Raw genomic sequence first — 69892 nt, forward strand, 5'->3', positions numbered from 1 at the left:
CCCAAAACTTTCTGCATGTCCTTCGTGACATGGCCAAGGGTGTCCAGTGGGATCCCAGTGCCTCAGGGCAGCATCCAGACCCCCACCCACTCTGTGAGACATCACTGGGCTGGGCTGGCATGGGAAGGGGCAATGCTGAGTTCAGGGGGTACAGGGGGAGCCAGCACTGGCTCCTGTGGGGTGACACAGAGAGGGGAGATGTCCCCAGGGCCGTGCCAGGTCACCTCATGTCCCAGCAGGGCTCAGATGCCTCCCTCCCACGGGAGCAGGGGCCACTGTGGGGCTGCACCAGGGCAGGACCTGGCACTCAGAGCCAAGCCAGTGACTTTGGGCCACCATCCCACAGCAGGGCATGCAGTGTTATCCAGCCCTCACCCTGCCCTGCATGGCTGCAGCCTGTGGCCAGAGTGTCTGCAAACAGATTTCACATTTCACATTTAAAAATACAGAACAATTGTTATCAAGGTTATATTGAATGCTAGATCTTCCCACGGAACTACTTTATCATGTTCAAAAATATTTAATCCCAGCAATTTTCACATTGTTCTTATAAAAACAGACATGTATGAAGGGAAATGAAATGCTTCGTACATTTTTTGGGTCTTTTTTTTTCTCTTTTTTTTTTCCTCTTTTTTTTTTTTTTTTTTTTAACCATTACAAATTACAAACACACATTCGTTGTTTTGAAAGGAAAACCCCTAAATCCCAGCTGTACACCGCAGAGCTGCACCAACCACCCCGAGCTCACCCAGCCTCCTGCACTTGCCATTCTTCTACAAGGACAAAAGAAGGACACCAGCAGCCAAGGACGTGGCCGTGCCTTCCCTGCCCTCCCCAGGGGCTGGCTGGGAGACAGCAGGGACAGTGGTGGCCCTTTGGGGTCCGTGTCCCCACTGCTGTGTGGCTCTGGCAGGGGTGATGCAGTGAAGGAGTGCAGGGATGGCGAGGGTGGGACTGAGGGTGATTTCTGCCAGTTCTGCTCCCCACAGAGCTCCTGTGCTGAAGCCTCCACACATCCCACCTGCCTCTCCTTCCCAACAGCTCCACCTTCATCCCCTGCCGAGCTGGGGGTCCCAGCCAGGTGTGGATGCACAGCACAGCCCGCCAGGACCCCTCCTGCAGCAGGAGCCAGGGAGCCCAGCCCATCCTGCTTACCCTGAGATGCTGCCAGGGGCAAAGAGCGACCCTCGGCCGTGCCGGGTCAGGGTGATCCTGGCAGGGTGACGGGAAGTGCTGCTGGAGAGGAACAACGGGCAGAGAGCAGAGGGGCACCAGCTGGGAGCTCTGCTTACTCGAGGGTGGCTTCCAGGGCGGCTTCCAGGGCTCCCAGCTGTGCTGGGCTGGTGGCTGGGTGGCAATGGTTGGTGCTTCTCCGCAGAGCATCACCCCAGACTACTGGCTCGCTGCCTCTCCACATCCAAAGCGAAGTGGAAAAAGAAAGCAGCACGTACCTCGTGTGTGCCAGGCTGTCCCTGAGCCCTGCAGCGAGGACAGTCCCTCTGCCAGTGCCCCCCGAGCCCCCCGGGGGAGGGTCCCACTGTGGGAGCCGGGAGCTGCGGGGTGGGACCCTGTGGGGGACCCTGCACTAGCTCAGCTCCCAGCAATCAACCGCAGGCTCTTGCAATGGAGACATCTTTAATTTTTAACAACATCAGAACCGCAAAAATCCCCCTGCGTCTGTGTGGGCAGTGCCGAGGGACTCTCTGCCATGGAGGGGGACATTCTGCCATGGAGGGGGACACAGCAGTGCCCCCGTGCCCCCCTGGCCTCACCAGGACCCAGCTCTGCCCCGGCTCCAGCTGCTGCCTGTGCCCAGGGCTGGGCAGCACACCTATCGCAGTTTAAATAGAATAAATACAGTGAAGAAAACAGTAAAATCTTCAATAGAGAGGCAAAAGGAAAGACAACAGCAGGTCCGGGGGTCCAACCAAACTCCACGTGGTCTCTGGATTAGTTACTGAGGAAGTTCTATGAGAGCACATTAAGTTCACTGCTGGAGACTCTCTTACCGCTGTCCTTATATCGAAACCTCGTATTCTCGTGTTTCCTGCAAGCAAGGAAAAGCCAGTTGAGGGCAGCAGCTGCATTTCAGGATCATCTCCCCATTCCCAGGCAGCAAGAGATATCCTGGGCGTTGTTTAGTTCCCAGGCGAGTGATGACTTCGCAGCCAGGACCTCTCAGCCCCCTGTGCCTCCCAAGCCACACGGATGGACTCGTGTCCCTTTGCTCCCACAGGGCCTGGCTGGACTCATCCCGTGGCTGCCCAACCAGCCAAGCCCCTCAGGAGTGTCCCTAGAGAGGACAGGCACAGCAGAACTCACCCCTGTCTCATAAATCGGGTTGTCAAACTCCGTTTCTACCGTGATCTGGCTGTAGGGGTGGGAGTACATGAGGGGCAGGCGGAGGCTGGAGTAGTACCGACACCTGCGGGGAGAGCCGCAGTCACTGGGCTGCACGGGCTGATTCCAGAACCACATCCCCCCGGCCCAGCTCCTCCCAGCGCCCCAGAGCACTCCCAGCACCATGCCCGGGGCTGTGGCTGCTGAGGGCGATGCTGAGCCAGCCCTGGCCGTGCCCCCGCTCTGTGGCAGCCCCACCTGGTGAGATAGATGTACGCTCCTCCCAGCAGCAGGGAGATGATCAGCACCGGGATGAAGATGGCCAAGGCCATATTTCCCCCCTCGAGCGACGTCTCTGCAGCAGCTTCTGCTACTGAAAGGACGAGATCTATTATGTTGGCATTTGCAGGCATCGGGTGATCCCCTCTCTGCCTCTCCCCCTCCTCCCAGGCTCCACCAGGGTTCTGCACATCCAGGAAACCCACGTCACTCACCTTCGAGAGCATGTTCAAAGCTGTCTTGGTTCACTGGAAGAGAGATGGAGAGTTACCGGTCTGTAGCTGGGTTTGACTGGGTGCTGGCAGCTGTTTCCTGCTGGAAACCCCAACCCTGGGACCTCCTGCCCTGTTTGGTCCCAAACCACACTGTGAACTCCCAGCTTCTAATAAGCTCTTGGTGTCTGTAAGCATGTGGCCAGGACTGAGCAGGCTGGGCTGAGCAGAGCCCAGATCCAGAGAAGCTCCAGCTCTCAGCTGAGTTCAGCTCCCAGCTGGGGCTGCAGCCAGACCACGGTCCCTGGGCCGTCCCAGGCTGGGGACAGAGGTGTTTGCTGTCCCCTTGCCCCCCTCCCCTTCCCTGTTACCTTTGCAGATGGGCAGGGGGCCGCTCCAGTGGGATGGCTGGCCCAGGATGCATTTGATGGTCACCTCCCCCATCAATTCAAAACCTTCATAGCACATGAAAGTCAGGGACTCTCCTGGCAGGTAGAGGCGCTTGTATAGAATTTGGTATCCATTTTCTGGCAGTCCTGGGTTATCACAGGCCAGTGACTCCTCAGCTGAAAGGGAATGAAACACATCCAGGGTGAGCATGAGGGAGAGAAGGAGCCTGGGGGCAGTGAGGAAGCACCCAAGCTCTCACTCCCATCTGCTTCCAGGTAGCTCAAGGATCTGCACCACCCCCACAACTGGGCAGGGTCCTGGCTGCAGGAAGATCACCCAGGACACCCAGAGAGGAGCTGGACTGCAGGGGAGCAGGAGAGACCACCCAGACTTACAGACACAGTGCGGGAGCCGCGAGGTCCAGATGGGGGTGCCGGTCTCACGGCTGTAGCAGGTGAGCAGGGAGCTGCCCTCCAGCACGAAGCCGGGGTTGCAGGTGTACTGGATGGTGGTGCCCACCAGCAGCACCGGGTCTGAGATGAGGCGGGTGGAGTGCTCCACCTCCCCCGGGTCCGTGCAGTACATAACTAGGGAGAGAGGATGGCTGAGGGAAGCCCCTCGGAGCAGGAGCTCCTCGAGCTGGGAGCACCTTGGAGCTGGGAGCCCCTTGGAGCTGGGAGCACCTTGGAGCTGGGGCCCCTTGGAGCTAGGAGCCCCTCAGAGCTTGGAGCACCTTGGAGCTGGGAGCACCTTGGAGCTGGGGCCCCTTGGAGCTTGGAGCCCCTGGGAGCGGGACCAGCGCTGTTACAGGGCGTGGGACAGGGACAGCAGCATCTTCCTGTGGGGCACTTACTCTTTTCACAGAAGGGGGGGTCGCTGCTCCAGCTGAGGTCCCACTGGCAGGTGAGGGTGTCACTGCCCACGATGTCATAGCCCGGGTCACACTGGTAGGTGATCTTGGCCCCTCTCACCAGCTCTGTGTGTGACGTGGTCTTCCAGCCGTTCTGGATCTCGGGCAGGTCAGAGCAGGAGTCGTTGCGGGACACCTCTGCAGCCCAGAGGGATCCTGGCTGTCACCCACTGAGCAGGACCCCTGGCACAGCCCTGCCCAGAGCCACCCCAGCTGGACACACAGCTCTTCCCAAAGGCCTGTCCCTCCCCACAGCTCCACAAATGGCACAGCTGGTGTGCAGGCAGCATCCCCTGGGCACAGGGAAAGGGCAGCAATGAGGGACAGGGGCTCTTTGAAGCCTCCCCAGCTGTGACGCTACAGGCAGAGAGGGCTGGGCTGGTGAAAATGTCTGTGCTGGGGTCAGGATAACCTCGGAGCACCAGGCTCAGCTCCAGCTGTGGGTGCAGGAGAGATGCCAGCACCACGGTCACAGCAGAGCTGGTTTGCTCATGGGAGGATTTGTTCCCTGCTTCCCCCAGGCTGGTTTGCTCAGGTGAGGGGCTGTACCGTGCCCTCCCCAGCCCCGTGTGCTGCAGAGCACTGAGGAGGGCCCTGCAGCCTCCCAGGTGCTCTGCATTGCAGCTCACTCTGTTTGTCGTAGCCAGGGCTGTCAGCAGCGCAAGGAAAACATGCCTGGAAGGAGTCTGGCACTGGAAGCAGGGTGGGGAAGAGGTAGCCATGAGGATGGAATGCCCCTCTCAGTCCTTGTCCCTGCCATGGGCACCCACAGCCCCAGTCTGGCAGGCAGAGCTGCCCCGAAGGACAATGGAACAGATGTCTCCAGGAGTGCTCTGGAGCACAGAGATGGGGACATCCATCTCAGGAGCCCTCCCAGGGACTGGCTTCAGTGACCACCCCTGCCTGACAGGGTGTCTGTGGGGATCCTTCATCCCTGTTTCCAGCAATTTCTTTCCCTCTGGGCCAGAGCAGGGCTAACAGGGACCAAACCTGCCTTGCTGCCAGCCTGAAGGAGGGGACACATACAGGGACCCCCCAGAAGTGACTGACCCAGAGACCTGCAGCTGGGCTGGGGGTCCTGCAGGAGGTTCAGGGTGGGATGAGAAGGGGGTGCTGGTGCCACAGTGACTCTCCCTGCTTCCAGACCCTGCACCTGGACAGTCTGGGCTGGCTGTGTGTCACACCCTCACACCAGCACCCTGCTCTTGTACCTATGTAGTTCATGATGAATCCTTGTCCCTTCCCAAAGATGAGCCCAGCAGGGTCTGAGTGGAACTGGATGGTGAGGTCGGGGCTGGAGGAGTAGAGCTTCTGGGGGCCGCTGCTGCCCACATACTGCCCCAGGATGCGGGAGGAGAGCTCGTCCCCGTCGTAGATGGTGAGGATGTCGCTGTTGGTGATGTTCAGGCTGAGAGGAGAGTTTGGTTAGAGAACAGACTGTGCCGGGAGCCCAGGCAGGCCACAGCAGTGCAGGGCTCAAGGGACAGCCAGGTCCTTCTGGGTCACCTCCCTCCGGGTCACCTCCCTCCGGGGGGTTCGATGCCGGGCTCCCGGGTCCCCGCGCTTGCAAGTGCCGGTCCACAAGAGCCGCGCTTGTCCCCGCGGCCACCAGAGCGCAGTGGCGGCACGCGGATGGCAGGGACGGCCGGGGACACCGGGCAGGGATGGCTGCAGCCTCTGTCCACCCCGGGAATGCGGCTGCCCTGGAGCCGAAGGGGACGGGGGGGCTCGTAGCTATCCCCCCGGTCCGAGGCCAAGGGCAGGGGATGGATGCACACGCCAGGGGACACAGCTCTGGTGTCGGGGGCGTTCTCTGGGTGCCGGGGCTGGCAGTGTGGGTGACCGATCACACCGACCCCGAGGGTGGGCAGCGACACCCCTTCCCTGCTCGCTGTTCTGCCGTGTCCACGCCCCAGCAAGGCTCTCCAGGGCTGGGAGCACAGCCGGCACCGGCAGGGACTGGGGCAGGGACAAACCTCCTCCTTCCCCGGGAGAGGAGAGCACCAGGATGCTCCCAGCCATACAGGAGATGCCTGAGCTGATCCCCAAATGTTTTATTAGGAATGTTCTTGGAGGGAGCCCAGCTAATCCCCGTGGCAAGCTGACATTTGTAGTAAATCTCTGCTTTCTGTCAAACACGATTTTCTCAGTGACATTTATGCCTGATGACTTCAAATCACTTGGCCTCCAGTTCTGCTCAGCCCTAGCACCCACAGAGCTGGGAGAGGTGTGCAGGGAGCTTCAACTTGGGATTTTATGGGGAGCTTTTAAAATCTTTATGACTCTAAGCCTCTTCTTGAAACACGTCCTCCTCTTGAAAACCCAAAATAGCATCAAAGGAGGCTCCCGCTGCAGCAGCAGAATTTCCATGCCAAGAACTCTCAGCCTGGCATTGGATCCCATTCCCCTCTGACCCCAGCACATTCAGCCTGGGCTTGCTGAGTGGCTCTGCTCCCTTAGTGCCTGTATTTCACATTGAGCCCAGGATTGAGCTGTTTCCATCCCATGGATGCCTCCAGGCTCTCCTAACCCCACATGACCCAGCTCCTGACGTGCTGGGTGTCACCCCAGAAGCACATGGCCATGTGCTGCTGTGGCACCGCTCCCTGTGGAGAATTCCAAAGCTGTTGGAGCAGCAATTCACTGCTGCTATGGATCCTGTAATGGTGCTTTGAACTCAGGGAGCACCACTCAGTCCTGCCCAGGGTGCCAAGTGCGTCAAAGGGGATTATGGAAGCTCTGAGGGGGAGAACAGGGCATAGGAAGACTCTTCTCTGTTAGGGAGGTGAGGCCCTGGCACAGGTTGCCCAGAGAAGCTGTGGCTGCCCCATCATTGGAAATGTCCAAGGCCAGGCTGGAAGGGACTTGGAGGAACCTGGGATAGTGGAAGGTGTCCCTGCCCATGGGAAATCAGCTTTAAGGTCCCTCACACCCAAACTGCTCTGGGATTCTGTGATTCCACGGTGGAGGCAAGGGGAGCAGGATACTGCAGCAAAACGAGACAAGCACTTCTGGGGCAGAGACAGACACTGAGCTCCTGGACTACTCACAGCTGGATGTCCAGAAAGAGCCGCTTCTCCTCGCCCACGTGGATCCTCCAGATGCAATCCTCCCCCTCCGTGTAGGGCTCCGGCCAGTTGGGGGACAGGATCACCCCGGCCACAGCACTCAGCTCCCCTCCACACGTGGCTGTGGGGGCAAGGGGTAGGCAGGGCTCAGCGGGGACCCAGGGCTGTCACCCCACACCCCGCAGTGCCCACGGGCAGGGCTGACCTCGGCACAGCGGCTCCGTGTCGTTCCAGTAGGGGTCCCGCATGTTGATGCACTCGATGACAGCAGGGCCCTGCTCCAGGGAGTGCCCGGGGTCACAGGTGAACTCCACAGTGGTGCCCAGGTTGTAGGTGGGGTCAGAAGTGGTGAAGTTCCCGTTCTGGATGTAGGGCTCGTAGCAGTGGCCCCGCTCAAAGGCTGGAAGAGATCCCTGTTAGCTGTAGGGACACGGAGGTTCTCCCTTCTCGCTGAGCTTCCCCAGGCCCTGCTGCTGTCCCCATGAGAACCTGACCCCTGCATCCCCACTGCATGGTTGGCCTCTTCCAGGGAGTTTTACAGGATTAACAACAATTTATCCATTCTGAGCCACACAGGCCTCACCAAACCCCACTGCCGTGGTGGTTCAGCACTAGGGATGTGCTCAGGGCACTGCCAGGCACTTGTGTTTCCTGTGGATGCCATGGGACAGAGAGAGGGACACGGCAAGTGTCTCTCACAGCGGCTTGTGAGAATTTTTAGGGAGCTGTAAGGATGTGATAACCTGTTCAGTATAAACAATCTGCAGGTGGCGTTTTTCTACTTCGCCTTTCCGTTCTTCTCAAGGACAGAGTGTGAGGAAGATGTTTTTGTTAGTTAGCCAATCAAACAGAATCTATCGTATCACTCTGTATAAACCGCGCGGTTCTCTTGAATAAAGCCTTCTTTGCTCTTTCTACAATCCTGCCTGTTCCTGTGTTATTCTCGGTGTAAGAGTGACAGTTTCCCAAGCTGGGGATGCCAAGCCATCCACCTTGGGATTGCTCAGGCCCACAGGGCTCAATCCTGCAGTGGGACTCACGTAAATGACAACAGCAGCTACAGAGGGTCACCGAGCCTGCCCACGCTGGGGACAGCCAGGACCCTTCCCGCAGCCACATCTGTGTAGCTGCCCCAGGGGCTGGGTGTCCTGGCTGAGCCAGACACTGCCCTCAGCTCCCAGCACGGGCACACAGCACCTTCGAAGCGGATGTTGAAGGCGGTGGCGGCGGCGGGCTCCTCGGCGAGGAAGTCAATCCTGATGGAGGAGCCGTCGCTGATGACGCCCTCGAAGGGAACGCTGTCGGCGCGCAGGGAGTCGTAGAGCACGGCCGAGCGGTTGGTGTCCCCGCTGTACACCACCATCCTGCGGGGACACGGGGCATGGCACACGGGACAGCGCCCCTGAGTCCCTCCCGGACACAAGGGGGGTGAGCTGGAGCAGCTGGGACAAGCTGGGAGATTCCAGGTTTTGGTGTATTCTGGGGTTTTCTCTCCGAGATAGATATGGAGGGGTTGGAGCGTGTCCAGGGATGGGAATGGAGCTGGGAAGGGGCTGGAGCATCAGGAGCAGCTGAGGGAGCTGGGAAAGGGGCTCAGCCTGGGGAAAAGGAGGCTCAGGGGGGACCTTCTGGCTCAGCACAACTCTCTGACAGGAGGGGACAGCCTGGGGAGGGTCAGGCTCTGCTCCCAGGGAAGAAGGGACAGGATGAGAGGAAATGGCTTGTGTCAAGGAAGGTTTGGACTGGATATCAAGGATATCAGGGAAAATTTCTTTCCTAAAAGGGCTGACAAGCATTGAAACAGGCAGCCAGGGGCAGTGGTGGAGTTCCCATCCCTGGGGGGTTTAACAGTCATGTAAATGTGGAGACATAGTTTAGTGGTAGCCTTGATAGTGCTGGGGGACAGCTGAACTCAATGATCTCAGAGGGCTTTCCCAACCCAAATAATTCCATTTTTATATATTTAGTGCCCAGCAAAGAGCCCTGCTCCTCGCCCCATGCAGAAGAAGTCCCCTGGGATCTCTCTGCAGTCCCGGGGCTGTGAGGAAACAGCTCCTGGAGCCTCACCTGTCCTTCTCAGTCAGCAGGAGCTTCTCAAAGTGCAGGTGCAGCTTCTGGCCCGGGGGGGCCCCGATGGCCCACACGCAGTACATGCTGCCAGACTGGTTCCCGCTGTAGCTGGGGGACAGCACGCGGCCGATGGTGGCATTGTGCACTGTCCCTCCACAGGGAGCTGCAACACAGAGCACAGCCCCGCTGCGATGGGCACGGTGGCATTTGTGCTGCCCTCTGCCCAGCTCTCCTACAAGTGCCCAGGGCATAAACTTCTTGCCTGTCTCTGCTTTGCTCTGTCTGTATGTATTTATACTCACAAATGCGTATTTATACTCACAGCAGACATAAAATCTTAATTTCCTTTCCCTTTGCTGCCTAACGAGGGGACAGATTCTGCTGACAGACCACTTGTGCACCTCAGGCCATGCTCTGTGCAGGGCTGGGCATTGCTCCACACCCCCTTAAGACAACATTCATCTCATGGGGCAAAGACAAGGACTCATATTTTCCTCTGTGGAGCCCAGTTTCCCACCACGGGGCTGGCACGTGCAGGTACCTGAGCAGATGGGCTCGGGGCTGCTCCAGTGTGGCCGGGATGCATTGATGCAGGTCAGCATGCGGGGGCCCTGCAGCTCGTAGCCCAGGTGACAGTGGAAGTGAGCGATGCCACCCGAGTGCAGATCCATCACCGTCACCTCTCCGAAGTCAGGCCTCCGTGGGAAGTTGCAGCTCAGCATAAACACTGGAACAGGCACACGTTGGGAGCTCAGGGCTCAGCTGCTCCCAGCCACCCCGTGGGGACGTGCTGGATGTGCCCACGTGTCACACAGAGCAGCAGCAGAGCACCACCAACCCCCCACTGCCGCTGCTTCCCCACCTGTTACTGCTCCTGCCCAGACCCAGTTTCTATTTTAAAAATAATTTGCTGGAACTCATTTATTTTTTAAAGCTCTTGGAGGTAAAAAATAGACCGGCAGTGTGAGTGTGTGCAGGAGGAGCTGCTGCACGGGGACAGAAACGGGGCAAGGAGGGTGTGAGAGGCACAGCCAGCACTGGGGTTGGGGACACCAGGGCACGCTGAACCCTCTACCCTGGGCACAACACCTCAACCCACCCCGGCCCGTGCTCTGGGGGTGAAACAGGAGCGTGGCTGCTCTGTGGGGGCACAGCCCACTGGTTTGACCCTGCAGCCAAGTGGGACTGACCCCAAACCCCCCTGCCCACGCTGGGGACACACCCACCCTGGTAGTGGAGCTGGAAGGTCCCCACCACGTCGTCCTGGAAGGTGCGGAAGTAGACGGAGATGGTGTTGGTGGGGCTGCGGATCACCTGTCCTTCCACCAGAAGGGTCTGGTTGGCCAAGACCACCAGGGCATCGCCGTCCACGCCACGGATGGACAGAACTTCCCCATCTGACAGGTTCACGCTCTTCACCTGCGGGGAGCAGAGACCTGTGAGCTGTGGGGACCCCAGTGGTCACATCCCAGCCCAGCAGAGCATCGCACAGTGCTGCAACAAAACCAGGGCACTCCTCAGGGTTTGGTGCTCACCACCCACCCTGTGCACCAGGAAACCTCCCCAGGATCCCTCACCCCACTGGGGAACGCTTGGGGAGCCACTCAGCAAGTGCATCTAATGAGTGGTTCCAAAAGGCTTTAATTATTATTTGGAAATAGCTGAGCAGTAACCTCACATTTACATTTCACGTCCATTTAGCTTAATAAATGGGCTCATATTTCAGCAGAAAGATGCTCATCAGACCGTTTGTTTCCCTGAGTGTGTGAGGCCCGGGGCTCTATATTTAGCAGCAGCCCAGCCGTGATTGGGAGCGCTCCCGACGATGTTGTGACTGCAGGGATTTGTGGCTGTTGTCACCGCCGTGCCCACCTCCCCCTGGCACACAGGGCTGGCGTGTGCCCTACTCCAAGGGCACTGCATGCAGCCACCCCCAGCCCTCAGCATCCTGAGCCTGCTCCTGAAGGAAATCCCTGGAAAAGTTTGTTCCTCACTGCAAAGCTGGATTAACATCCCCAGGCTGGTTCAGAGCATGCCTGGGCTCACCCCAGCCCATGTTTCAATCCAAGAGGAGCTGATTTTGCCTTATTTTTCCAGCTGGGTCCTAGCAGGGAAAAGCATTGTCTGGAGCATGAGCCACGTGCAACTCTGACCCCAAACCTGCCCTGGGTAATTTCTTTATTTCCAGATATTGCCCAAAAACGTGCCCCCCCTCAGCATGGCCAGCACACACTGCGGCTGGTGGGGTGGCTCAGATCTGGCTATAAATAAATGGGATGAATTAAGTGTTATTTGGGTGAATTATTTGGAGTCCAAGGATCCAAGAAGGCTCTATTCAATGCCAGAAATTTCCCCCAGCTCCCACTGGGACAGAGCTTTGCTTCTCCAGCTGGGTCTGGCTCCCTGCAAAGATTTTTCCAAGGTGTTTCTAACAGATTTTGCTCTGCAATAGCTTGAAGCCAAACCTGTTCCCCAGCTGGGTCCCTCCAGTGCTGGTGGCACCACGCACATGACAGAGAGCCAAATCACTCTGGGAAATTGGGAAGGGGATTCAGGGGAGCAGCTGGAGCAGGCAGAGCTCTGCAGAAGGGAAGAAGCTGGGGAGCAGTGCTGGGTGTCACGGGACACACACACACTCAGCTCCACCACCAGCCTCCACTCGGTGAAGCCAGGGGAGCAGGGTGTCACCACAAGTGCCATTCCCTGTGCCAGCAGCAGGCTGGCATTCCCAGAGGAGCCTGGAGTAAGCAGCGAGTGCAGACACTGCCGTGGCCCCGTGCCAGGGACCGTCAGCCCTGCGAGAGGGACCATATGTGCGAGCTCCTGCCAGGGGCTGGGAGCACGGGCTCTGACTTCAATCACTGCCTGCACCCACAGCAGCTCCTCCAGAGCCTTGGGAAGGCAGCAGGGATCCTCGACTCAGGCTGCCAGCCTCGCTCACCCACTGCAAAAACCTCTTCAGGGAAATTCTATATCCTGCCAAGAAGATTCAAACATTTTAAAAATAAATATAAGTTCACGAAGCATTTGGAGAGCTGGCTGCTCCCAGCTCCCAGGGCTGGCACAGGCAGGGACGCAGCTCTCCCTGGAATGCTTTGAGGGGTGCAAGGAGGGGCAGTGAGCTGAGCAGGGACCCTGAGCTCTCACACAGCCCAGGGCAGCTCCCAGCCTTTCCCAGGATCATGCCTGACATCCAGGCTTTGTGTCCTCCCTGCAGTGAGTGAGGATCTGGCTCCAAAGGAAGTGGAGTGTCCCCATGTCCTCCTGCATGGCTCCCAGTGCCTGCAGGAGCAGTTTTGGGCAGGGCTGGAATACCACAGGCATTTCTGCCACCACCAGACTGTCCCACAGCCCCTGCAGGGAGAGGTGAGCGCCCATGCAGGGGCTCCTGTCCCAGGGGCTTCTCTCTGCTCCTGCAGATGCCTTTAATGAGATCCCCAGGGTAAGAGGCAGCACCTCCCTTGCCACAGGAGCTGGGAATCCAACCCAAACCCCTCTGATGGGACCCCACACCCCACGTTATCCAGTGAATATCCTTTGGAATTCACCTCTGAGCCCCGAGCCCGTGGTGCTGCAGCACAGGGCACTGCCAGCTGCAGATGAGGCCATGCTCCACCAGCACCGACCTGCTGTTGCGATTTAATTTGTCTGAAACGCTCCAAAGCATCAGCAAAGCAAAATGCAAAGCTTGGGGGGGGTGAAGAGGCCAATTTTATGCTCCATTAAAACCTCGGCTCGCAACAGAGTGAGGTCAGGAGTGGTGTCACCTGATGGATTATGGACAGAGGCGAATTTACAGCAGAGCAGCCTGTCTTCAGCACCCTGTGGATCTGAGGAGACAGTTGCTGTGTCCAGTTACTTCTCCACTGCCATGGAGAAGTGGCTGAGCTGTTCAGACCCTCCAGTGCTCAGCCTGTACCACTGCTGCTCCCAGGGCCACCTCCCCACCAGGGCTGGCAGCCACGGTGGCCTCGTGGCCAGCCCCTGCCTGTGCCCACCTGGGGGACAGAGGGGACAACCCCACTGGAACTCCAGCTCCTTTTAATGCACGCTTTTAATTACACAAATTCAAAGTGAAGGGATCTAAATTGGATGCAAATGGTGACAGGGAGAAAACACAAGAAAGGATTGCAGGCAGCATGGAGACCCTGGGCTGGTTTCACCTGGAGAGGGTTTGGAATGGGCAGAGTCCCCTGCCCTCCTGGCAGCCTCACCAGGCTGAGGGATGCTCACTTTGGGGGGAGCTGATGGTGCAGTGGTGCACATCAGCTTGGGTGAGACCCCCTGCTCTGACGGGTGGGCATTTGCTGGGCACCTGCCCCAGCCAGAGAAGAAACCTGGGCTGCCCTCCTGGGCTTCCTCACCCTCAGAGCCACCCAAACCCCTCCCAGCAAACAGGGGGTGCAGAGGGCAGGGAGCTGGTGGCCCCATCCCACCAAGTGCCTTTTTAACAACCTGCTGCCAGCGCCTCTTGGTTAAATTAATTGCGTGACATTTAAAGAGTTTGATCATCGCTGACATTCAGGATGTTCCAGCTCGCTCATTGAGTTCATTTATTACAAAGCCTCAGAAAAAAATCTATTTTTTTCCCCAGAAAGAGCTATTTTATCAAATGAAGGTGCCCAGGGCAGAGGTGCCCAAGGCTTGGCATGATTTGCTGCAGTGACCAGTTGTGGTATTCACATTCTCTGGAAAAATCCCTTTGCCCAGGATTTTTCTCCTGGGAAGCTGAGAAGCCTCAGAGAAAAAGGAAAATATTATCTCATTTGCTTCTGTGTTTTGCTGCTTTGGAATGTGGTTGGAGATTGTTTACCAACAGGTGGTTGTTTCATTGGGCTTCTGATGTGAATTGTTTTAACTTATTGGCCAACTGGGGCCAAGCTGTGTTGAGACTCTGGAAAGAGTCACGAGTTTTCATTATCTTTTTAGCATTGTGTAAGTATCCTTTCTGTATTCTTTACTACAGTATAGTTTAGCATTCTTTAATACAATATGGTACCATAAAATAATAAATTAGCCTTCTGAGAACACGGAGTCAGATTCATCATTCCTTCCTTCCTCTGGGGGCAACGCAAATACAACAACCAATTGTATTGTTACCAATACAACCAACAATATACAATAAAACCCATGACCAATAAACAATCTGGCTGTGGGCACAGCCCCGGGCAGGGCTCACCTGGAGCTCGACGCCGTAGCCGGTGTAGACGGTGACGTTGTAGGTGCACTGCAGGTACCCGTGCAGGGGCAGCGGGGGGTAATCCGTGGAGTCGATGTAGCCCTCGGGCTCGTGGAAGCTCATGCTGCAGAGCACTGAGGGGACACACAGCGGGGTCACACCCAGGGCACTTCGCTCCAACCCCCCAAAACCCAGCAGTCCCTGCCCCACCAGTGATCCCACGGAATTACAGAATGACAGAGTGGTTTGGGTTGGAAGGGACACTAAAGCCCAGCCCTTGTCATGGGCAGGGACACCTTCCACTAGACTAGGGTTCTCCAAGCCCCGTCCAACCCAGCCTCGGACGCTTCCAGGGATCCAGGAGCAGCCAGAGCTTCTCTGAGCAACCTCTTCCAGGGCCTCACCACCCTTACAGGGAGGAATTTCTCCCCAGTATCCCATCTAACCCTTCTCTCTGGCAGTGGGAAGCCATTCCCCCTTCTCCTGACACTCCAGCCCCTTATTTAAATTCCCTCTCCTGCTCTCTTAAAGCCCCTTTAGGAACTGGAAGGAGCTCTAAGCTCTTCCTGAAGCCTTCTCCCAGCTCTCCCAGCCAGGACAAGTGTTTCCTCCCTCCAACCACAAAATACATGAAGAGCAGATTTTAGGTAGCCCCCAAACCCGGGTGTTGGCCTGATTTTGGGGTGGCTGCCTAAACACAGGCATGCTGTGCTCCCCACCAGTGCCACAGCCCCGTGCCCGTGCTCGGCTCAGCTCACCCGGGGTGGGCTCCGTGGTGGTGACAGTGGTGGTGACGATGGTGGACGTGGTGGTTTCCTGGCTCTCCTCTGGCGCAGAGCCGTGCGCGTCCCTCTCCGCGCCCTTGGTTGGGATAACGGCAGCACCAGCGGGAGCCGCGCTCGGAGCCTCCCCAGCACCCCCTGTGCTGTCAGGAAAGGGCTGGGGGAAGGCTGGGGGCAGGGTGGAAGGGGAGATCTGCAGAGTAGGGCGGCTGGTGGTGGCCTGCTCCACCCAGGGCAGCTCTGGGGGGCTCTGCTCTGTGTCCTCTGCTGGCACCCGCAGCCCTGGGGCGGCCGTGGGGAGCCTGGGGCTCCGTGGGCTGGCTGGGGAGGCAGTCCCAGGGGGCCCTGCCGGGGTGGGCTTCAGCCTTGGGTGTTTCCTTCCCGTGTTTACTTGCTTTAGAGTCGGTGGCTTTTTCTTGACAGGGGAAGTTTGTTTGGCATCGGGTCTGGGGGCAGAGGTGGCCGTGGGCAGGGGCAGCGTGGTCACCTCTGGGGCTGGCAGGAGGTTGAGGGCAGTGCCCTTCCCCTGCTCCCCAGCTCCAGGGTCTGAACCCAGGGCATGCCCAAAATCCTCAGCTCCACCAGTCAAAGCCGTGCTGTGTCCCGGCTCTGCAGCTCCACCAACCATCTTCTCCACAGGTTCATCTTCAGCCAGAGGGTCCGGGCTGGCCGGCACCAGTGCTGCCCCCGATCCGCTGTCTGCAAGAAACAGGGAGAAGTGGGACTTGGGCAAAGCTGGGCATGAAATTAGACAATTTTTGTGCTGCTGGTGTGAAATCAGCCCCCTGGGAAGCTGCAGGAACACCCACCACTTCCCAAAGAAGGAACAAGAGGCCCCCACAGCACAACACACCCGCCGCGGCACAGCCCCCCAGGCACCGCCGTGTTGGGCAAACCCAACCCAACATTCGTTGGGAACAGGGATGGGCAGGAAAGAGGGAGTGACCAAAGCCACCCAGCACTGCTCTGGCCTTGGGGTAATTGCATAAATACAGATTTATCCCTGCTGTGAGGTGACCTGGCTGTGATCCATGGGCTGGAATTCGCCGTGAGCTCTGCGCGATGCCGCAAAGCGCCCGAGAGTCAACGCTTTCCATGGAAACAGCAGTTGCCAGGGAAAGCAACTTAATGCACGGTACTTAAAGACCATAACTCCAGCCCCCTCATGTCCCCTGGGAGGGTTTGGAACCCATGGAACGCAGGGTCTCTGTCCCTCTGTGGGCACAGGGGGTCTGCAATCCCCCAGCCCCACTGCTGGCCTGGGGCTGCCAGGCACCAGCTGAGCCCTAAAGCAGCTCCAGCTGCTGTGACATGCCTGTGGTGGCAGCCAGGACACGCGGCCACCACAGCACCAGCTCTCCATGGGATGGGGGCTGGAGCAGCAGTCAGGGTTTCCTTCCCAAGCAGACTCCAGGTAAACCTCGGCTCACCTTGGTAGTACAGCTGCTTTAAACAGAAGCACAACTCTTGGGGTGCATTTAACGTGATGTTTTCTGTCTCAAATTCTACTAATTAAGGTAGGACTGGAATGAAAAGGGGGGGGGAAAAATGGAGCTTTTGTATGTGAATCCTGAAACACAGGGACACTGTGGGTGCCACTGCCCAGAGGGCCCGAGGGAGGGCACAAGCAGCCTGTGCAGAGGGACTGAGCAGCGCTGAAAACTGACTTTGCTCCATCTCCTGGAAAACAGAAGCAGTTTCTGGCAAGAACCAAAGACAAGGAACGCAACAGGGAAAGGCAAAAGCTGGTGAATTAGCCTGAAGGATGGAGCTGCCAAAACTCTGGCAGTCCCTACACTGCTCCTCGGTCCAGGAGAGTCCTCGGACATTCTGCTGGTGCCTGGGCAGCTCCTTTGCCCCTGGGACAGAGCTGTGCCTGCCCCAAGCCACTTCACCCTGCTGCCACCACCCTGCTGCAGCCACCAGCAAACCTGTCCCTGGCCTCTCCTGCTGTTTGCCACAAGTTAAAGCACTAATTCCTCAATTAGCAAGTGGTTCAGCAAATTCATCACCCATCCCCTGAGCGCATTAGGAGACATTTCACACACATCATCTGCAACCATCAGCTTGTGTCAGGTCTGAATAATCTCCCCCCAGGAAGGATGAGTGCCTCAGTGTCCCCACACTTCTGGGGGCGACCAGAAGGTTCCACACCAGGAGCTTCCACACCCTCTGCTTGTTTCTTGGTGTGTCTGCTTCCCTCTCCATCTCAGCCTCCATGGGCACCCTGCCGTGGGCTGATGGGGGGAATGTCCCCAAGGCTGTGCCAGTGGCAGCTCTCCTTCCCTGAGAAGTTTTGCAGGGCTCTTCTCTTCCTCCCCCACCCCAAGCCTGGGAGGAGCAGTCGGTGGCTGCTCTCCCATGGCCCAGGTAACAGTTTTAGGGCTCTGCAGCAAAAGGTTTTGTCCGTGATGGGAGAGGATGAGGCTCTCAGACAGAGGGGAGGAAGCACAGCCCTGGCAGGGAAGGGGGCTCGCTGGCTGGTAGGACATGGTGGGACATTCTGGGACATTTTGGGACATTCTGGGGCATTCTGGGGCATTCTGGGGCACTGGCTCACAGCAGGACAGTCAAAGATCCTGAGTCCTTAAAGCTGACACATTCCCAAAAACACCAACCCTGCAACCCCGGGTTATTTGTCATGTGAGCCCTGATTCTTAATGGATTGTGCCTTTAAACCATATTTTATGCTTTTGGAAAGCTGACTAATTCCTTATTAGATCCTTTGCCAGGATGCATTTACTCGATTCTGTCTTTAACAAAGCATGAAATAAAACACTCTGTAAAGCGACTCCTTAATGAGACACTAAACATGCTGGGGTTTGTAAAGGGCAAACACATTCCAGGGAAGGGAGAGGGCAGAACACAGCCGGGCTGGAGCAGGGGAGGGGCAGGCACAGAGCATCCGGGATCGATAAGGGCTTATTCCACATTACCAGGAAGAGAATTGATTGTGGATCTCAGCTCCTGATTGATCGCCGCCCCCAAAGCCGAGCTGTGCTCCAGCACCTCCCTGGGCTCCCCATGGACCTGGGTGCTGCCCCAGAGCCCCCAGAGCCCCCTGCCCACTCATTCCTGCCTGGAGACCTGCCTGTTTAGGAAGCAGAACTGAGCATCCCCATCCGTAAGGAAGGATTGCAGAGGGTTTCCATGTTTGCAGGGCCAGGGTGGGATTTGGTAAAATCCTTTCCACACTGATCTGAATTCCAGATGCCACCCCACCACCTCCGAGGCCCATGGGGTGATCATGGCCACACAGGACCCTGCCCAGCTGCCAAAACCCATCCTGCTCTGCTCGAGTGATCAATCCAGAGCTGCTGGAAGAGAAATGGTCACCTTGAATGGTCTGACCTTGATCTAATCTGGAGGAAATAAACACTATTGAGATGCACAAGGGGTTTATCTTGTACCTCCATCAGGAGCTCTCCTCGGGCAGTTTGGCACTGGGCAGCCTTCTCCAAACCCATGGAAAGCTCCCTGGTGGCCCTGCAGCCCTCGCTACTCCCGAGGGTGGCACGGGGGGCTCTGTGCTCTGCCTGGCAGCGTGGTGAGCACAGCAGCTGCTCCTGCAGGATGGGCCAGGCAGGGCCGGGACAGTTTGGGGCACAAAGTGACCTTAAGACAGAAGGACAGCTGGTGTCCAGGTCTATTCTGGGCCGTGCCTGGGTGTGTGCAAACACTGCAGGAAGCTGGGCTCCGGGGAGGGAGGATGCCTCCATCCAGCCTCAGCCCCCACAGTTTATACTTAGCCAAGGCGGAAGCGCGGGTGCTGAGCCTGGGCTGTGTGTGGGAGCTGCCAGAGGGGCACAGCCCCATCCCAGGGCTGGGCTGGTGGCACCAGGCTCTGGAGAGGCAGCAGGACAGGGCAGCAGCTCCTGGAGCATCTCCTCACACGCAGACACGGCACTGGGTGTTGGCAGAGAACCAAGCACCCACCCACCTGCAGCAACAGCACAGAGGCACCAAAATCCTCCTCCCCAGCCCCAAAGCTTCATCCCCAAGTGAGAGGGTCCCCAGGACCCACAGCCAGGCTGGTGTCCCGTGGGCAGCTGTGCCCAACACACGGCTGCTGCTCCAGAGGTGCTGTGGCACCAGGAGAATCTGATTGCCAAGATACCTCAGCCAGAGGGGTTTAGAGGAATTAGAGAGCTGCAAATGCCTGATAAAAGGCTGCTGGAATAATCACAAAGGCCTCGTTTCGCTGCTGTGCTCCTGAAAGAGCCAAAGCAGGAGTAGCCCTATCACAGCTCCCGTTACTAATGCCGATGGTATCGCCGGAGCACTGCTCCAGGGAGGGCAGCGGGATTGCTCCAGCTCAGGAATCACTGTCCAGAAGGGTTTAGGATCTGATTGTAGCAGAAATGAATAAAGCTGATCCAGGCACTATTAGTGGTGATGTTCAGCTCTGCATGTCAGGCTCAGGCACATTCAGGGATGCTGGGCTGGGATAATCCTGCCCGGAGATGCTGCTGGCATCATACCCAAGCCCTTGTGGAGAGCTGGGGTTTATCCTGCACTGCCCAGCACCCTCTGCACGCAGGCTGAGCCCCTGGAGTTCCCCATTCCACATGGCTGATGCAGCAGGGTTGGCAGGAGCTGCCGTGCACCTCTGTGGAGGAGCAGGATCACTCCTGCTGGGGACGAGTTCATCCAGATCTTGGATAAATTAGGAAGATTGAGACAGGTCCTGGTGTAATCCTTCATCCCCAGGGGGCTGGGGGTGGGAAGGGGCACCCTGGACACCTTCTGCTCTCCTACTCTTTCCCATGCCAACCTCCAGTGTGTGCAACACACGTTTCACCCTCAGGGAGGAAAACAGGGTTTGGGTGGGAAGAGAAAAAGCAGGTTGTGTCCATCAACACACTTGGCTGTGATTGGTTTGGCTTCAGATTTTAAAAGCCTTTGGCCTTGAATCTCGAAGAGCAGAAAACCCTTAACTGAAACAATCTTTCATTTCCCGAACGTCCCCGCAGGCGGATGGATGCAGCCTCTGCCTCCGAGCAGCAGATGCGAATCCCAGGTTTCCCCGCAGTCACAGTTTCAGCAGACCAAGTTTTTCCAACAGGAAAGGAAAAAAAACCAAACGTTTTCCTCAAGAGCATCCTGTCAGCTCCCCCTCTAAGCAAATAAAACCGTGGCAATCCGCTGTGGGTGAGTCATTCCCGTGGGAGCTCCGGGAAGCGCAGCCGGAGCCGGCGCTGCCCGCGGCTTCGGAGCCGCTCCCGGCAAAGGTGAGACGGGGACGGGAGTGTTAAAAATAGGTTAGAAAACTCTTGTAAAATAGATGATGGATCGTTGAGTATGTACTGTTTGTTGTGTGGAAAATGCATATTTTATGACTGGCTTTTCGCAAATATTAAAATGAATATTGTATGTGTTGTGTTAGAAAGTTATGCTGTATTAATTTTCTTAAGTAGTATGTTAAATACAGTTTTAGGTTATAACATAATGTTGAAACTGTGCTATGTGGGATACTGTTAAATACAGTTTTAGGTTATAACATAATGTTGAAATAGAAACTATGCTATGTGGGATACTTTTTTTTTCTAAAGAAAAGACTTGCACTGAGATAGCAGCCACAGGACACGTAAATCTTCTAGAGAAAGAGAATTTATCAGAATTTATCTCATTATCAGAAGAAATTAACTTCTCCCTGCCTTGCTCAACCCTGAAGACGCCTTTAGGATTAAGAGGAAGAAGTTGACACTGACCAGACAGAATCCTTTGTTTGAATGGAACTTATGCATCATGTATGAAGTGTATGACTATGCAACAGGCTATTGCTTTTAAGGGTTAATTCTCTGTTAACGTGGGTCTTTTTCGGGATAATTTTGCCCAGAAAAAGGTACATGGACTGTCCGTGTAACTCTTTGTTTTTATTGTCTTGTATTGTCCTAATATCCATTGTTCAAATTATTATTACTCTAATTATATTATTATTTTTATAACCATTTTATTACGATTAAACTTTAAAAATTTTAAAGACAAGTGATTGGCATTTTTCACAGCTGGGTTATTATATTGTAAAAGGGGGTTAAAAGTAGTTGTGAGAAATAGGGTACTCAACGTGCCATAACACACCTAAGCAAAGTGCCCCACGAGCCAGCCTGGACAGAACTGCCATGGGCCAACCTTTGTGCAAATGAAGCATCCAAAAGGAAACCAATCCAAAGGGACAAAAAACAGGATAAAAATGGACTTCTGACCCACTGAACTTGTGCCACTCCGCCTGGAACATCGGGGACATCGCTGCTGAAGCAGCCCCAGCGCCGGCGCTGCAGCATCCTCGACGGGAATGCTCCTGCTGGGCCCGGGTCCCCTTCCTTTAGGCCTTTCTTTTATTGTAATAAATTCTGAAATCACTTTAGTACCGGGAACCTGCTGTCGTTTTTAACAGGAGGGCTGTGGATGGATTGCAGTGAACATTCCCCTCGCTGTTGGAGAAAACAGGCAGCTGCTCTCCCCTCTGGCACAAGGGTGAAGGAGAGGTGCCTGTCCCAGTGCGGGTGGCAGCCTGGAAATGCTGGGAGCCTCCAATGGGAAAACCTGGACTGTTCCGTGGAGTAATTAACAGGAGACATTTTTTTTCTAAAGAAAGGACTTGCACTGAGATAGCAGCCACAGGACACGTAAATCTTCTAGAGAAAGAGAATTTATCAGAATTTATCTCATTATCAGAAGAAATTAACTTCTCCCTGCCTTGCTCAACCCTGAAGACGCCTTTAGGATTAAGAGGAAGAAGTTGACACTGACCAGACAGAATCCTTTGTTTGAATGGAACTTATGCATCATGTATGAAGTGTATGACTATGCAACAGGCTATTGCTTTTAAGGGTTAATTCTCTGTTAACGTGGGTCTTTTTCGGGATAATTTTGCCCAGAAAAAGGTACATGGACTGTCCGTGTAACTCTTTGTTTTTATTGTCTTGTATTGTCCTAATATCCATTGTTCAAATTATTATTACTCTAATTATATTATTATTTTTATAACCATTTTATTACGATTAAACTTTAAAAATTTTAAAGACAAGTGATTGGCATTTTTCACAGCTGGGTTATTATATTGTAAAAGGGGGTTAAAAGTAGTTGTGAGAAATAGGGTACTCAACGTGCCATAACACACCTAAGCAAAGTGCACCACGAGCCAGCCTGGACAGAACTGCCATGGGCCAACCTTCGTGCAAATGAAGCATCCAAAAGGAAACCAATCCAAAGGGACAAAAAACAGGATAAAAATGGACTTCTGACCCACTGAACTTGTGCCACTCTGCCTGGAACATCGGGGACATCACTGCTGAAGCAGCCCCAGCGCCGGTGCTGCAGCATCCTCGACGGGAATGCTCCTGCTGGGCCCGGGTCCCCTTCCTTTAGGCCTTTCTTTTATTGTAATAAATTCTGAAATCACTTTAGTACCGGGAACCTGCTGTCGTTTTTAACAGGAGGGCTGTGGATGGATTGCAGTGAACATTCCCCTCGCTGTTGGAGAAAACAGGCAGCTGCTCTCCCCTCTGGCACAAGGGTGAAGGAGAGGTGCCTGTCCCAGTGCGGGTGGCAGCCTGGAAATGCTGGGAGCCTCCAATGGGAAAACCTGGACTGTTCCGTGGAGTAATTAACAGGAGACAATCCAGAAGAAAAAAGATGCCCAGGTTTTGCTCAGGAAGACAGTCCAGCAGAGGTTAAGAAAGTTTGGAGCTGTTTTCCTCTCACGCCAGGGGACACCTGGCTGTCCCTGCTGGGCTGTCCCTCTGTGCCACATCCTCTGCAGGGCAGGTGTGACCAACACCTTCTTGATTTGCTGCTGCTCTGGACTCAAGCTGGCATGCAGCTGGGATTCCTGGGGCAGAAAGAGGTCAGGAGGCTTTTCTTTCCATTGCCATGAATTTCCCAATGCCACAGAGACTCCGCCGGCCCTGGGGAGTCCTGGATCTGCTTTAAAATGCTGTTAAATTGCCCATGTGCAGGGGTTTATTTATGCTCACAGGACTGTGGTCTGAATATTTCATTTTAAAATTTACATCTGTGTCACTCGAGATGCTCAAATAAGGTTGCCATGGAAACCCCTCATTACTGGGTGAGGATGCTGGCAGTGGTGCCCAGCCTGAGGAGCCGTGGCCGGGAAGGACCAGGCTCTGCTCCTGCTGCCCACCCAGCTCCCACTCCCAGCAGCAAACCCATCTCTGCTGGGAAGGGTAGAGAGGAGAGAAACGTGGAATCACCGAATCCTGGAATGGTTTGAGCTGGAAGGGACCTCAAACATCACCTCATCCACCCCCTGTGCCATGGCAAGGGATGCCAACCACTAAACTCAGTCACTCCAAGCCCCGTCCAGCCTGGCCCTGGGCACTTCCAGGGATGGGAGGGAGGATTTTCACCATCTCCAGCTGCCTGAGCTGAGGGGCTCAGGGACCTGCTGTGCTGGCAGGGGACACAGAGCTGGGACATGGTCCAGGGGACACCACACACCCACACCCACACTTGGTCCCAGCCTTGAGATGAGATGGGGAAAATCCCCCCAAACTGGCCATGGGAGAGCAGCCTCCTGGTCCAGGGGGTTTGGGCTCCACATGGGGACTGCTGCAGCTGGGGGCAATATTCCACCTGGAAACCTGCTTTAGTGGCAAATCCATCCTGTTTGTGCCTGCCTGGAGAATCCACGCTGCCTGTGCCTGGCTCGCTGGGCTCGGGAGCAAGGACACCACAAGGAGTACAGGAATTAAACTCACAAAGTTCTCCCCCCTCTGCCGGTGCTCCCGAGGAGCTGTAACTGCTCTAACGATCCACACAGCCCTGACAGATGCTGGGAAATTACACACTTCTCCGAGCTAGGAGGAAAATGGATTTTCCTCCCCACTGCTGCTTCACGGAGCTGGAATCAATGAGACTTTGACTCCCAGGCGTCTGTTCTGGCCACGCCAGCTCTGCACGGGCACCTGTGGCTTTGGGGGACCTGCCCGTGGTGCCCTGGCTCCACAGACCGTGTGTACCCAGCCCTGGCACCACCCCCAGCGTGGCCCAAATCCCCAGGGATGAGGCCGGGAATTGCCCAGCTCCTTCCGAAGGAATGTGGGAGGAGCAGCAGCAGATAAAGAGGAAGAGGAATTTAAGAGGCTCTCCAGTTATGGAGGAATCAGGAGATTTGCAGCGTCTCTGTCCTGCCCTGGCTGGACCCCACTGTGCCCCCAGCTCATGGGGCAGGAATTATCCTGATATTCCTGACTGGTAGGGAGACCAGGGAGCAGGGCAGCAAAGCCATTAGAAAGAGAGGAACTTGGATGCAGGTGATAACTTGGGTTTATCACAGGGTTTTATGGTACTAAGTGTAAGAAAGGCACATCTGCAGACAGACCCGGCTGAAAGGATTTAACAGGCTGGGTTCAAGGGGGAAATAATTTTAAAGATTATCCAGTGCCACCCCTGCCATGGGCAGGGACACCTTCCACTGTCCCAGGTTGCTCCAAGTCCTGCCCAGTCTGGCCTAGGACATTTCCAGGGATCCAGGGGTAGCCAGAGGAATGAAGGAGCAGAAGAAGATCCCTCCTGTGCCTCTCCTGAGCTCCCCAGCTGGAATGTTCACTCCTCAGGGCCCACCTGGGGAGAGGAAATCGAGTGTTTTGGCAGCTTTTCAGGCTAAAAATTGAAGAGGGGGAAGAGAAGCTCCTTCTTTCTTCGCCAATCATCCAGCCCAGCCGTCTACATCAGGGCATAAAATTAAATGGGTTCCTAAAGAGAGAGTATATTTAGCTACAAAACCCCGTTCTAGTCAGCTCTCTGCAGCTAAAATAATTAATCTCCCATCACTGTTAAGATGCAGCGGAGCAGATCTGGAGGAGCGAGTGCTGGGATTAACTCTTTGGCAGCAGGTCAGCCCTGGGAGAGCAGCTCCTGCTGCCATCCTGGGAGATCCTGGGAGATCCTGGGGTCCTGCCTGGCTGGCTCTGCCCAGCTGTGTCCCCTGCTGTTGTGTTTGCAGGGATCCCCGTGGCAGGGAGGAAGGAACAAACCTGATTCCGTGTTCTCAGAAGGCTAATCTATTATTTTATGATGCTATATTGTATTAAAGAATGCTATACTAAACTATACTAAAGAATACAGAAAGTATACTTACAGAATGCTAAAAAGATAATAATGAACTCGTGACTCTTTCCAGAGTCCCGACACAGCTTGGCACTGATTGGCCAAAGAGTGAAAACAACTCACACCAGATCCCAATGAAACAATCACCTGTGGGTAAACAATCTCCAAACACATTCCACATGTGAGCACAGCACGGGAGAAGCAAATGAGATAAGAATTGTTTTCCTTTTCTTTGAGGCTTCTCAGCTTCCCAGGAGAAAAATCCTGGGCGAAGGGATTTTTCAGAAAACGTGAATGCCACACCGTGCCATGCCAGCGCCTCTTGGTGCCAGTGCTGCACGAGCCAAGGGCTGGGCAGGGGTGCTGTGCCCTGGCACTGCCTCTGGGGCGGTGGAGGGGACCCAGGAGGGATGCAGGAGTGGTTTCAGCCAAACTCCCTGCTCCTGGGGGCACTGGGAAGCACTTCCTGGACACGCAGCCCTGAAACATCTGCAGAGACAAAGTTTAGCCTGGCTACAAATCATTCCCACTCCCAGGCAGCCACATCCATGGAATATGGGACTATTCCCAACCTCCCCTGCTGTCCCAGCTCTCTGCAGAGCTGGGTTTGATTGGATCTGCACTCCAGCACTGGAAATACGAGGTGACAATATGACATTTGAGGTGACAATGTGACATTTGAGGTGACATTCAAGGTGCAGGTGAGCAGGGGTCCGGGGTGCAGGGGTCAGGACAGGCACTGGGATTAGTGTGTCCCTGCTTGCAGGGGGAATCTTCTTTCCAGGCAATGATGTTCTTTGCATTTACTCCCTTCAGATTTCACATTTGCTCACCTTGCCTGGCTACAAATCATTCCCACTCCCAGGCAGCCACATCCATGGAATATGGGACTATTCCCAACCTCCCCTGCTGTCCCAGCTCTCTGCAGAGCTGGGTTTGATTGGATCTGCACTCCAGCACTGGAAATACGAGGTGGCAGTGTGACATTTGAGGTGCCAATGTGCCATCTGAGGTGGCAGTGTGCCGTTGGAGGTGCAGGTGAGCAGAGCAGGTCACAGCCCGGCTCTCCCTGGCTGGGGCAGCTGCAGGGTTCAGCCTCTCCTGAGCTCCCCCTGCAGCAGCTGGGGGAGAGCTGAGCTGCCTCTGCTCAATCTGTTTGGCAGCCCTTTATATTTCTTTCACAGGATGTAACAGGAAGCACAGCGTGGCTCCAGTCCAGACTCTGCGAGAGGAGCAGGGGCTGGCAGCACCTCAGGGCTGTCACTTGTCCCCCCGTGGCCTCAGCACTGCTGCCCATGGCTGCTCTCCTCCGTGGCTTTGTCCAGGGATACCCCAAAAGATTTACCCTAAAAGCTGTCCTGGGGCATCTCAAGGTAAGATTTGAAGCCCATCAAGTCCTGGCCACCTTGCCAAGGTGGAGAGGTGCCTCAGAGCCACGAGGGTGGCACGGGTGACATCTGGCACAGGGCACACACGGAGTTTTCTGCTCTCCCCACCGAGCTGTTCCCACCGTGGGATGCAGCTGCTGGGATCACACCGAGGCAGCAGAGCTGGAGCTGCTCAGGATGAGGGAATGGAGCAGTCTGGGGGTTCCTCAGGCTGTGCCTCAGTGCCCTGCACCTCCCAGCCCTGTGCTGGCCCTGTTTATCCCTCCTGGGGACCCAGTGGGGTCAGGACAGGCACTGGGATTAGTGTGTCCCAGCTTGTAGGGGAGTCTTCTTTCCAGGCCAAATGATTTTCTTTGCATTTTCTCCCTTCAGATTTCACATTTGCTCACAACTGACTGTGCAATGCCACTCATTCCCTTTCCTATTACTACCTTTTTTAAGGTGTTTTAGAAGATTTTCAACCCCAAAATGTGTGTTTTCATGTTCCCTCTGGGCTAGCTCCCAAAGGATCAGGGGTGAGGCTACAACCTGGTTTGCTGGTGTGACAGCCCATCCCCTTTCTGTGATCCCAGCCTTAAGGAACTTAATTAGTTTGTGGTCTGCTTGGCCATAATTCGGGGTGAACTCTGACAAACCAACCTCTTTTTGCACAATTACTGCAAGAATCCCTTTTGCTGCTTTATCAGCAAAGCCATTTCCCAGTTCTGGAGTGGTTTTCCCTTTTTGGCCACGTAGGAGCCATGCAGAAACTGGTGCCCTTGAAAGGACCCTGCTGCCTGCTCTGAACGCTGCAGCTGCGGTGCCTAATGACTCCTGACAGCTGGGGAGGGGCCCTGCTGCTGGCCCTGGGGAAGGCAGGGCCAGGCAGGGTTCCTGGTGGCTCTGCTTGTTGCAGTTGTTGGGCTCCATCGATCAGGGGCTGTGCAGCGAGGCTGGCAGGAGCTGGGGCACAGCCCAGCACCCCCCATTGCCATTCCTGCTGCCGACCCCAGGAGCTCAGAACTGCCCAGGATGGCTGGGAGATGGGGCACACTGGGCTCCCAAATGCTCCTCCACAGCCTGGAGCGGTGCCAGATGTGATCAGAGAACTGCAGAATCCAGGATGGTTTGGGTTTGAGTTGGATGGGTCCTAAATCCATCCAGCTCCTCCCCGTGCCCTGGGCAGGGACACCTTGCACAGGTTGCTCCAAGCCCTGTCCAGCCTGGCCCTGGTGCAGCTGTCACCCCCTCCTTTCCTTGTTTTTTCCTTCTAGAAAAGCAATATCCTGCCTTTCATTGCTGGCTCCTTTTTAAGTCAGGCCAGTTTGGGGGTGGCAGCAGAGCAGCTCCACTGGCACATCCTGCCAGCAGCTCCAAGTGGGAACTGCAAACCCCAGCACATCCCAGCCCTCAGATGTGCCCTGCACTGGCTCACTCCTTCAGAAACAAACCCCTTTTCAGGCAAGATATGGCTGAAATTCAATTTTTAGCTGTCTAAAATTTTTCTCACTGAAACCAGGGTAGTTCTGGGGGGCAGAGCAGCACTTTGGGGCTGGCACAGGCTTCACCCCCCTCCGTGTCCCAAACCCTGAGACCACCCAGCTCCCCCTGAGCCCATCCCTGGGCTGCTGCTGGTGCTGCTCAGCCCTCACCTCATTCCCAGTGCCACTGGTTTTTATATAATTAATTATCAGCTGTATCAGCCATCAGTGATTTGTGTTTTAAAGATGGCCTGGCAGAACTAATTCCATCTCTGCACGATGCTGTGCTGGATGATGATAACCCATGTACAGCTTCTCCCACAGAGCCTCATGACGAGCTGCTGCACTTTATTTTAATTAATACAGATAGCAAATATATTTTCATTAGCCCTCAGAATGTCAGGAGAGAAGCAGGGTGCTCCTGCACGGTGAGCAGCAGCCTTGGTGCTGGGTGCAGTGCCCTGCCCTGCTGGGTCTGCTGCTCCAGCCACCTCCTCACCCTCCTGCATCCCTTCAGATCCATCTACATCCGTCCTCATCTTCCTCCATCCCTCCTCATCCTCCTCCATCCCTTCAGATCCATCTGCTTCCCTCCTCACCCTCCTGCATCCCTTCAGATCCATCTACATCCGTCCTCATCTTCCTCCATCCCTCCTCATCCTCCTCCATCCCTTCAGATCCATCTGCTTCCCTCCTCACCCTCCTGCATCCCTTCAGATGCATCTGCATCCTTCCTCATCCTCCTGCTTCCCTCCTCATCCTCCTGCATCCCTCCTCACCTTCCTGCATCCCTTCAGATGCATCTGCTTCCCTCCTCATCCTCCTGCATCCCTTCAGATCCATCTGCATCCCTCCTCACCCTCCTGCATCCCTTCAGATCCATCTACATCTGTCCTCATCTTCCTCCATCCCTCCTCATCCTCCTCCATCCCTTCAGATCCATCTGCTTCCCTCCTCATCCTCCTGCATCCCTCCTCAACCTCCTGCATCCCTCCACATCCATCTGCATCCCTCCTCATCCTCCTGCATCCCTTCAGATTCATCTGCATTCTTCCTCATCCTCCTCCATCCCTCCTCATCCTCCTCCATCCCTCCTCCTCCCACCCAGCACCAGCTGGGCAGGCACAGGCAGAGTTTCCTCCCAGTCCAGTATGGGTGGCACCACCAACCCTTGAAAACCAGGTTTTTTGGGGGTTAAAAGCTGATTTAGCCCCACTGCTCCATGCTCCCATCCAAAGCTCTCCTCCCTCTCCAGCGCAGGAGGACACACAATTATCAGGCACGTTCATAATTTCTCAGATTTAGAACAATTAAGCTGGCTCCCTGGCTCTTCTGACGAAAGCAGCTCCTTGTTCCCCAGGGAAGGAACAGCCTTCCTTGACCTCTGCTCTATTATTCTGTTTGATTGGTCTGAATTCTATCAGAAAGGATAATGACAGGCTGTGCTGGGGGCTGCAGGAGCACTGGGCACAGAGAGGACAGCGCTTTGCTGAGAGTGCTGTGCCCAGCTGGTGATTCTGATGGGCTGTGGGACACCCAGACCCCTCTCTGTGCCCAGAGCAGCACCCACAAACCCCTGGATTCCCCAAAACTGGGGAACAGAAGGCTAAAAGGATATCATAAACAAGCAAAGGGACTTGGTGGCCAGCAGGAAATGTCCCTCCTGTGTCACCTGCCCTGGTGGTGGATGTGTCACCTTCCCCTGTGCCCATAGGGCGTTGCTGCCACACCTTCACCTTGGGAACAGCTCCAAGGGTGTGTGTCACCTGCCCTGGTGGTGGATGTGTCACCTTCCCCTGTGTCCATAGGGCATTGCTGCCACAACCTTCACCCTGGGAACAGCTCCAAGGGTACTGAGGGAAAGGCATCTCCCTTGCAAGGCACTAGGCAATGTCACCTTCCTCTACCCCCAAAAATTCCCTAAACATCAACATCAGAAACCCATGGAAGGGATGGGCTGGCTGTTCCTGAAGCACAGCTGGGTTGAGTTAAGAGAAAACCTTTAAATCTGAGCCCTGGAGGGTGGTTTGTACCCTCAGCTCTGCCTCAGGGAGTTTTGGGGAGAGGCTCGGAGAGCATTGCACTTCCTTGTGGGCAGCTCTCTGGTCTCCTGTCACTGCTGGCCAGGCAGATTTCCTCCTGATGTTCTTTTGAGCCACCCTGGTGATGGGGAAATGCGTTGAGGAAGGACCTGGCTCTTCTCCCCAGCAGGTAATGAATTGTCCAATTATACAAAAGCGTGTGCCACCCGCCTGGGACCAGGGCTTTGTCACTGCTGCCACTGTTTGTGCTCCTGGAGGGTAATCATCATTTTTAATGTCCTTTTGATAGCAGTGTGGTATGATTAAAACAGGCACATCTGAGACATAAATCTGGGTTTAAGCACTGCCTTTTTGGCACACAACGTTGAGCTCTCAGGGATTGGGCTGAAGGGTTCCTGGGCTGTGCCACCACCACCTGCCTCTGGCAAAAACCACCCTGGACATTGTCCTGAAGGGACAGCCACATTCCTGGGCAGGAACCCCGAGGGGCAGCAGAGCCAGGAGCAGCTGGATGGAGGCAGGAGGCCCCAGGTGGGGCTGTGGGCTCAGGATAAATGCAGGACCCGACTTCTGAGCAGCAGGAGGTCAGTATAAACTTGGATTTTCCACTAGAGAAAGCTCTGGGCTGTAGCTGGGGATGGTGCTGGGGGACTGAGGAAGGAATTTTCAGAGCTGACCCCCTGTTTGGGGTGACTGGCTCTGGGCAGGCTCCTGCCCCTGCTGCTCACTCGGGTTTCTCGTTGGAGCAGAGATGTAACACTGTAAAATTCAAGAAAGACTTTGCTCCTGAGGCTGGTTCAGTGCATGTGGAGTGGAAATGTGGAAAAATCCAGCCCTCCCCCATGGAAGCTTGAGCGGATACCTGAGCCACTGAAGGAAGGAGATGATGTCTGTGTGACTCAGCTCAGGCTGTGCCCTTGGGGACAACGTGCCCATGGGGACAATGAGTCAGGTCACCCTGTGGATGCAGGGCTGGAGCCCCTCTGCCAAGGAGCCAGGCTGGGGGAGCTGGGGGTGCTCACCTGGAGAGGAGAAGGCTCCAGGGAGAGCTCAGAGCCCCTTCCAGGGCCTAAAGGGGCTCCAGGAGAGCTGCAGAGGGACTTTGGACAAGGGATGGAGTGACGGGACAAAAGGGAATGGTTTCCCACTGCCAGAGGGCAGGGAGAGATGGGATATTGGGAAGGAATTGTTCCCTGGGAGGGTGGTGAGACCCTGGCACAAAGAAGCTGTGGCTGTCCCATCCCTGGCAGTGCCCAAGGCCAGGTTGGACAGGGCTTGGAGCAACCTGGGCTAGTGGAAGGTGTCCCTGCCCATGGCAGGGGGTGGGAAAAAAATGAGCTTTAAGGTGCCTTCCAACCCCAACCATTCCATGATTCCATGCTGAGCTCTGGCAGAGCTGTCCAGGATACATGGGATGGGTCCGAGGGGTGTCCTGCTGGGAGCAGAGCCCGCTGATGCTGGGGAACAACTGCAGGGTGGGCTCCTTCCCCTTCCCCTTCCCCTTCCCCTGCCCCTTCCCCTTCCCCTTCCCGGCTGGCTGCAGGTGAGCCCCGCTGGAGGAACCGAACCGCTTTGGAATTTGGATGTTGCACAAGACGTTTTGCAGTGGAAAAACTGAGAAGCTCTCCCCCTGGGGAGCGGCAAGGGCTCTTGTTTTGCTGCACCCTTCCCTCCCTACCTTTCCTAATGAATTCCAAGAAAGCCTCAATGCACTCCTAAACGGGAACACAGCCTGTGTCCTTCACAGTCATCTCCACAACAAAGCCAGCATCTCGCCCGCTGGCAGCCACGGGCTCCTCTGCGAGCTGCAAACAAAAGCTGAAAAGGAGCCTTTCTACTTGTGATTAGAAAGCTGGAGAAGTTTGGCTTTTACTGCTTATTGCCTCGCTGATTTCATCTCGGTGGCAGCTCGGAGCCCCTCAGGGGACAGCAGAGCAGCCCCTCGCACCCGTCCCGCTGTGATGAGCCCGGGAGATGCAGGAATTGGGGGTTTCTGTGCCTTTAGGGCGCTGTGCTGAGTTTGGACACGGTTTGTGCTCTGTCCCTGAGGAAGGAGCAGCGCCGTGGCCCAGCAGGTGCCAGAGCTCGGCTTCCCCAGGAAAGGAGCCGGCACCAGCAGCATCCCGCTGTGCCTGGGGACATCGCTGATCCCTGCGCCCAAATGGCCCCAAAAGTGCCAGTTATTGTCCCAAATCCGTCCCCCAGCCACATCCAACCCGGGGGGACATGCAGCCTTCCGGGGCTTCTCCAGCCAGTGAGGGGTGTGGAGGAACATAATTAAATTATTATTATTCTTTTTTTTTTTTTTTTTTTTTTCTGAAAAGGACCAGATGAGGAAGAGCGATTATCGGGGAGATTTTCTTCGGGGGAAATTCTGGCACGAAGACAAACTGCAATATCTCAGCGCAGGCTGGGCGCTGAGTCTTGGATAAAAATAAAGCAGGAGGCGGCAGCACCTTCCCGATGACATTAACTCCATTCATCTCCCGCTGCCGCCGCCGCCAGCGTGCTCAGGCATTAGGAGTTACGTTTTCCTCCACTATTTCTCAAATATATTTATGCTGGGAGATGTTTGTGGAGGTACATCCTGTGCCTGGGGCAGAGGATTAATTCCAAACTGTCACCTCGCTTTTTTGATGGGTTTGTAAATTCTGTTCTGTTGATTTGCACTCGCAGTAAATTGATAAAATCCTCTTTCCAAAAACCTAATTCACCATTTAGGGCTCACCAGGGTTTTAGACCTCATTGGCTCACATATTTATGTAAATACAGTGTCCAGCAGCAATTTAAAAACTGCTGCGTGGATAATGTGGATGGATAAGGAGTGAAGGCAGACACATTGTCTGGTGGGGGCTGTGTGCCCTGGAAAGGAGCCTTTCCTTGCCTTGGGACCCCAGATTTTGGGATGCCTTTGCTGTGGGTGGCTGCTTTGGGCAGTGTTTCTCCAGAATCTGGTCCCTGCACCAGAACAGATTAACCCTGACAATGCTGGGAATAGTCTGAGCCCTCCAAGGACGGCACTGGATGTGTCCAAGAGGACTTTGCCAAGCACTCCTGCAGTGGGCAGGGATGTGCTGGTGTGCTGGGAGCACTGGGAGCTCTTAAGGCTCATGCCAGAGTGGTCTGTCAATTTAGAGACCTGGTATCTTTGCAAATGGAAGTTGAGGACTGTCAGGAAAAGCCTGGTTTTTTTACTGAAATTGCATTTAAATCAGCATCAGGAGATGCAAGCCCCGTTCCTGTGCAGCCCCATCATCATCATGGAAGAGATGCAGGGTGGCAGAGGGGACATCAGCAGTGATGTCCCCAGAACTGTCCCCCAGCCACCACTCTACCCGAGATGAAGCATCTCATCCACAAAATGTTGCCATGCTCCATTAATCCACCCAAAAACGTCAGCTGGAGATCCTCTCTTGAATTTTAAATATTTCCAGCCGTTCCGACTAGCGCCGAACCTGCCCCGAAATGACCGCTTTCCAGAACATTCCCTCATCCCCCAGGCTGCTCCTGAGCCTGCTGCCTCCTGCCTGCTGTGCCCCAGCCCCACGTGGCAGTGCCGGCTGCCCTTGCCTGGGGGCTGCAGCACATCCCTGAGGGTCCCCTGGAAGCCACTTTGTGGTGGTCCCCCTGCAGAGCCACCCTCCCCAGGGGTGCTCCTGGCCCCTCAGCTCCTGAGTTTGGCACATCCCAGCCCAGTGTGCAAGACAGAGAGACGGGGCCGAGAGTGAGAATCCTCCTTGCCGAGCAGATGACGCCGCTCTGGGATCCGTCCCACAGCTATCCCTTCTGTCGTGCTCGAGTTTTTTGGATGCCTTCGCATTTGGCACCGAATTTCCTTCCTAGACTAAAGCTTTGCACTTGGAATGGTGCCTTGGGAGCTGGGCTGAGTGGCCAGGCTGCTCATCCCATCCCTCTGCACCACCAGCAGCTCGGATTGAGCTTCCATGAAGTCTCCTTGCACCTTCCTGCTGCAGCCATCTGTCCTGGGGTGCCAATGCCTTGTCCTTCCCCCCATGGAGCAGGCACAGAGCCAGGCCCCTGCCCAGCCTCCTGGGCTCCCTGTGGGTTGAAAATTTATTGCAGTCCATGGGCTCCTGGGGCCAGGAAAAGGGAGAAAGCTCTGGACAAATCCGTGCTTGCCCCTGCTGGAGGCAGAGCTGGGAATCCAGGCAGAGCCTCCTGGCTGTGCAGCAGGAGAGCTCCAGGCTCAGCCAGTGCTCGGGGCTGGTCAGCTGCTGCTCTGGCCTCTTCCCAGAGAAAGGAAAAGGAGGAAAAAGGAATAAAAGAGATGTCTGAGTCGGGGCTGCGCCCTTGGGAGCTGGCCAGCTGCAGCTGCACCACTGGTGGGAGCTCCAGCAAGCAAAAAGATGGAACAGAGGGGAAATCAGCTCCTCAGCACCCTGGGAACACCATCCCCTGACTGGGGACAGCCCTGAGCCACCACGGCACAGAGCTCTGCAGCCAAGGGTCCCCATCCCAGGGGCTGGATCCAGGTGCTCCTGCTTGCTCCCCAGGAGCAGGAGCCTGGCTGGATCCCTGCTTTGGAGCTCAGTGCAGCTGAGCAGTGTGACGCTCACTCCCAGCAGTGACAGCCAGCAATGACACCGGGGCAGGAATGGTGGCCTCTCCACAGTGCCAGAGGAACGCTCCCCCCCAGACACAGCCTCCACTTTTACAGCTCCTGGCAGATCCTCCCTGACATCCCCTGGGTTTTGGGGGGTCCTGGGGCTGTCCCGGGTCACATGTACAGATTGTGGCTGCTCAAGAATCCCCCAACCTCAGGGACCAGGGGTGTAGATCCAAGGCAGAGATAACCAACACCTGCACTTTGTTCTGGGCCAATGCCAGGGCTCTGCTGGACACCCACAGCACGTCCCTCTCTGGGGTGGAAGATGAGTCTCCCCTGCTCCCAGCTTTGCCCTTCACTCCCAGACTCCTGTTGGCTCCTCCAGCAACCCAGCTCCATGGTTCTCCTCTAAATTTTGGAAATCCTTATGGATGAAATCCTTACAGATGAAATCCAAGATGTAACAGAGCTGAGCAGCAGAGGTTCATTTGTTTCCATCTTCCCAGCAGTGCAGCTGACCCTGTGGATGTGCTGGGTTGACACTGGATGGATGCTGGGTGCCCACCAAAGAGACATTCCTCCATGAACTTCCCACCCTGAGTCCTTCCCACAGTCCTCCATGGACTTCTCCAGTGTGGGTGCTTTCCAGAGGGTCAGTCCTTCAGGAAGAGGATACTCCAGCCTGGATCCCTTCCACGGGGTCACGAGTCCTGCCAGCAAACATGCTCCAGTGCGGGTTCCTCTCTGCACGGCCACACAAATCCTGCCAGGATCCTGCTCCAGCACGGGCTCCTCCAGGACTGCAGGTGGATCTCAGCTTCCCTGTGGATTCCCACGGGCTGCAGGGACACAGCTGCCTCACCCTGGGCTGCACCACGGGCACCTCCTCCTCCTCCTCCTCCTCCTCCTTCACTGACCTTGGTGTCTGCAGGGCTGCTCCTCTTGCATGTTCTCACTCCTCTCTCTGCTGCCTTTTCCATTGTGCAGGTATTTTTATCCGTGGGTAGAGCAGGATGTGGATAGAGCAGGATGTGGATAGAGAGGGGCCGGCCCCGTGGGACAGAGCGAGAACATCCTTAACAACTTGTCGGTTAACAAGCTGTGAAAGGAGACAGACAGGCAGGAGCTGGCAGCCCGTCCCCTGGAATGAAGGACACCTTCCCTCCCTGAGCACCTCGGCAGGAAGGGCTCCTGCTGCAGAGCCCTTCTCCTTCCCTTCCTCCTGCAGGCTGAGTTCCCTGCCACTGCACCAGGGCTGCAGGGACAGCAGCTGAGGCACCTGCACCAGGCAGAGCTGCTCCCTGCATCCCATCAATCCAGCACCACTCACTTGTGCAGCAGCAGGAAAAGCCATCTCGTGGAGCAGCTCCTTTTGGGAAGGGCTCTGGAAAGCCGTGGAACACAGCTCTGAGCAGCAGCTGAAGGGCAGCAGCTTGAGCCAGGGTGATGCCAAAGCTTCTCTCACCCCACGAGCCTCCCTCACTCTGCCTTTGCCCCCTGGTTTGGGGTGCACAGCTGGGGGTGGCAGGTCCCCTTCCCCACTGCCAGGGGCTGGCACCAGCTGCACCCCGAGGTTTCTGCTGGCTTTGGCCCCACGTTCTGCCCTGCCAGAAGGGGCCTGGCAGGTGCTGCCCTTGGTCCCCAGAGTAGCTTATCCTGGTGCTCATCCTGCTGAAGCCCTGGCAAGGGCAGAGGGCTGGGTGCTGTCGGGGTGTCCCCTCACCCCTCCTGTGACAGGGACCAGAGCAGGGACAGGCACATCCCCACCTCGCAGAGCCTGGCCAGTCAAGTGGTTAAAGACACACAACTCTCACCACCACATCCAGCAATTTCATACCCCTGACAAGAGTGTAAATCCATCCTGATGGACTGGAAAATTGGAAAGCCGGTGCTCATGCCGTGTTTCCTACAGACATCTCCGAGCTCCTGAAAGATGCACTCGGTGGCAGCCCCGGTTCCAGCCGTGTCGCTCACGTCATGCTAATTAAAATAGAGCCTGTGTTTTGTAACAGGATTTCCTTGGAGCCTATTTTACTGCTCAGTAACCACTTTCAAATATTTGAGAAATAAAATCGCATCAAGTAAATAACTTTCGGATTGCTCACAGAAGGTTACTCTGGTTTCATTTTTTTTGTTCCCAAAGCCCACTGGAAGCAGCTGTGCTCATCGCAGTGACAGAGGATGGAAAATACACAGATTTCTGAGGCTGCTTGTAGTCTACATCAAAAGCTGTGTGTTATTTAATCAGACAAAGCCTATTTCATTAAAAAAACAACTGTCTGTAGAAAATGGGATAACAAAGCACCCAGCACTCAGCACTGACCTGGAATACCCAGGGAACATCCCTGCATGCTGGCAGGATGGGCCACGCTCACACCAGCCTGTTCTGATGCCCACGTTGCCTTTCCAGAAATGCCCCGGCACTCCTCTGCCTCATCCATCACTTATTACCCATTAACTTCCGATCCCAGCACCACCTGACTTCCAAGGGATGGATCACACACTTCCCTTTTTCCACGGTTTGCTATTCCAAGATCCCTGCTGCCGTTCTGGATGCCAAGGGAGCACATTCAGCTGACTCGGCGCAGCCTGGCTCCTCAGCCCTAAATCCTGCTCCCAGATTCCTCAGTGAAGGAGAAGTTAAAAATGTACAGAAGGAAATGTCTGTGACACTGTGACATCCACAAAGCTGCGCTTGAAATGGCATCTTTGTATATTCATAACGGCAAAAAATACCGGAGAGGCAGAGGGCTGAGAGAGACTAATTTCATTTTCTCCTGATCCAGGCTCTCCTCGTCCTTTCTGCCAAGGAGGAGAGAAGGAAGAGGAGCCATTTGCCATGGCCTTTGATAGCTCTCCATCAGACAATCCCCATTCCTGTTATCTGTGCTGGCAGCCTGGCTCTGTGCTGCTATCTCGTTGCTCGGGGTGCTGCCGCGAGAGCTCACCGCGCACTTGTTGCAGCCCTCACCGAGTTCACGCTCGGTTTTCCTTCCTGCTGGACACACCTGATCCTCTGGAAACACCCCCCGTGGTGCTGTGCTCACCACAGAGCCAGGGGCATCTCTATCCTTGCTGCTGGGCTGTGACAGCCACCCCAGGAGTGCCCCCATGCCTCGAAGAAGAGAAGGGAGGGTGCAGACTTTGGGGTGCAGAGGAGCCCGAATTCAGCACCCCCAGCTGCATTTCTGCTCCAATCACTGCAGCCTCAGCAGGGTTTGCTGGTCTCATCACAGCCTGTATTGGACACCCTGAATATATTTAGAAACCCTGGATCTCCCAGGGGCTCAGCTGTGCTCCTGCATGGGCAGCACGGGCAGTGTTGCCCTGTCTGCACTCAGCTGCCCACAAACCCCCCTGTCTGCCCACTGCATCATTCCAGGGTACAAACAGATGCCCCTGTTGGTGCCCACGTTCCCGGGATGCTGCTGCTCCAGCACAGGCTGCCCGGAGCCTCCTGGCACGGGTCCCTGTGCAGGGACGTGCCTCTGCTGCCTGCTCTGCGCCGGTGGGTGGGTGTGAGCGGATGCTGAGAGCAGAGGAGAGGCTTTCACACCTCCTCTCTGGTGATCTAAATGGCTTCACCGGTGCAGAGCACCCAAAGCCACCAGCCAAGCACCCGACGGGCGCGAGTCATGTGAAAATGGTTTTTTCTTGGACGCATGAACAGAAAGAGCAGCAGATGGAGCAGAGCAGTCGCTCTCTGCGGGGTCTGATCCTGCTCCTCCCCAGCTGGAGAACAGCAGGATTCGCTGCTCTGGGCCCTTGGCTGTGTCCCCCTCCACACAGATGGACAAGACTCCCCCCAGGCACGGGCAGAGCTGCCACGTCGCCACGGGCTCCAGGCTGCGTAGGCAGGAGTTGGGATTTTACTGCAATAATTCACCAAACCTTGTAAAGGGTCAACAATTTATCAGCTCCCTCTCTCTGCCAAGGAAAGAGGAGTTCAGCACACTGTGTTCTTCCACCATGAGATTTATGGCAGATTGTGCCAAATCCTGTTCCCGGGAGCTGGACTGCCTGCTGATGCTCCCAGTGGGACTGGGGCAGCCCTCCTGCCTCAGCACATGAGGCAGTGAGGGAGCTGAGAGCCCTCACTGGGCCTGTGCTTGCTGGCTTTGCTTCCCAGCTCCCCCAGGAGCCCGGGATGGTTGCTGCTGTCACACAGAGCACTGGCAGCCCGGAGCAGAGCGTTTGTGTAACACACCAGAGGAACGTGCCTCTCTGCGTGTCCCCTGGCTGGAACAGGATGCCAGAACTGGCAGGGACTTTGCATCTGATTCCTCCACACGTACACAGAACACAAACCCATGCAGGTGAGGGAGAAATGCCACCCTCTACATCCATTGCTGTTTTGCTGCCCAGAAAGGAAGGATTCTGTTATACAGTCCCTGTCTGGAGAGCCAGGATTCAGACGGAAAAGTCAAAGTCATTTAACGCAATCTGACCACGAGAGCAGGGGCTGGAGCACTGCACAGCACTCCTGACAGCAGGAGCTGCTTGTGTTTGCTACAAACACCCTGCCAGCCCCGGAGGGCAGCCTCAGGCCCCAGCACACTGCAGCGCCAGCACACACTGGCCTCTCCCTTCTCCCACCGAACAATCCACACTGGGAACCCCACCCAGAGCACACCCGAGCGTGGCTGCCTCGTCCTGGCATCCCTGAGTGCCAAGGGACTGGGCACAGGCACCGCTTCAGTCGTCTCCAAGCCCCACGCGAGTTTGCGGTGACTTTGCCAAGTCACCCGCGGGCGCATCCCGCAGCCCGTTCTTAGGGCTGGCATCGTGGCAGTGGGAGAGGGAGCGGGTCTGCGTGGGGACGGGGGACACGTGGAACGACCAGACAGCCCCTGGGTAAACACTCACCCCCCCACGGACACCCCCTGACCGAGGCGGTGGGGCTGGAACACCAGTGGGGACACGGAAGTGGGGGCTGGAAGGACACCGGGGGCTGGGGACACACGGAGGGCTGGGGACACATGGGGCTGCTCTCCCTGCGGGAAGGAGGCGAAGGGTCCGGCACGGCTCCCGGGAGGCCGCGGCCCCGCTGGCGCTCGGTTCCCGGCGAGGACGCTCCCGGAGCGCTCCCGGGCGGCGGGAGCTGTCCGCCCCGCGGTGCTGAGCTCCGCGTTCCGCCGGGCCCCGCTCCCGCCGCCGCTCCCGGCGCCGCTGCGCTTCCCCGCAATGCCAGAAGTTTCATCCCGGCCCGGGGAGCGGCAGAAGCGGGGGGTCCCCCATCGGGAATGGCACGGCCGGTTCCAGCAGCCCTTCCCGCTCCCACCGCCCCTTCCCTGGTCCCGGCTGCATCCCCCCGCGCCGGGCGGTGCCCCCTCCCCGCAGCCGGGAGGCGGCGGGCCCCGGGGAGCCCCGGGGAGCCCCGCAGCCGCGCTCCGCCGCGCTTACCTGGGCGCGGGGCCGCGGGGGTGCCCAGCAGCAGCAGGGCGAGCAGGCAGAGCCCGCGGGGCCCCGGCATCCTGCGGCGGGCGCGGCGGAGCTGGGCGAGCCGAGCCGAGCCGATGCGATCCGAGCCGATGCGATCCGAGCCGCTCCGCGCCGAGCGGGGCCGGGCCGGGCGGGGGCGGGCGCTGCCGGCGGAGCGGAGTGGAGCGGGGGCGCGGCGGAGGGCGGACCGGAGCGGAGCGGAGAGAGCGGGGAGCGCGGAGCGGCGCGGAGCGAGCGGCGGGGGAGGGCGCCGGCGGCCGCTCCGGCCCCCGCGCAGCGCCGGGAGCTCCGGCCCCGCCCGCAGCTCCCCCCCGCTCGCCCCGGCCCCACCGAGCAGCCCCGGTACGGCTCCCGCAGCAGCTCCGGGCACGCGGTTGCCCGTGGCTTCCTCCGTCCTTCTCGGCTTCTTCCCGCTCCGGGTGCCCCCCCCAGCCTGGGCAGCGCTCCCACTGCGGGCCCCCCATCAGCCTGCCTCTTGTCCCGTCTCACTGCCCCTTGTCCCCAAGCCCCCTATAGAATCCAAAGCCACCCTCAGCACTCCAAGCCCTTCTCACTCCCTCCTCAAGGCCAATGTACCCTCCTTCCCGGCTCCCCCAAAGCAGGCTGTGAATAGGGCAGAGGTGCTGTGGGGAGGCTCCCACGGCTCCCTTGGGATCAGGGATGCTCCAGGGCTTCTGGCCGTGCTGCTGGAGGGAACTGCAGCTGTGACCTGCCTGACCTCAGTGGGGTGGGGACACTGAGCATACAGAAGCCCACAGTTTGTGGGTGCTGCTTAGGGCCACCCATAATGTTGGGCTGGCCGTGGGTGAGCACTGGGGTACCCTCAGTCCTGTGGCAAAAGAATCAGCACACAGGCGGTCCCTGCTCAGGACCTGGCCCCTGAGCTCCTCAGCTTCCTTGCCTGCAGGGGAACCGTGGCCTGGATGGCTCCCAGGAACCCCCTGCCCATCCCACCAGCAGGAGCTGTGAGCCCAGGGCTCCCAGCAGGCCCCTCTGAGCCCGCAGAGCACGCGGTGTAATTACACTGACTTTGAGAAGAACAGAAACAGAGGCTTGGTTCTCCTGAAATCCCAGATCCTGCCCTGAAATGTTTACTGTGAATCACCTCCCTGTGAGAGCGCCTGGTCCTCTGCCTGTCAGCTCAAATAGCCAGAGCGATGTCACGAGTGCACAACAGCAGTGTCAAACAGCCACGAGACACAGCCCAGCCTCTTCCCTAAAGAGCCAGTTTGTTTGCTGCCATGTGAGAAGTCCCCGCTACCTTTGCGGGAGCAATTACACCGATCCCGTTACCTCAGCAACAACCATCGCACTCTGGTGTCACCACCAGTGCCACCACGCAGAACGCACCGAGGCAAGGAGCTGTCCAAACACGGGCACTGATCCTGCTGTGTTTTCCCCTCCGGGCTGTGCTGAGCTCCCTCCTGCCCCGGCGCCGCTGGAATCGGAGGCAGCAGCCCGGGGATGCTGGGGAGCGGCCGGCAGGTCATTTGCATTCCCGGTGTCACTCCCAGCCGCTGCCAGCTGGGAGCAGTTGGGCAGCAAGCTCGAGAAGAACAAAATAAGAAAGGGAGAGAAAGCAGCGAGAGGTGCAGCGTGTTATTTAACGCTGTTACTCTCATACCCAACTGGGACTCGCCTGCTCAGAGGTTTAATTTGGTCGAACAAAGCTTGTGGCACAGCGAGCCCAGCCTGCACTGCTCCCCCTCTGCTCCAGCCTCGCTTCACTCCCGACCTGCCGGCGCTAAAGATAAGAGTTGTCTCTCATTTAGCGGTTCTCCTTGAGTGATTTTTATTGTGCTCATCTGCATTGTAGTAAACTCCTAAGATAGCCAGATAATAACAGCAGTGCCATGGAAACAGGCAGGAAAAGAGACCAAACACTGTATTTGTGATGCAGAAATGCCCACGAAGTGGCAAAAGTTGTTAGTGATGGAGAGGGAATGGTGAAACAAGTGCCCCAGCTGCCCAGCAGGCTTAGGGGGTGCAGGTGAGCCCAGCCCCCACGAGGCTGCACCCCACGGGCATCACATCACAGACTCCAGGGCATCACACCTGGAGAAGGGACCTGGGAACTGTGCTGCCTGGGCTCCTCCTGTCCCTCCAACAGCTTTGCTGGGGGCTCAGGTGAGCTGGGAGGCAGGAGTGTGTGTAGGGAGACGGGCTGGGATGAACCACAGGATGCACCGTGGGATGCACTCCCGAGAGCCGCTGTGGTTTGAATCATTTCCTCCCGCAGCCGGCGCCTAATGGGCTGTGAAATCTCACCCGGAGAAACAGCGGGGTGGGTGTGGAGCCTCGGTGCTCCCGGGATCTCCGTGCTCCTGCTGCTTCCCGAAAAACCAGGGCCCTTCTGCCTGCAGCTGGGACCTGCCACCCTGAAATCCCTGCAGCTGCAGCAGCTCCTGCAGCCCTGAAACCACCTGCCACCCTGAAACCCCTGCAGCTGCAGCAGCTCCTGCAGCCCTGAAACCACCTGCCACCCTGAAACCCCTGCAGCTGCAGCAGCTCCTGCAGCCCTGAAACCACCTGCCACCCTGAAACCCCTGCAGCTGCAGCAGCTCCTGCAGCCCTGAAACCACCTTCCACCCTGAAACCCCTGCAGCTGGAGCAGCTCCTGCAGCCCTGGCATGGCTGGGCACGGCTGCATGCACAGCCCAGCTCCACAGCGGCAACAGCAACAGGAGCGGGCAAAAAGTGGCCTCTTGAGTTCCTTCAGCAGCTCTCAGGGCCATGTCTGTGTGGTCAGAAGCCTGAGGTATTCCAAGAAATAAGACAAACATCTCCCGAGGCCACTTTATGGGCATTGCTCTAATTAGCACCGTGTTCATCGGCCATTACCTCAGACCTTTGATTAACAGTGGAGAAAATCAATAACTGCTCTAAAAACTCAGATAAGTTTCACAGCTAATTTTAATTTCACATTTTAATCTTGTATTAATGTCAATCTTAATTACCATAATTAAGTCAGATGTGACTTAGCAAGAGCAGCTTGGAGATAAGATGTTAAAGGCAGACGGTGCCTTTCTGGTGCTGCTCACTGGGGTTTGGGAAGGGGCTGATGACAGGGAGTAGGGGGTCCCACAGGAGGACACCCACTTTCCTGTCCTTCCCAATGTCCCCAGCCTTGCCAGCTCCCTGCCTGGGATCTGTCCCCTGGACCCTCTCAGAGTTGCTTTGCCTTTTGGCAAAGAGTTCCCTTCATTTTGGGTGCCCCCAGCCCCTCACACGGCTGCTCCTCAGCACCGGGGAGCACAGCGAGGTGCCAGCCCCACGGTGCCAGCCGTGCCTGCACTCCCTTTGTCACGGCAGCTGAGATCCACGAGATCCGAGCTGCCCAGAAAATCAATCTCTCGTTTATTTTGGCGCCGGTCGGTGCCGCAGCCGCCGCTGCTGCCGCGTTCGCTCTGCAGTTGTGCCCATCGATCCATCGATCGCCGCCCCCTCGCAGCTCCCCGTGCCCGCCGGGCAGGGGCAGGGCTGCCAGGGGCTCCAACCAGCCCGTGGAACCCTGGATACATCCAGCTTGTGGGATCCTGCAGCCTCTGCCCTGCAGCGGGGTGGGACAGACCGCACAGGCAGCTCCTGTCCCCCCGCGCTGCCGCAGCCCCAGGTGGGAGATGGGGACAGAGGTGCTTTGGGGACAGACCCCACCAGGACAGACCCCACTCCCCTGACTCTGTGTGAGCCATCCCAAACACGCTGGGGGTTATTTTGAGGATGCAGCTGCTCCTGGGGCTCCCGTGAGGGCACAGAGGGCATGCACGGGGTGCCAGGCTGCTGCCCCTCCTGCCCTCTGCTCACACAGGGGAGCAGCCTCCTCCCTGCAGCTCCCTTGGGAAGCTTTCACCCCTCCTCCACAGCGCCCGGGGGGGGGGGGCTTCAATGGCACAAGGAAGCGGAAAAATAACCTCAGCTTTAGATTTGGAAGCAGAGGTGCCCCGTAGTGCAGCTGAAAGGCGGCTCTGAGGAGCCGTGCCCAGGCTGGGGGCACTGCTGCTGAGTGGCAATATTGTCCCAGGGCAGAAAAGGCCTTTGTCCCTCCGAGATGGCAGAGCCACTCCAGCCTTTGGCTTTGGGAACGGGGCTATTCCCTGCTTTGCCTTCCAAACACGGTGCTGAATGGGGGGTTTGAGCTGGAGGCCAGGCTGGCATCCAGCCCCTTTGAGCCAGTGCCAGCGGGCACAGCTGGGGGCCCGCTCAGGAGGGAAGTCCTTGTTCCTTGTCAACAGAAGAAGACTTTGCACAGCTTGAAAATAGGCTCCCTGTTGCCCACGGGGGTTTGGAGGGGGCTGAGGGGAAGGCAGGCAGCAGAGCAGCATCCCTGTGGAACTGGAGGGAAGGGACAGCCTGCCCAGGGTGCTGTGTCCCCAGGGTCACCTCTGCACCCCTCAGTGTCCCTGTGTGGGCCACCCCAGCATGGCTCCACAGTCCCTTTTCCCCCCATGGAGCAAAAGCTCTCCTTGTGCACCAGGGCTGAAGCCTGGGAGCACCTACCTGAGCCCATGGCTCCTCAATTCCCCAGCCAGGAATCAGGACATTGTTTCATGCTCTATGCATAATTCATCATTCAGAGCTTAATTAACTAAAGCTCCTCATGGCAATGCCTGGAGAGGCTCCCACCAGCTCCAGGCACTTCCAGCCACTCCAGTCCATGGCTGCCAGGCTCCTTCCCAAGGCAATGGTGCTGCTCTGGTTGCTGTATCCATATTTCACTGCTGTGCTGTGATGTCCCAAAAGTTTTCAAGACTTTTCCGCTGTGATTTTCAGTTCTTTGCTCCAGCAGGGTTTGCATCAGTCACAGAGCAGCCAGTGCTCCATGGTTCCCCCATCCTGACCATCCCCACAAATCCTGGAGAAATCTGCCTTCTACAAATCTGCCTTTCAGCTGGAAAATACCTGCTCTGGGGAGGCTTTCCTACCTTGTCCTCCATTCTCTGCATCCATTCCCCAGTCAGTATTCCTGCCAGGACTGCTGGTGTTTACTCATTGCATCCCGTATAAATTGCAAGAGAGATTACACTGATACATAAAACAGCATTTGTAAATCCAGGAGTGCACAGAACTGTTGTCCTCTCTTGCAATTCCTCCTTGAGGAATAACAAGAAGTTTTTATGAAGTGAGGCAGAGTGCAGCATGATTTTACTGCTATCCCACTGCCTCTGGAGAGAGGGATTTCTTTGCCTCTGCATTACTCCACACTCGCTGTAATCCATTAATTGCCTTCAGGAAAATGCTCTGGCTTTCTCCCTCACACCAGTTCCTCCCTGTGCATTTCAGAGTCCCCTGATCCAGGCAGGAGGGCTCAGCACCAGTGCTCAGCACCCTGAGCCAGGCAGGAATGCCCAGGAAGGCTGGAGGTGTCTGCAGGACAGGATGAGCTGGATGCAGACCTTGGCCCTCAGCACCAACCACAGGTAAATATTTTTCATTTGTCTGGCTCAAATAATTTCCCCATGGGATTCAAGACTTTTCCGCTGTGATTTTCAGTTCTTTGCTCCAGCAGGGTTTGCATCAGTCACAGAGCAGCCAGTGCTCCATGGTTCCCCCATCCTGACCATCCCCACAAATCCTGGAGAAATCTGCCTTCTACAAATCTGCCTTTCAGCTGGAAAATACCTGCTCTGGGGAGGCTTTCCTACCTTGTCCTCCATTCTCTGCATCCATTCCCCAGTCAGTATTCCTGCCAGGACTGCTGGTGTTTACTCATTGCATCCCGTATAAATTGCAAGAGAGATTACACTGATACATAAAACAGCATTTGTAAATCCAGGAGTGCACAGAACTGTTGTCCTCTCTTGCAATTCCTCCTTGAGGAATAACAAGAAGTTTTTATGAAGTGAGGCAGAGTGCAGCATGATTTTACTGCTATCCCACTGCCTCTGGAGAGAGGGATTTCTTTGCCTCTGCATTACTCCACACTCGCTGTAATCCATTAATTGCCTTCAGGAAAATGCTCTGGCTTTCTCCCTCACACCAGTTCCTCCCTGTGCATTTCAGAGTCCCCTGATCCAGGCAGGAGGGCTCAGCACCAGTGCTCAGCACCCTGAGCCAGGCAGGAATGCTCAGGAAGGGCTGGAAGCATCTGCAGGACAGGATGAGCTGGATGCAGACCTTGGCCCTCAGCACCAACCACAGGTAAATATTTTTCATTTGTCTGGCTCAAATAATTTCCCCATGGGAGCCATGAAAGCATTCTGTGAGGAACTGATGCAATCAGCATTCCTCAGTGATGCTGATTGGGAATAATCCCTGAGTTGTTGGAGCCACTGGAGAGAGGGGGTGAGCACCAATGGGTGGGAGGGAAAGGAACAGGAAATAAGGGAAAAGAGGGAAATCACAGATTCCAGTCGGCACCAGTAACCATGGCACTGTGAAAGGCAGGCTTTGTCCAACAGCTGATTGTGATCTTTGAGGGGATGATGCATTGGAGGGAGGGAGGGATCCGATGGCTGCCGTGGGCTGCTGTGATGGATTGGATGTGGCAGCAGGCACATTCTCCTGGAATCAGTGTGATGCAGTATCAGCACAGCGCTGCCTAAGTGGGAATGAACTGGCTCATTGACAGATCTGAGGAGCAGACAGACGAGGAGAATCATCCTCACAAGGAGGAATTAGTAACGAGCCCGCTCAGACCTGGTTTGCTCTGTCACTGCTCCCAGGGCCTGCAGGCCAACACCAAATCCCTGGAGGGGCTGAACAAGCTGGGATCAGTGGTTACCTGAGTGAGGACCTGCAGCCACACACCACGGAGTCAATTATTCTGCCAAAGCAGTCCAGCCAGTCACTTCAAATCATTTCTGTGCCATGAAATGGGGTTTGGAGGGTCCCAGGGACTGGAGGGTCCCTCTGCAGTGGCTAAAGCAGATGGCATCACTCAGGTTGCAGAAAGCCCCTGCAGCTGGAGCAGGGAGTGGTGCTGTGCTCCCCCACAGCTCTGCAGAGGCAGTGGCAGCCCCACAGAGCCCCTCCTGATGGTGTCTGTGGCAGGGCCACACTGCACCTCCCCTGCTTTGGGCACCACGTAGGGACCAGAATCATCAACTGGGTGGCACAAGGAGCAGGACAGTGGCACTAACTGTGGCTGTGCCTCACAGGGGAGGTGACAGCCCCCTCCCAGCCCACCCCCGAGTCCTCCCTGGTGCCCCAAGCTTGGCTTTCTCGGGGGGGGGGGAAGGGATTTGTACTAAAGCTCTTTGCATGAAAAAATAAAATCCATACTGTGCTGCTTTGCTCTGCCCCGGCTCCCAAGCTGTGATGTTTCATTGATTAGCTTGTAAGAGCTTGGAGCAGAGCCCGTGCTTTGCTGGGAGCATTTCCGCAGCTCCCGCAGGTGGAAAGCCATTAACCGCCTCCAGCCTGTCCCTCCGCCCCCCGGCAGGCTTTGGGTGGAGGCTTTGGGCTTGTTTAAAGAGGAAAAGCCCTAAAACACAGCCCCCACACCGTGGCTGGGGTCCTCACACTCTACCCCAGGCTGGGGATTTGGGGGGGGTCCCCACACCGAGTGTCACCCCCTGGGCACAGCCACTGCCCATCCTGCAGCTCTGTGAGATCCCAGGGATAATAACTCCCAGAGATCCCAACAAAAGAACAACATTTCACTTGTGCAGAGCTGTTAAGGAGCTCGCTGGAACTTCCTGCTGCTGTGTGTGTGTGTCAGAGTGATGAGAGGCCGGCAATAACCCCGGCTCTCCCTGGGCGCTGCTGGATAAATTCCTCCTCTGGACAGCCCTGGCCTGGCTCCCAGCCCCTGCCCCGGGGTTTGTGGGGATGGCAGGGCTAACGTGGCTCCTGATGCTCCATCCAGCACCACATTTCCCGGAGGGGCTCGTCCCTGGGTGAGCCCTGAGCTCCAGGACATGGCTCTACCCAGGGATTTGCTCTATTTTGGGAGGGTGGGCAGAGACCCTGGCACGGTGCCAAGGTGTGGCCGTGATATTTTTATGAAAAATCCTCCGCCAGGATTTTTTCTCCTGAGAAACTGAGGGGCCTCAGAGGGAAAGAAAAACAATAATTATCTGCTGCTGTGGAATGCAACAGGTGCATCTTTGATTGGTCCATGTGAGCTGTTTCTACTTAATGACCAACCATGGTCCAGCTGTGAGGACTCTCTGAGAGTCACCAGCTTTTGTTATCATTCCATTCCATTCCATTCCTTTCTAGCTTTCTGTATCATTTTCTCTATTCTTTTAGTACAGCATTTTTAGTATCATTCCATTGCATTCCTTTCTAGCTTTCTGTATCATTTTCTCTATACTTTCAGTACAGCATTTTTAATATAATATAATATCATAAAATAACAAATCAGCCTTCTGAAACATGGAGTCAAGATTCTCATCTCTTCCCTCATCCCGGGGACCCTCGAACACAACCACACCAAGGGATCCGCAGGGATCCGGGCAGGACTCGGAGAGGTGGGAGGGAGGCTGGGGAGGAGGAGGAGGAGGAGGAGGAAGCAGCATGTGTGAGGCTCTGGCAGAGCCGCAGCGTGTGCCTTCATGCGCTGGGAGATGCAGCACAAGCTGCATTTAGGGATTTAGGGAATGCACTGCAGGAACACCGACCTCGCTGCTCGGGGCTGTGCCTGCTGCTGCCCATCCCTCTGCAGGGGCTTTGGTGAGCGTGCAGCACTCCTTTGGTGGGAGAACCCACGGATTCCTGCGGCTGCAGCACACTGAGAGCAGTGCCTGTGCCTCCCAGGAAGGTCCTGCCTCTCCATGGCACGGGACACGGAGCTGCCACCCCTCCTCTGCCCACCTGTCCCACCCGGCACGGACTGAGGCAGCACCCTGTCACCATCATATTTTCTGGAAAAATCCCCTTGTGCAGGATTTTTCTCCTGGGAAGCTGAGAAGCCTCAGAGGAAAAGGAAAACAATATCATCTCATTTGCTTCTCCTGTGTTTTGCTGCTTTAGGATGTGGTTGGAGATTGTTTATCCAACATGGGAATTGTTTTAACTTAATGACCAATGACAGCCAAGTTGTGACTCTGAGGAGAGAGTCACAAGTTTTTCATCAGTATCTTTTAGCCTTCTGTCTGTATCCTTCCTGTATTCTTTAGTATAGTTTAGTATAGTTTTAGTTTCGTATTCTTTAATATAATATAATAAATTAGCCTTTGATATATATATATATAAAATATAATAAATTAGGACTTGCAGGGACCTAGATTCTGGCCACTTTAGTTTTGGAGAAATCCAGCAAAATTTGCAAATTTCTAGCTTGGGTGGCCAGGGTGGGCCAGGGCGACTGGTGGCAAACAGAGGCTATTTTCCAGGGGAAAAAGAAGTCCTTTGCCCGGGCTCTGGGTATCAGATGAAAGCCTGGCAATTAAGAACATGAAGTCAGATTCATCATTTCCTCACCTTTGTCAGGGGCTCTCAAAAAATACAAGAGCACCTGAGGATGGTTCTGAGCACAGTTCCCATCCCATCCCACCCCAATTCCAGCCCTGTGGAGATATTTCCAGCTGCAGATAATGAGTGTGTGAGGCCCCGAGTTGCTGTGTGTGTCAGCTGAGTGACACAGCGTGTCCCAGGGCAGCTCAGCTCTCTGTGACCCTCGGGGAGATGCCCCTGTCCCCGTCCTGTCACCCAGAGATGGCACCAGAGCTCAGAGCTGCTCAGGCTGTGGCTCAGGCAGGGTTTTGGGAGAGTGGGGAGGAGGCTGCAGGTTAAAGGAGGTCATTTTATTGCAGTCAGCACTGCTGAAATCCCTGAGCAGCCACGGGGTTAATGGCATGAACCAGGGAAATTTGTAAATCTCTCCCCAGCACCCAGGAGATCAGTTTTTGTTTTGTGTTTGGCAATGGAAGCAAATCCTGCTCCACTCTCCCTGACCTGGCCATTGGAGTGACATAGCGAGGACAGGTTTTGATTCCCAGGAGGGTTTTATTGGTTTATTTACTGGTTTTTGATTCCCAGCACCTGGGAAAAGCTCCTTGGGAAAGGTGCTGCACCAGCCCCACGTCCCCAAACTCTTGGTGGCCCTGAGGCCAGCGTGTGCCAGGGCTGGAGGGACGAGGGACACACAGCCCAGCTGAGGGCAGGAGGGCACAACATCCTGGGGGATTGAATAGGGAAGAAGCCTCCTGACAGCCCACGTGTAGGTCTAATAATTTACTATAACTGCTTTTATGGCAGAGCGTAAAAATCTAAAATAAGGCTGGGAATTGTCAGAGAATCCCACACGGAGCTGAATTTTTGCGTAATCAGAAAATCTGGAGCCACAGTTTTTAGGCTCCAGTGCCTTCCTCTGGAATCTGAGGTGCTCACCAGGCTCCCACAGTCCTGGTGATGGGTGATCTTCTCTGGTGAAGATCTCCAGTGGTCCTGTCCAGCCTCAGTGATTTTGGGAGCCAGAGATCCCTTCTCTGCTCTGACTCTGGAGAGCAGCTCCCAACCCTGCACCCTCCTCACCCCCTCCTGCTATCCCAGCCTCTCTGCAGGGCCCAGCATCCCAGGGAATGCACTGAGGGGTTTTATTTCCTGGGTCCAAGCTCTCCAGCCCCCTCCGTGTGGCACAGGTCTGTCCCTGGAGGGTGACATTAAGCACCGAGGTAATTCTGCCCCCAGTGCTAACCCTGAGCCGTTATCACAATTACTCCCAGGGCCACTGGATGATACTTGGTAATTACGTGTCTCTTTCATCTGGGATCTCAGAGCACTTACTGATCAATTAATTACACTTTCAGCAGGCTTTGGCCCCCGGTGCCAGATGCAGATCAATAATCCCTCTCCTGAGAGGGGCTGGCTCTGAGTGACACGGCCCTGCCAGCACGGGGCTCACCCAGCAGGATGGTGCCCAGGCTCTGGGGTGCCCAGGCTGCCCAGGGGAGGTGGAGGATGAGGGCATGGAAAGCTCATGGGTGAGAATCACAGAATTTTGGTTGGATAAAACCTCTAAGATCTTCGAGTCCAAGCCTTAACCAAGCTCAGGAGGGTCCTGAGCACTGCCAGCTCTTCCCCACCCTCCACAGGCTTTGTTCCCCTGCTGTTGGAGACAGATGGGAGAAGGGAAGTGCCAACAGCTCCTCCTGGTCCTCACAGCCCCAGGACAAGCTGTTGACTTGTTGGACACAACACCACTGGGAGGAGTCCTGGCAGGAGCCACAGGAGCACAGGTGATAAATCTCCTCCCAGAGGGGAGCCTGGCTGCACCCACGTCTGGATTTATAAGTATAAATAAGATGGAAAGCAGGAATTGCCCTCAGGGCATGCAGGGGTGGGAAATGCTCAGTCTCCTGCCAAAAATTCTTCAGGGTTTTTCATTGGTTACCGCAGGAGGAGAAAACTCACAGGGCTGGGGAGGTGCTGGAGGAGGGAAGGACCTGCAGGAGGCTTTGGTGGGAGACTGGGAGGGCAGAAAGCTGCCAAAAGCTGCAGGTCCATGGCAGCCCCATCCCTCCTGGCAGCAGGGGAAGGACGGGGTCAGGTGAGGACTGTGGCAGGGTCGAGGATTAAGCCCAGCTGGATCTGGGGGTTTCTGGGGTGTCAGGAGCCAGCCAAGGGCCAGCCACGCTGAGAGCCCACAGAGCTTCTCACCTCTCATTACAACAACCTTTCCCTCACAGACTTGTCCTGTGCTGATCTAAATGACACAATTGGGGAGAGCTATTGCTCTTGTAAAAGATTTTCCGTTGCATTTCCCCACTATTGACTCTCCAGAGTGGAAATCGAGGCTGTGGGGGCTGTCCCTGTCAGAGCCACCTCGCAGCTTGGAGCAAATCTGCAGCGTGTGCAGCCTGTCCCTGCCAGAGCCCCGCAGGCTGCACCCTCCCTGTCCCAGCTCAGGCTGAAAATCGCCAGTCACAGGCGGAGAAATCCTTCCTCACTTCCCCCTCCATCACTGCAGCCTGGCATCCCGTCCGTGTCCTCCCCGTGTCACCCTGCTGCCACCACCGGGGCTCCCAGTCCCTCTTCCCGGCACTGGTGGGGGTGATGGCACCCGGGAACGGGGTTTTGGACAGGTTTTGTCACCCTGGGACAGTGGTGTGCACTCTTGGCTGTCCTTCCTTCCTTCCAGGCAGCCTCCCAGCCCAGATGGAGAGCGCCATACGGAGTTTGGTTTTCCTTCCCAAAACACACGGCACGTTCCCTGCCTGTCTAACGAGGTGTCCGTGCCAGGCTGTGTGACACGGTGACAGGCACAACCGGGGATCATCCACGTCCCTGAGCACGGAGGGAGGGGGACACAGGGCAGCTCTGTCCCCTCCACGCCCCACATCCACCACTGGGCCACCCTCCTCGTCACAGGGCAGCACGGGGGAGGTTTGGGAGCTGAGGGCAGGTGTGGGACACAGGCAGGGTGGGGATTCTTGCTTCCACCTGGGGCTTTGTCACTGAGAGCTGCTGAAAAAGGGTTTTTAGCAACTGCAGGGCTGCCCCTTGCAGGGCTGCTGCTGTGCAGGAGGGTGAGGAGGGTGAGGCTTTCACAAGGGCGTGCAGTGCTGGGGTGAGTGAGAATGGCTTTTAGCTGAAGGAGGGTGTGTTTAAATTAAATATTAGGAAGAAATTATTATCTGTGACAGCTCTGAAAGCTGTGGGTGAGGGGGTGGCTGTGGGGATGTCCGGGCATTGGGATGAAGCAATGCCAGCGCAGGGATAGAGGGATGAGCCATCAGCTGGGATTTCTCCAGAGCTTAAAAGCCTCCTTCACATTCTGTGCCATGAAACACAGCCATGATTTTTGCTTTACAAGTGTGATTGCTTAGAACAGCATGAAATTACAGCCAGAGCTGGTCAGCCTGGCAGCAGATAAGTGAAGCTGGGAGTGTGGCACTGTGATGGTACTTGGGGAGGGAGGGAGCAGGGTGGCAGCCCCTGGTGAGCCACATCTCTGGGATATCCCAGTGGGGAGCCCAGAGGAGATGGATGGGCAGGAAGGATGAGTCAAGGGGCTCAAAGTGGGAATAAACACGTGGCTGCCCTGTCCAGGGCATGCTCAGCCTCTCATTTGGGGACTCCAGCTCTGAGCGCCCTGGCTGCTGCTTCAACACTGCTCTCTCCCACACCTCCCTAAATCCCTGTCATTCCTGGCATTTTCCTCACTTCCATAAGCTTTTTTACCACTCTGAGGAAAAAGGTCTCCATTTACTCATCACTGCTCTAATTCCATTTGTGAGCTGTGGGTGCCAGCCGAGGTGGGCCAGCGGGACCTGGGAAGGATTTCTGGCAGACCCAGCCTGTGTGTGCTGGGTGGGATTGATTTCACGGTGCAGAACCACTCAGCAGCAGCCCCTGCCTGTCCTCCTGCCACGCACGGCACTGTGGAAAATGCATTTATTTGCATATTAGACCGATTCTCTGAAGTTCAAGCCTTGCAGGTATTTCTGGTCCCTCCCAGTCTTGCCATCTGCTTTCATCCCCTTTCATCCCACTGCCCCTGGTTCTGCTCTGCTTCTCGTGTTTGTCAGAGGGCAAATAAATCAGCTGGGGGCTGGCCCAGGGCTGGGGGCTGGGAGCCTTTTCCTGGCGACTGCGCTCTGCCAGCCTGACCTTTGCAGGGAGCAGCCCAGGACTGCTGCACATGGCATTCCCTGTGCCACAGCAGCAGCAGCACAGCCAGGAAAGGCCCTTCCCGGTGTCTGGATGTGCTCTGTGCCCAGAAAGCCTCGAGCATTGACAGCAGAGGTCTTTGTGGGGTCTGCAGGGCTGCTGGTGGGACAGAGCTGGGGGGTCAGGGCAGAGCTGCTCTGGGAGGCAGTGAGTGCCTCTGCCCATTCCTCAGACCCTGACACATCCCCGTGGCTGATGGCTGAGTCTTTCAGCCTGAACCGAGCTGACAGCTTCCAAAAACCCTGTTGATGGATGACCTCATTAAGCAGGGGTGCCCTGTGAGGGAGAGAGGGGAGCAAATGACTTATTGCCTTCACTGGGGGCTCTGCTGGCAGCACGAGGCTGGTTCATTCCCTTTCCCCAAAGCCAAAAGGGGAGCAGCGGGTGTGTTCATCACTGCAGCACGGCCTGGCAGCTCCCTGGGGCACTGGGAGCAGCTGACAGACAGAGGTTGGGGTGCTCCTTGCTGGTCCCCACCCTGCTGCAGCCCCCAGCAAGGATCCATCTCCAGCTCTCAGAAAGAGCCAGTGAGGTGACCCAAAGCAGCCGAGGATGTCACAGGGCTAGAAATGTGCCTGCAGCCAGGGAAGACACCTCCGTGTGCTGGAGAGCCACTGCCATGCTCAGCACTCATGCTTAGGTCATCCCCATGTGCTCACAGCGTGGATATCCAACAGGGGGGTGATCCAGCACAGGAGTGGGAGGCATTGTGATTTTTCTTTCAGGGATCATGTTTATTTTCTTGGCACGCTTCAAGGAGTCCTGTGCAGCAGTGTGGAGGATGAAGAGGCTCTCCCCAGGGGTGCCTGGGTGCAGTTTTGGCAGGGCATCAGGGATACAGGGACCGGGTGGAGATGGACTCTGCCCTTCAGCATGCTGAAGACGCTGACATGCTCTGGGGCTCGTGGCCCAGGGGGACACAGTTTGGTTTACCCAAGTTTTTCTGCTCTCAAAGTGAACAGTTAGAGGGAAAATGAGAGTTTGAGCAGGGGAGGGTTCCTGGCTCTGTTGGAGGGAAGGTTTGCAGTGCTGGCTGTGGGATCAAGGACTGCATTAGTATTGACCTCAGGTGTGGTGAGAGTTCCTAACTCAGCTGTGCTGGACTCTAAACCTCACAGAGCACTGGGCAGAGACAGCCCCTGCCTTGCAGGGGTCTTTGGGGTCTTGATTCATCAGGGTCTCCTCAATACCCCATTCCCAGAGGGGAAGGATGCCCTGGCAGTGCAGCCCACAGTTCTGGCTGCTGGCCGTGCATCAGGCACCGATGTGGCACCTGAAACCAAAGGTGGTGCTGAGCAGGATCCCAGCTCCACTCTCAGGGAGGGAGGGAGATGATCGAGGAAGGCTGGGGGAATAAAGCTCTTCTCTCCCCTCATCCTCCTGCTGCAGCTCTGCCCTGGCACAGCAGAAAGGCCTCATGCTGGGCTTCAGGCTGAAAGAGCAGGTGATGGCTGTAAAGTCTGGTGTTGCAGGAATGAGTTATCCCAGGAAAAATGCAGGTTCTCTCCCCCTGTGAGCTCCTGAAGCTTTGATATGCTCCTTCTGCAAGTGAGAGAGCCAAAGTGGAATCAGCACCATCTTCCCCCTGGAGTTCTTCTTCAGGCTTCACTTGGTGTCATAATGATCCAATCAATCCCAGGAGGCTCCGAATAATTATTAATTAAGGCAATGATTGGGTGATTTGGCCGTCATTGCAGCTGTCTTTCACAGGGAGAGAGAAAAGCCTGTTCCTTTCTTATTTTTCCCTAAAGCCTGACTCTGATGGCACGCGGCTGCTCTGCAGAACACAATGTAATAGCAGGGTGAGTCACAGCCAAGGATTTGTATTCAATATCAGTTCGGATTACATTAGCTTTGCCTAATGCCTGAGCAATAAAGTGCCTCTTCATTGTATAGCTGCAATTTATTTCGGCTCCTGGGTTGGTACAGAGCAAACATCCATCATGCAGCAACACGTGTGCCCTGCCAGGGGGGCAGGCTGGGGGATGCCGGCTCTGCCTCTCCTCCTGCTCCCGCCAGGAGCTCCTATTGTCATGGAATGAGTTCCTATTGTCATGGAATGAGCTCCTATTGTCATGGAATGAGATCCCATTGTCATGGAATGAGTTCCTATTGTCATGGAGTCCTGGAACGGTTTGGGTTGGAAGGGACTTCAAAGCCCATCTTGTCCCACCCCCTGCCATGGAGAGGGGAACTTTCCACTGGAGCACGTGTCTCCAGGGTCTGTCCAACCTGGGATGGGAAATCATCCATTTGATGATTGGGATGGGGAATCGTCCATTTGTTCAGCCATAAAACCTGCCTGGCTGTCCCACCAGAGTCCAGCTGAACACCACGGTGTCCTGTTCCCCCAGCAAGGTGTTGTTGCTTCACTCCAGGAGCAGATCCCTGAATCCCTGTAACAATCCACAGGTCCTGGAGCAGCATCCCAGCCCCCTGCCGTGCTCCCTGCAGGCTGCAGCTGCCTCTGAGCGCTGAGCAAGGGCTCCGGCTGGGATATGGATCCCCCCGAGCCTCTGTGGACCCAGCAGGTCCGAGCTGGTGCCGTTCTGGTCCCATCCCTTCCTCACACGCTGTTCCCCACTCTGCCAGCCTCTCCTCGCTGCCATTCCCACCCGTGCCGTTCCCCTGGTGGGTGTGGATGCTTTGGCACAGGAGGAGAGATGCAGGAGAGCAGCGAAGGCAGCGGGAGCACAGCCCGGGCTCTGCTCTGCTGCAGCTGCTTGGCAAGGGCTCCGTGCCGGGCTCAGCTCAGCGCCACAGGCACAGCCCGCAGCAAGGGCGAGGGGACAGCCAGCGCTGCTTTTTTTAGTTCGCAGAGGTCTGGGGAAACGGAGCGTTTTCCTTGGCTGCCCTGACGGGGTGATTCACGTGGGCAGCGGTGAGTATGAGTCTTATCTTTATTTACTCGGTGGTTTCTGTGGAAGACCTCGGAGGAGGAGGGGCAGGTCCGCAAGGAGCATCCGTGAGCGCTTCCAGCCTGGTGAGAGCAGAGCTGAGCAAGTCACTGATGATTTATGAACTCTCCTGTGCAGGGCAGAGGTCCCTTTTTGCCTGGCACGTAGGCACTGGGCCTGTTGAAGGAGGGAACCGTCCCCAGCTTTGCTCAGAGAAGCTGCCAGAGATTTTTATTGCCTGGGAAACGCCCCCGCATCTCTTCCTGCCGTGGGCGTCCTGTGGTCCCTTCCTGTTTGTCACCCTGCCAGGAGGGCGTGTGGCCACAAGGAGGGATCCATGCACTCCCCAGGGAGCTCTCTGCCGTGTCCCCAGCGGGGTGGACAGGTCAAAAAGCCACCACCAAACTGGGACCTGGCACTGTGACCGTCCCCAGGTGGTGACACAAAGTCCTGCGAAATGTGGGGATGAAGGAAGTGGCTCCAGGGCTGTGCTGGGAGAGAGGAATGCCCCTGGGATGGGATCCTTGGGGCTGAGTGATGCCATCACCATTGATTTGCCCGTGTGCCCGTGGTGTCCCTGGGGCTGGACACTGCTGGTGTCACCACCCTGGGACAATGAGAGCTGTCCTGCAGAGCTGCTGGCTGGAGACGTGGTTAGAGGTGACATCTGATTGCTGAGAACACCTCAGCCTGTGACTGCCAGCAGGGCTGGGCCAGTGCCAGAGCTGGGCCAGTGCCAGGGCTGGGCCAGTGCCAGGGCTGGGCTCTGCAGCCACCGTGGGTGCATGCCCCACTCGGGATGGGGCTGCTCCAGTGCCTGTGCTGGGAGACATCCACCTGCAGGCCACCTCCAGCACCCTCTGCTTGCCCATCTGCATTTCCCAGGAGCCAACAGCTCTCCCAGGGCCTCTTTGGGAGCGTTTGCTGCTGGATAACCCACAGGAGCAGCACCACCTCGCTGTGTTCTGGTGGCCAAGCCAGAGCCCTGCATTGTCACCCTCTTGCTCCCCACATGGCAGGATGCGCTGGTGGCATGGCTGTGGCAGCAGCTGTGGGAGAGCCACGAGGACTGAGCAGGGCAGGGAATTCCCTCAGTGCTTCCCAGGCTGCTGGGATGGGGAGGGAGATCCCTGAGCCCTGGTCTTCCCACAAAGCCAGCACTGCTCCCTCTAAGGAGATTAACCCTTAGATTAGTGGGGCTGATGCTAAACCTGTTAGTGCTGGCCATGGCTCCATGCCCAGGGTGGCTCTCTGGGATTAAGAAACAGCTCCCACCCCACAAAGTTGGGGTAGAAAGCCCTGTTTTCTGGGTCTGCTGGCGAGACGGTGTCCTGTGGGAGCGGGGGAATCTGGATTCCTTGGTAAATCTGCTGCCATCCAAGAAAAAGCACATTTTAATCAAATCCGAGGCAATGCTGCTATCTAGACACAGGAAATGTAGGCCACGCTGGCAAACTGGGAGGCTGCGTCCCAGAAAACATCAAATGTGAAGATAATTTGGAGGCTGGAGGAGCAAAAGTGGCTCCACAGGCATTCTCAGGGCTCTGACACCCTCCGAGGCTGGAGGCAGTGGCCCCAGCACAGCCCTGGTGAGGTTTAGGGGCTTGCTGTGGTCCTGGCACGCTCCTGATGCACCTGTGGGACCAAGGGGAATATTCCATGCAGGGCTGGGAAATGGGGTTCCTTAAAGAGGGGTTTGGCAAGCAGGAGAGGGTGAATAAAAGAGGGAGGAGAATTCTCTGAGGACTGAAAAAACACCACTGAAAGGCAAGGGGGGAGTGAGGTCCCTGGGGTTTAGCCAGAGGAGGATCCAGAGGTGCCTTGAATCCGCTCTGCAAAAATGTTCCTGGGATAGAGCAAGCTCTGAAAGGGCCTTTTAATCCAGCAGGGAAAGCACAAGAGAGCCAACAACTGGAAGCTGGAGCCAGACACATTTAAATTAGAACAAAAGACACATTTCTAATAGCGAGGTAATTAACCACTGGAACGAATTATCAAGGGGAAGTGATGCTTTCTCAGTCTCTTGAAGTTTTCAAATTAAGTTGGGATGTTTTTTTCTGAGGGGAAAGCTTCACTTGAGCAAAAAAGAACTGGAGGAATTTACTGCCTGTGCTCCAGTGTCAGCCCAGACCCTGCAGAACACTCTGGCCTCAAAATCAGCTTTTTTGATAAAACCGGTGAAATTTTTAAGGCAAACCCAGATGCAGGAAATTGCCATGGAAGGGGAAGAAGAGACATTTCCCAGCATATCCCTGCTCCTCGTGCAGCTGGTCCTGCCACAAGCTGTGCTCTTACCCTTGTCACCCTTGGGGCAATTCCTTTGCCCTCTGCAAAGTGGTGTCTGTACAAAATTTGGAATTTGGAGAATGCTCTGGATGCATCCCCAGAGACCTGCTCTGGGTTATGGGGCTGCAGCTCCCTGGTGCAAAACCACCCTGGAAACAGAGCCCTGTCTGAGCTAGGGCTGTCCTTGCAGGAGACTATAAATATATGCACAGATATATATATATATAGATAGATAGATAGATAATTATATATTTGTCTTTATTCTATCATTTTTTATTTATATATTTATATTTGCCTATTTGCATTTCTGTGGCACACTGAGCAGTGGCACCATTGCAGTGGCCATGCCAGGGGTGGGGTGGTCTCTGTGTGTTTGCTGTCAGACTGTTTGGCCCTTCCTGTGAGCTGGGGCTGAGCTGGGAAGTCAATCACAGCTGCTCCGTAGAGCTCTGGTCCTGTAATTACTCCGTGATTAAATAAAAACGTAATTCCTTCAACACCTCCGCACTCCTGCTTTATTGCAGGAGAGCCCACACAAGGAATTAATGTTTAAATAATGGCTTTCCTCCCCAGGAGCAGGCTCTGAGGTAGGCAGGAATATATGAATGCTCTGTCCCACGGATGGAAGGAGCAGCGCCTTGCTGGGGGCCACAGAGGTGGCAGTGCAGCATCCCCTGGGATTTTCCCAGTGATCTCTCTCCACATCTTCTGGGCACAGCCCAGGGGTCCCTGGGGCAGAGTCCTGAGTCCTTTTGGGGGGTGCAGCACCCCAAATCCCCCCCCCCACCCCAGCTGGCACGAGCAGCCTTCCTTGGCAGGGCCTGGAAATTTCCTGGTGATTCCTGCAGTTGGGATGGAAGTTTGGTGCCTGGAGGGGAATTCCAGCTGCTGGCTGCACTGGTTTCTGAGCTGTCCATCTTTCCCTATCAGCAGATGACAGCTGGGACGTCAGTGCCTGCTGAAGAATTGTCTCTCCCTGCAAAGGGCGACGCTGTTTCCACCTCTTTACTAAACCAAGCACAATCCTGTGCGCCAGCAGAGATGAAGAAAAGCTCCTGATAAGTGGGACTGGCCATTTCCCTGAGTTCCCAGTCTCCTTGGTTACAGTACACCACACAAATGCTTTTCTCAGAGAGCAGGCTGTGAGTTTGAATCCCACATTGAGGGGTTCTCCTTCTCCCTGCCTCGTACCTGGTGCTGCTGAGAGGATGCTCAGCGCAGGAGGGGGTGGGGAAGGGGCCCCTGCTGGTTCTGCAGAGGTGTCTGAGTGATGCTGTCGGAGCAGATCCTGTGCAATCCCAAATCCCAAAGCCCAGACAAGCTGCTCCCAGCTATTAACAGGACTGAATGGAGGATTTGCTGCCTGTTGTAACTGGTGTGAGGGTATGGGCACCAGTGTGGGTCTCAGAGAGCCTCAGCCCTCACCCAGCACCTCCAAGGAAGCCCAGGAGGGTGCTGGTCCCATATTCAATGCACAGGAGGGTGCTGGTCCTATATTTAATGCACAGAAAGGTGCTAGTCCCATATTTAATGTACAGGAAGGTGCTGGTGACATATCCAGGGGCAGGAAGATGCTGGTCCTATATTCAATGCACAGGAGGGTGTTGGTCCCATATTTAATGCACAGGAGGGTGCTGGTCCCATATTTAATGCACAGGAAGATGCTAGTCCCATATTTAATGCACAGGAAGGTGCTGGTGCCATATTTAATGCACAGGAAGGTCCTGGTCCCATATCCAAAGCACAAGAAGGTGCTGGTCTCAGCTCTGGAGCACAGGCAGGAGTGGCTTCAACACAAATTTGCTGACCCCACAGCCATGCTGTGCCACGTGCTGCAATGCCACCTCTGGGGTGTCACCCAGGGCACGGCAGTCCCAAGGGATGGCTGTCACCACAGCCAACCTGTGACAGCCATTAGTAACCTGATCCCCTGGCTGGTCAGAGCCTCCTGTAGCTATGGTAATGGACTACCATAATTCACAATTATAATGTCAGATTTAAACCCAGGGCTTGTGCAAAAGGATAAAAATATCTCTTTGCTCGTGGGATCTCAGTATTATTTGCTTTGCTATATTGGAAGCTAAATGCTCTCATGAACATCAAGTGATTGTGCCGAGATTAAACACTTTTCCTCTGTTTGTGCACGTTTCACCCTTTTATAGTTTTATTAAAATGCTGGCTGCACTCTCAATTAAGCAAAATCCTTCTGCAGTTGTAAGCACATTTCACAGGAATAAATAATTTAATCCGAAGGGTATTTTGGGCTCAAAAACCACAATGCTAAGATATTGGGGGGTGCAGAGCTGGGGCGGGGGAGTGGGCACTGCCATCTCACTGTGCTCCAGCAGGGATCAGGGCATGGAGCCCTCCAGGTGTGCCCCGGGTGTGCCCCCTTCACACACCTGGTTTGCACCTCCAGCCCATCCCACAACCCACAGGGGCAAACGGGGCTGGTGGCAGAGCCCACGCTCCCCTTCCTGCACCCCATCCCTCCTGCCTTGTCCCCAGCCACCCATCACAGCAATGCCACTGACACCTTTCATCGGAGGGGCCCAAAACCCCCTGTATATATTATAAATACTAATGAATTAATCACCCAAACTGCACAGCTTGGGCTCCGCCAAACTCGCAGTCGGCGTTTCTCCGAATTTCGCATGGAAAAATCTGTCTGTTTTCTGCCATTTCTTAACCTCCAAATGTTGCTTTCTTGGCACTTCCCAGAAAGCACATGTTCAGGTTTCCAGCACGGAGTCCTGTTTCCCTGGATCCCTGCCCACGCTCCCCGTGCTCGGCTGAGTTTCCACGTCCTGGTGCTGGTCCCGGTGCCTGCCCGGGGCACCCCAGCACCAAGCCCTGCTCCCCCTCCCTGGCACCTCTCCTGGCTGTGTTTGTGCAGCACCAGGCAGACCAAATCCCTGTGAAATCCCACCCACTGCTGCTGGGAAACTCTGGCAAAGCAGGATGGCTTTATCCTTCAGGATGGCAGCTGACAAAGGCTGTGCTGTTGGAGAGTAATTAAAATGGACAGGTACCAAACCTTTGTCTTAAAGCCCCCGAGACCTTGAGCTATTTCTGACACATCAGCAGAAAGTGGCAGCAGCGTGACAAGCTCAGGGTCAGGGCTGGCTCTGAGGGACCCCTCTCCCAAGGCACAGCCCTGGTGCCCTGGCTGCTCCAGCCAGCAGAGGAGAACATGAATATTCCTTAGGAAATGCATTTTCAGCGGCACCGGCTTGCCCCAGTTTTGGGTTTTTTGCTGTGGGTGATGCCTGGGTGGGTTGGAGTCAGTGCCAGCCCAGAGCTCTGCAATTGGAATGCAAATGAGCCTCAGATCCGGGATTTGCTTCTGCTGGGTGGGTTTTATTCCCTTTAAAGGCCTCCCTGTGCTCCAGGTACCCCAGTGCCAGCAGCGCCTCTGGGAGGTTCCTGCTGCAGGAGCTCTCTCCCCAGCTGGTTTGCAATGTGCCGCACGAGCACAAAGACCCTGCACTGTAATTAAGCTCTTGCTGTTCTTTCAGGACTTTGATTCAGAGAAATTCATCACTCAGGAAGAGCGGCTTGGCTGGGAGTTGAGGGAAAAACAACATTTTTTCCCCCAAAGCCATGGCCAAGGCGTGGGGGTTCATGCCCAGCAGTGGCACTGCTGCCTCTTCATCACCAGGGTGAGGAAATGAGGACCCAGCTCCTGCCCTCAGTCCTCTCATAAATTATTTAGCACAATTCCAAATTACTGGGAATGTTCACTGGCTGTCCAGCTAAATCTAATTTGTATTAAGTTCATTTGGCAGCAATTTTCCTTAATGGCCAGGGTGGCCTTCTGTGGGTGTGTGGTAAAAGTGGTCTCTTGGATACAGGTGGGAAAGGCCTGCGTGGGCCTGCTCTCCAAAATAACAACCAAAATTAATTATAGCCATTATAACAGCTCAAAAGTACACTTAGTGAAAGTGGAAAATAGAATGAGGATAATTATAGTGGTTTTTCCCTACTGTATCAGTCATTTGATGACATAGCAAGCTCCTCTATAAATATAGAATCCATCAATAAAATGCATCACACAGAATCTATACTATATAATGTATTATATAATATACAATGTAATTATAAGATGTATCAATGTATAATATATATCTACCATATTTGTATATAGAATAGTTTATTTATTATATATATGCAAGAATATGTAATATTAGATATATGATAAATAATATATGTAATGTATTTAATATATTTATAATGCATATAATGCATTATATATATATAATATATTTATAATGCATACTCTGCATTATATGTATTATAAATTTTGCATTATATTCTGCATGATATGCGTTATAAATTCTGCATTATTTTTTTAATTGAGAGAGACCGGGAGCCACCCAGGGACACCTGGTGGTCCAGAGCAGGGCCAGCCCTGTCCCTTCTGCTCCTGGGCGATGCCAGCCTGGGCAGGTCACTGAACAGCCCCACCACATCCCCCTTTGCCATCTGCATCTCTGCTTTTCCAGCCCCTGGAGCAGCAGCACCAGTGTCAGCCTAAACCGAGCCCAGCAGAGCCTCAGCCCAGAGCCCCCAGCTCCTTCCTCTGACTCCTTGTCCTGACTTCAGGGATTTTTTTCCCCCTCGGGGAGCGGGAGGTGTTGGCAGGTGCAGGTGTGGGGTGGTTGATGCTCCCCAGATGATCAGGATGCTCCGGGATGCTCTGGGCTGAGCCGGGATTGCCGGGAGACAACAAAGCTCTTGTCACCAGCGCGGCAGGAGGGTGTGGGCTGGCTGGCACTGAGGCAGGAATCCCAGCGGGACTTCAATAAGGATAAAGCTCAGCCTGGTAAAAACGAGCCCCAGCCTGACAGATGGCCCTGAGCAAGGGAAAGGCGGGAGCTGGGCAGGGAGCACATCCTGCCTTCCTCCCGACAGGCTGGGATGGGCAGTGGGGAGACACCCTGGGCAGGGGTAAGATCCTGATTCTGATGGGGACAGGGGATTTAGGGTCACCCTCCGCGGTCCTGCCCAGCACAGGGACACAATTCCTGCTCTCTATCCAGACAGGGATGAGGAGGGTGGCCAAGGCCGCACTGCTTTGGCAAATCCAGTCCATTCTCATTTTCCACCCATCCCTGCAGTGCTACCCCATGCCAAACTCTTGGCTCATCTCTTCGCAGACCCGTTTCTCCATTCCAAACCCATTTGGAAGTCCCAGTGCTGGGGGTGGGCTTGGCCACTGCTGGAGCACGAGCCCAGCCACAACAGCAAACAGTGAGCAGGGCAGGGGGAGGCTGCCACGCCTGCTGAGCCACCCCAAGGAAGAATAATTTCAATTCTATCTCCCTTTTGGAAGGGACACATTTAATGGCAGAGAGGCTCCGCGCATGGCAGCAATCGGGAATTAACTCACTGCATCCAAGTGCCGTGAAATTGAATCCTGTCAGCGTGGGCAGGAGCTGAACACAGTGCAGGAGAGGAGGGGGTCCCACGTCCCCATCCTTCTGCCAGAGCCACCAACCCATCAGGACAGCCCTGGCTGCTCTACCAGGTGAGGATGTGCAGCTCTGGGTGCTTCCCACCCCCCTGAGCAGAGTTAGGAGTCAAAGCCAAGCGTTCACAGATACAGGTGCTGGGAAAAACAGCTTCTTTGCTGGAAAAGAGGCTCACAGACCCAGCTAATCATTTGGAAGTGCACTAAATGGAGTCCCCTGATTCTCTCAGAGCTTTGGAGGAGGCCACAGAGCACCTCAGGCACGTGGTGGGATTCTCAGGGTGGTCTGGTGCAGGACCAGGAGTTGGATCCATCGTCCCTGTGGGTCCCTTCCAACTCAGGAATTCTATGATCTCCTTGATGCTCAGCTCCTGCAAAGTGCTGTGGTTCAGGGAGGTGATGAGGAGACCAGGGAGGTTTCCAGCCCTGGTGCCCACCTCAGCAGGGTCTGGGAATGGCACCTGAGCCTGCCCACCTCATCTGCACTGCCGATGAGGGACGGATGTGATGAGCCAAAGGAAGCTCTGCCAGCAGGAAAGCTCCAGGAGTGCTGCAGGATGGCTCTGGACACTCAGTGCTGAGTGATGGGCATCATGCAAAGAAGGAGCTCTCACAGAGATCGCTCCTCTGAGGAAGGCTTTCCACAGGCACAGCCAGTGGGAGAAGAGAGCACACTTTAGTTATGCTAATTAGAGCCTTGGCAGTCTGGTTGCTCGATGCTTTTGCATTTGATGTGGAGACATTTCCCTTTGCCAGAGTCTGCCCCTCCTGGAGAGGGAGGGATGTGGGCACAGGGGTGCTGGGTACAGCACTCTCCCTTCTCCAGGGGTGACATGGAGCCTCCACTCTTCCCTCCCCAGGGCCTCCACCCCTGTCAGCAGCGCAGGGCAAAGCTCTTGTGCTGAGAGCAGGGGAACGTGCTGAAACACAGGGGCAGTGGGAGTGACTCCTGTCCTCCCACTCCAGGCTATAAATGGCCATGGTCCTGCTCCTGGCTGGCTCAGCCATCAGTTTTGTGTCCCCTGAGCCTCCCAGGGGGAGCAGGAACCAGAGCTTTCCCTCCTGTGCCGTGCACACGCGGAATTTTCCGCCGGCCGGCGCTGATGGATGGCTCGGTCTCACCATCCATGAGCTTTGCTCTCTGGCTGCTCCAAGGGCAAACAATTCTCTGGACTCAGCCTGCAACGCTCCAGGCCAAGCATCGTTTTGTCCTGGTTTGTCATTAAAGGATGTGCACAGCCATTCCAAGTGACAGAGCAATTTCCTTTGTGTCCTGCGAAGCAAAAGGAAAAGAAAGAAGTCAGCGTATTACACACAAATCTGCTTTTCTCCCGCAAGTTGAAGTAGGAACAGCTTAATTTCCAGCAAACCCAACACTGTAGTAATTCCAAATCAAAGGCTTTGTGTCAAAAGAATCATTTTGCTACAGCCACAAATAATGAGCAATTTGTGTCACGTTTGGAGATGAGATTAAAAACGAGCTGCAAAGTGACACCTCGGCCGGTGGTGGTTTGTAGGTTGGAGTTCAGGGGCTGAAGGTGGGGCAGCACTGGATTCCTGCTCCTGGCTGTCCTTTCTTCAGGTGCCACTGGTGTCCCTCCCCTCAGGTGCCACCAGTTGGCTTGGGGCAGACCAGGGTCCCTCTGCCAAGGAGCCAGGCTGGTGGAGCTGGGGGTGCTCACCTGGAGAGAAGAAGGCTCCAGGGAGAGTCAGAGCCCCTTGCAGAGCCTAAAGGGGCTCCAGGAGAGCTCAAAAGTGACTTGGGACAAGGGATGGAGTGACAGGACATGAGGGGATGGCTTCCCACTGCCAGAGGCAGGGTTAGATGGGATATTGGGAGGGAATCTTCCCCTGTGAGGGTGGTGGTGCCCTGGCACAGAGAAGCTGTGGCTGCTCCCGAATCCCTGGAAGTGTCCAAGGCCAGGCTGGACAGGGCTTGGAGCAACCTGGGCTAGTGGAAGGTGTCCCTGCCTATGGCAGGGGGAGGAACTGGATGATTTTTAAGGTCCCTTCCCACCCAAACCCTTCTGTGATTCCCTGAATCTGTGAAATCCCTCTGGGGAGCAATACTCGCTGCAGAGAGAAAAGCACTTGGTGTTTTTTCTCCCAGAAATAGCAGAATCATTAAAAAAGACCAATTTCAAACTAATTAGAGGCAATTTCTTCATCTGCTGCCTTCTTGCATGAGGCACACGTCCTGAAAGGGACACGTGGGAGCAGAGGGAATGTCACCCCGAGCAGAGCTGCCCCCTGCCAGGCTGCCAGCCCTGCGGAGCTGCCGGGAATGGCCGGGAATTGCTGACAGGCGGCCGAGCAAAGTGCTGATGTGAGCCCTCCTCCCCAGGCTCCCCATCCATCCCTGACAAGGAAAACGCTGCTTGCTGCAAGGCTTTGCTTTAAATGAGAAGTGAAGGTGAAGAATACAACAGGCAAAACAAAATGATGAACAGTGCCCAACTGGCCTTTCAAGCTGCCACTGCCCTGTGGCTGTCCCGGGGGGTCCCAGGAGAATGTGCAAATTGGTGGAAATTTCCCAGCCAAGCAAATGACTTGGAAATCCCTGATGGAGAGGAGAGATTTGTGCAAGGACCTGTATCCTTTTGCCCCAAACCTCTGATCAAGGAATAAGTTTGGATCTCTTCTAGGAAAGAAGGGTGAGGCTGAGAAAAGAGGGTTTTTTTGTGGAAGGAGGTGCTCAGCTCTGCACTGCACAATTTCCACAGACCTGCTCCCACTGCGGGGAAAGGAACGACAAGAAGGGACCTGTGTGTCAAAGAAGCAAATATTTTATTGTGTAAAAACCAAGCAGACATTAAATAGAGCCCCCATTGCCCATGTGCCTTGCAAGCCACTGGGATGTGCCCAGGTGTCCCCCACAGGCTGGAGCCATGGAAGCACAGATGGATCTATCAAATACCTGTGGAATTATAAAAGTTTCAGAGCTCTGCTGTTGCTGGGTGTCACACTGAGACCCTCAAGATGAGCTGATTTTTGAGCAGTGCAGTGTGGGATGAGACACCTGGGCTGCAGCTCTGGGTTACACAGGAGGGGTTTGGTGTCCCTCCAGCTCCCCTCAGAGTGGCTTTCCCAGGCCATGGCACATCTTCAGCATCTGTGGCAGCCGCTGGGTTTTAATTTAAGCACCAACTCCCAAGTTGAACAACTGCAGGAGAACAGGAAAGTCCTTGTCCAGCGGCTGGCCCTGAGCAAAGCTGCGGCGCTGGGAAACAGGGCAGGAGCGTGAGGAAACCACGGTATGTCCAGGACCAAAAAAAAGTTTGTAGAACCATCCCATGACTTCTGTGGATCCTTTTGCAGTCTCTGCTCACGTGAGGTGGTTCTGCCAGGAGCAGGGAAGCTGTGTGCCCAACGTGGCTCCTCGTCACTGCGGGTTGGGGCTTGATGGAAACGGATCCTGCAGAAAGCGGGACGTTGCATTATGCAAATTTGCTTCCTGGAAAGAAATGTTTTATTAACACGCGCTCCCTTCGTGTGTTGGCTTAGTCAATTTGGTCACAGCTTGACATCCAATAAGTTACTCTAAAGGCAATGGTTTTACAAAATGTTTTTCTAATCTATTTTAAACACTTAATTACAGTAGTGGCGCATTCATTAGGGACTCCACTTTCAAACCTGGATTGCAGCAATAAATCCTAATTCTCCAAGTGTCACTTGCAATCCAGACATGGCATCCAAGTGGGTGTTGGAGGCTGTTGAGGACTGGGGGAAGGATGTCTGAGCCAGGTGGGAGCCCCATCCTCCACAGAGGGAACCCCCAGCATCCAGCCTGAGATGATTTCTAATCACCAAAAGAAACTTGGGCCCCTGAGGAGGGAGCGCTTGGGGGTTGAGTCTGCCAGGTGCTGGGGTGGGAGCTGGGGGATGCTGGTTTTGGGACACCCCAGTGAATTCCGAGCTGGTGCTGTGGATGGCTCTGGGGCTGTCCCTGGCACCAGCAGTGTCCCCATTTGCACCCTGAAGGTGCAAAGGCAAGGGGGGACCAATCCCAGTGCCACACACCCCAAGGGACACCCAGGCAGCCCTGGGATGCTCTGACACGCCAGGAGGAGCATGGGGACTCCTGCTGTCCCAACTATCCTGTCCCCACACACTCCCCATCACCAGCACAGCCACCGAGGCTCAGGCCAGCACCCCAAACGTGCCCCCACGGCTCTGAGCCCACGCCAGCGGCCAGCACAGTTACCTTATTCTTTGCCCAGGTATTTCTTCATGATGCTGCTGACATCGTCCTCCCTGCCCTCGGCCTCGGCTCGGCGGCTCATCCCGCTGCCCTGGCTGCCGGCCCTGCCGCTGGAGCCCTCCCCGGCGCCTCTCGGGGGCTGCGGCCGCCGCTTGATGCTGTCGGCGCTGCGGGAGGAGCGGTGGGATCCCGAGGATGAGGAGCAGTCAGAGAGGTCCCCGGGCTCTTCCCGAGGGGTCGGGCTGCACTTGGCCGTGCCCTTGGTCTCGGAGGGCTCCAGATTGCCCGAGGCTAAGGCCTCGTCCTCGAAGCGCACGGTGAGGGGCCGCTGGCCGTCCCTCCTGTCCCTGCGGGCTCTGGCCAGGCTGCTGGCGGAGCGCGACTTGCGGATGGCCGGCAGGAAATCATCGAAGTCAACCTTGGTTCTCCTCTCGTAGTTGAGGGTGGGTATTCGCCAGCTGAAGGGGTCGCTGCCCTTCCCCTCGCCCAGCCCATCGCCGGGCAGGGAGCTCAGAAATCCCTCCGGCTCCTTCCCCAGCTCCACATCCTCCAGCGACGGTTCCAGGCAGCTCCTCCAGGAGCTCAGCCGCGCCACCTCCATCCCGGCAGCCGGGGAGCTCGGCCGGCGGCCGGAGCCGTCGAGGGCCGGCAGGAGGGAGTCGTAGGAGCCGAATTTCGATGCCTTTTTCAGCGCAGGGGAACGCGGGGGCTCGGCCGGCTCCGAGGCCATGCTCCGCAGGCTGGAGGAGCGGGTGAGGCTGGCACCTGCTGCCTCCCCTTCCCCTGCCTGATCCCCCTCCAGCCTCCCCGGGGGCTCCTCGGCCGCCGGGACAGCCCTGGAGCGCCGCAGGGCCGCGGCGCCGGTGGTGCGGTAAATGGGCAGGGGAGAGGCGGCCCCCAGCCCCGGCAGCTCCCGCTCCGCTCCCCGCTGCCGCCGCAGCTCCTCCACGTACTCCGAGAGGGCGGCAGAGCTGGGCACCGGCCCCGAGGCCACCGACACCCCCGAGAGCCTCCTCCTGCTGGGCACCGGCGGGGACACCGCGCTGGGGAAGCTCCCGTCCGCAGGCGGGGAGCCCCCCCGGCGCAGCGCCGATGGGGATGTGTCTCCTGCCCTATCCACGGGCTTCTTTGGGCTTTCCAGCTCTTCTTCTGCCTGAGGTTTTCCATATTCCCGTCTTCTGGAGCCCAGCAGGGGACTCGCTATCCTCCCCGGATCCGCAGCCTCACCAGGCCGGGCTGAGCTCCGGGAGGAGAGAGGCCGGCTCAGAGCGGGGT

The 69892-nt window shown here is 55.9% G+C and overlaps 2 protein-coding genes across 5 annotated transcripts in view; both read right to left on the reverse strand.

Moving 5' to 3' along the window:
* Window positions 1-1927: 1927 nt before the first annotated feature.
* SEZ6L (seizure related 6 homolog like) lies at window positions 1928-41511 on the reverse strand. Its single transcript, XM_041489147.1, is given in 20 exon segments — window positions 1928-2047; window positions 2323-2425; window positions 2599-2713; window positions 2835-2867; window positions 3203-3397; window positions 3617-3808; window positions 4075-4269; window positions 5343-5539; window positions 7182-7320; window positions 7405-7599; window positions 8397-8563; window positions 9267-9432; window positions 9811-9996; window positions 10496-10688; window positions 14449-14582; window positions 15207-15950; window positions 15953-15983; window positions 15986-16041; window positions 40165-40636; window positions 41497-41511. Coding segments are annotated over 20 exon segments (3558 nt in total). The 3' UTR covers window positions 1928-2017.
* A 25675-nt stretch (window positions 41512-67186) lies between these two features.
* MYO18B (myosin XVIIIB) overlaps window positions 67187-69892 on the reverse strand; it is a 58722-nt gene continuing 56016 nt past the window's right edge. For 3 of the 4 annotated variants that reach the window (XM_041488324.1, XM_041488325.1, XM_041488322.1), the window contains 2 exons: window positions 68621-69892; window positions 67187-67870 (listed from right to left, as the gene is read on the reverse strand). The exon at window positions 68621-69892 is cut by the window's right edge and continues 20 nt beyond it. In XM_041488324.1, the coding sequence (XP_041344258.1) occupies window positions 68622-69892 (1271 nt within the window). In that variant the 3' untranslated portion in view covers window positions 67187-67870; window position 68621. The remainder of the gene's footprint in view (window positions 67871-68620) is intronic. The other variant, XM_041488323.1, reaches the window with a different exon arrangement.

This window comes from Pyrgilauda ruficollis, unplaced genomic scaffold (assembly GCF_017590135.1).
Source record: "Pyrgilauda ruficollis isolate IOZ18807 unplaced genomic scaffold, ASM1759013v1 scaffold9, whole genome shotgun sequence".
In the NCBI taxonomy this organism is placed as follows: domain Eukaryota; kingdom Metazoa; phylum Chordata; class Aves; order Passeriformes; family Passeridae; genus Pyrgilauda; species Pyrgilauda ruficollis.